General features: G+C 34.9%; 1 protein-coding gene across 1 annotated transcript; it reads left to right on the top strand.

Moving 5' to 3' along the window:
- Positions 1-3,276: 3,276 nt before the first annotated feature.
- On the top strand, positions 3,277-36,562 carry LOC110460877 (nose resistant to fluoxetine protein 6-like). The gene is made up of 15 exons (XM_021514073.1): positions 3,277-3,658; positions 17,625-17,845; positions 19,317-19,407; positions 19,620-19,710; positions 21,789-22,189; positions 22,683-22,871; positions 24,931-25,024; positions 26,648-26,761; positions 27,339-27,504; positions 29,625-29,704; positions 31,217-31,315; positions 31,861-31,990; positions 33,916-34,108; positions 34,750-34,892; positions 35,298-36,562. The coding sequence occupies exons 1-15, from the start codon at positions 3,325-3,327 to the stop codon at positions 35,409-35,411; spliced, it is 2,460 nt and encodes an 819-aa protein (XP_021369748.1). The 5' UTR covers positions 3,277-3,324; the 3' UTR covers positions 35,412-36,562.
- Positions 36,563-53,453: the final 16,891 nt, after the last annotated feature.

The following is a 53,453-nucleotide window of genomic DNA, read 5'->3' as shown; positions in this document are numbered from 1 at the left end:
TTACACGTATAAACATCATCTACCCGGTTTACTAGGTTCAATAAGCGCCCACGAAAGACTTTTTCAGGCTATATCGTAATGATTTAATTTGTCTATAGATTTATAGATTCAATGCTAAAAAACATCTATGTTTTATCGTATAACCTCAAAATCAGACAACGCAAAAGATGATGACGTCATATACCGCAATATCTGGCGCGGTATTTGTAATTCAAATTTCTGATTCAGATTATTTGAGATTTAATTACTCCGCACGATTTGGTTTTGTGCAAAATAATTTTGTTTAAATCAAAATTGAATCCTTGACAATAATCTAAAAAAATGTCATCTGGCTTTTAAAATTAAATAATAAGGGATAACCATGATTATTTTAAAGTTTATATGGTACATAAAGACAAAATGTGTGTGTACGTTTGTGTATAAACAGCTTCACATACAGTTTTTCCGGTTTATATCGTATAACGCAAAAACTACTCGTGGTTATTCTTTTTTTGGTGGTAGATCGGTGGGAAAAGTCATACGGTATAACCAAACAATCTGGTTTCCTTGTACTTGAACTTTCTTTTAATACCAAAAACCAAGGCAAACCGCCAATGCATTCGTCACAATGGTAAATGTATATTAACTGATGAAATAGCATTATTCATTTAAACTGTTGTATCATGAAAAATATAATGAAAATGACTTGTTCCTTTTTTAGTAATGCAAGTACAGTTAAATATTTAAAACTATTATTGCGTTGTTTTCATTTGAAAAACGCATTTTTCCTGGAAACATGACTTATCGAAAAATGCAGTCCTTTTAAATATCTGAGAATCGAATAAAAAAACATTACAATATTTTTTTAAACTTAAATACTTGAATTAGTTTGTTTCGTAATAGGAGCAAAAAGGTTTGATTTATTAGTATAACTGAAAAGCAAAAAGCAAATTAATCAGAGATATGCAAACAGAGACTAAGAGTTTTGTTTTAATTGACAGCTTGGCGTATAAATGAGGTGCGGATTACTTTCAAACTTCGTCAAAAACAACAAAGCTATGCAATGTACACAAACATGTCTACTATAGTCAAATTACATTATGAAAAGAACAATATGTAATATATATTTTTATTATATGATCGCGACATGAGATGTCAACGTTTGTTCGGCTAGTAATTTCTAGGTAAATGGTTAGGGCGCAGGTGGTTTAAAGACATTTACTGACCAAACAAACGCAACAACTCGACCTTTCGATGTACTAAATATCCATAACGATGAACGCACGGACGTGTTGCGATTGGTTTGTTCCCATAATTAATTGACCGTTTTGCGAGTTCTAATTCCAGTATAAATTATCACCCAACGCGCACGTTGGAAAAGGTGTAATTAAGCTGATATATGCAATGGTCAAATCTCTAACCTGATATTTATTTCTTCCTGAAGTACACCCAGTGGATAATCGACATCCTTGAATTGTTAAATTCCAAAATTCTATGACAAAGCAGGCATTAGAGTATTTTAAAAAATCCAATAATGTTTCCGTATTATCATCCTCGATATCCAGGAGTTACTTGAATATGTCAGCAAAATCGAAGGCTCGGTGTGCGCCACTTTGTTGATGAGACAAGAAGACTAGTTCGATCATTTGGTGTATATCAAAAGAATTTCGCGGTCATGTAACGGTAAAATCTCCTTTGTAATCTTCAAAGGACAGGTATCATTCTAGCGATTGACTAATCAAATAGCTATCTTTGTGCCTTTAATTTTGCAATGACATATGACAGGGGTGTAGACAGCGAAAGTGAGTGTAACCCCTGAATATCGAGGATGCCGTATTATATACAAGGGGATACTTATCTATTACAGACTGGTCCTTTGACGAAACGTTCTGATTTATATAACCATGTCGCGAAATACGATTGTTAAAATAGCATTTTTTTTGCACAGTTTCATTAAAAAGAAATACAAAAAGATAAACGTAGGCCACACACAGTACTAATATGTTTTCCTTTCTAGGACTCATCCGTTAAGCTAGGGACCAAAATGGTTAAAATACAGTTGAACTCAACTACTTTCGTGACAGAAGAAGAGATGCGTAGATCCCCATTATGATATGAAATTTTAAAGGTTTATCACGGATTCATTTCAAACTATTTATTGCGACTGCTAAGAAGATAGCGTAATGACTGTTTAAATACTATCCTACACTCACATATTCAGCTAGTTAAACATGTACGTATTATGTCCTGGGGCCTAACAGTTAATTGGTTGGATGTCTTATGGTGATTGGTTATACACTACATGTAGTGAAAAGAATACCTTCAGGGTGGACAACACCTTGGATATGGATCGTCATACTTTGCTGTCCTGAACTTATACTCCTGTGTGTGATTGTGGTTACATCCTTTCAAGCACTCCGGGTGTGTCTTGTCGAGTTATATAGGTTATTTGTTTTTGCCATTCGAAAAGGACATTGACTTTGAAATTACCTTATACATGTATTTATATATTTCTTTCAGAGCAGAATGGAAAATCGTCAGTGCCGTTTCTTTGCAATGGCGATTGTGGCTAGCATCATTGTATCAATGACAGGAAAAACTGATTCAACCATAACTGGCCAAAACATTTCCGACGCGGACAGAGCATCCATAATAGCAGATTATTTCATTCAGCATGAATTTGAATCTCACCACGTTTACGAGTCGGCAATGGCTGCCAGAGACTTGATTAACAACGTTTCTCCTGGAAATACCTCAACGACTTCAGAACTCCTTGACGCCATTGCCTCATACGTATTGGTTTCCATGCCAGACTTTCTCCGAGATCTGATAGTTCAGGATATTGCTAAAGTAATTGTTGACGAAGCAGAACAAGCCTTTCAACGTACTAACTTAGTACTAAATTCATCTAATCCGATCTCTGAGGTTGAAATGCAACACATCTCATCACAGTTCGATTTTGTCAAGGCACTGACCCGAAGCATTACTATCGCCAAACCTCTCATAGAACAGTATCGACAAGAAGACGATTCCAGTGTTTTTATTATTTTATTGAATAAGGCAATTGAGGTAACCGCATACGCTATTTCTACTCCAACATTTCAAACTGTCATGGATATTTTCATAGAAGAACTCAGTCAAGGGTTCTTAAAATCAGGACTTCCGGAACGCATTGCGAAGGAAGGAACTGAATTTCTGAATGATAGCAATAACACATTATCCATTGTTAAAACAATTATTGAAAGTTCAGATACACAGAGACTCATATCTAGGTCTTACAAAGTTAGCAAGCCTGTCCTTGATAATCTTTACAACGGCGATACTTTGTTTTTATACGCCACACTTATGGCAGCGACTGGTGACTCGACCGGCAATTCGCAAAATCTAGCATTGAGGTTCTTATTTCAAATGCTCGAATCAGAATTTTCTAAAACTTACAGAAAACAGAATAATGGTGTTCCTGCCTCCCTTATAAGTGATCCAGTTCTTACATACGCAAACATTTTAGGGCAGATGAATTTACTCCCTGCCATTATGCCATTGCTTGGGACTGGAAGTGCACGTACAATGTTGCCGTATAACAGTTCGGTTGAGGAAGACAAGATCAGTGACGTGTGTTATGAGGATATGATCGACTTTATTGATGCAGCGAATGATGAAAAAGAATGGGCATTGAGAAGTGAGTATTTTTTTAGTTATATTATTCCTGTCATTTTATTGTCATAGTTTTTATAGGAACTTAAGAAATCGTATGTATAATTATAAGTATTAACGATGTTTTGAATTTGCAACTGTTATCTCTAAATTACTTACACATATCTAAATAACATCTTTTTAAAGGGTAAACATTGCATAGATTAAAGCATATGTTTGGTCTTCAAGCAAGATCATTTAGACGTATAAATGATACAGATAACACTGAAGTCCTTTATGAAAATATCATTTTTATTTTTTCATATATTGTTTATATATTATTATATATATTTTATACATTTGTATAAATAGCCGAAGAGAGTATTGTTTTCCAGTTTTTAGTAATTTTTTCACCGGTTCACACCGTTCATTAAAGAATCAAATAATTTCATTAAGTAATAGATATTAAATAATTATGATTTATACGATAGTTTCCTAATTTCCTTACATTTAAACTACATTTTCACGAATAATTTAGTCAGGAGATAATACAATGTGTAAAATAGAAATAGGCAAAATGTCGGGAGTTCACACGACCTAATCACTCTCCTCTTTTATAACAAGATAACGATATGTTTACTCAATTAACGACGTCGACAACTAGTCCATTCTCATGAAACAATACAAAAGAATTCAGCTGAGATAGCAATGTAACTGATAATGTTTCCCAATTAATGTTTAATACGATACCAAGTATCGGAACCACGCCACACTAAGAACCATCAAGTTATATAATTACCATTGTCACCATTTTGGGTTCTTTAAATATAATTCCTCCATATAAGTTAAATGTTCCGATTCTTCGTATAAGCTGTTGGAATTTAAAAAAGAAAAGAGATCAAACAAACGGACCCACAGAAACTCATTTCTGGATGCTTAAAAGGGCTGGTCGGGGAAAAAAATACAAAATAAATGGGTCTAAATGCGTTCTCTGGCCTTCCAAAAGTTATACCACGGCAATATGATGGTCGAGTTCTGCTTGCAATGTCCAGTTTTGACCACTGAAATCTCGGGGAAGCCCCGCGTAAATTTAGCGCAGATCTATTTATATATGTCACGTGATTGTTTCGAAAGTGAGGCAGTGAAGATAACAACAATAGCACGCCGTCATGTGCCATGTCGGACTCAACTAGCGGACAAGACAGCAATACTATACGTAAATAATTGTTTTCAAAGGTCACGTATGATGCAAGTGTATTATTCCTACCTATATGTTGTTCTTATATATAACGGTATTGATACCTGGTGCCAGTCATGACTTTTGCATGCATCTTTTTCTTTCGCCGCGATGTTTACATTTGGCCTTGTTGATGACGCGCGTGCGGTAAAATTACATCACTGATCTGGGTCAATTGAGAGTTTGAGACTGTCAGGTGACGATTTAGGATTTCTTTAATATAATTATAATTTTTACTCTTAGGGAGTGAATTTCAGCAAATTTGAATCGGTATATTTCATAAGAAGGTATTTTAAACATGTATATGCCATTTTAGCAAATATGACATTTTTTCCCCGACCAGCCCCTTTAAATTTACATACATTAGGGAGAATACTCAACTTCGAGTAAACCTCATTTTGAAATTACAACAAGCGGGGAGTAAGGAAAGATCAGAATATATTTGGACTTTACATATTGTGGCAAGGCAAAAACCTCAGAATCATTGAATTCTGAGGTAAAATCGTCTGATTCCGCACAAAACTTTCTATAAATACCTAGATTACAGCCCGTTGGGATTGACTTTTGAAGGATATCATAATGCAACAAGACAACCTAATTATGTGTATACCGTACAAAAAAAGTATAAGGTTTCATTCGTTTCATAGATATGCATGTCTTTTTTGACTAGTGATTGGTATCAATACTGATTGATAAATGACAAAAATCAATGACATCTTACCTTCAAATTTCAATGTTCAGTAAACGTATGGGAAGCAAAATACTTTATTTAATTACGCTGGAAAAGCAACGAGTAAACATGACAGAGTACTATGTACATGTACCAACTTGTAAAACTGTCGCGATAAGGAAGACGCATTAATTGTTGTTGAAGAATTTAATGCTAGCAATTTCCGTTTCAGTAAATTTAACTGAAAATAAAGAAATTGGACAACAGGATTTGCCTATATAAGTCCTCTCCTAGCCAGAGTTACAAACATTCATATGATATATATATCGAGAAATAAAGGGAGAGCACTGCTTCATTGTAGATGTAGTTCAGAAATAATGAGTCAAGGGGAGTAACTAGGAATTCTGATCGTACGAAGCATTTAGTCTTACACTGACATAGAGCGTTCATATCAGCAGGTTATGAATCCTCGCCATAAACAACTAGGGATTTTCGGTAATTTGTAGTTTATAAATATATTATAGATACATATTATACTAGCTCAAGTCGTCATTTTATAAACACCATCAGGTCAAATTCTTTCCATTCAACATTTGGTATGATATAGACTTGTATGTAAGATGAATTATTTTACGCTATACAGAAACAACCAACTGTGATTCATATACTTGATGTATAGACTATTGTTAATTGTAATAGCCTTAGTATCATCACTACGTTGAGAGCTACTCCTGAGTAAGATATCAATATGATCTTATAGGTGATTGCCGTTCTGTAATGAGTTTATCATAACTTGTATTTGCTTATTATAGTTTCGACTTTCAAATTAATAATGGTAGGGGATTTATCGATCCTGTCTGTAACCATACATATATGAAATAGACAAATAATCATTATAGAGGTCAAAATGCAAGTTACTGGCATTATTTATAATAATAATAATTCGAGGTTCTTATATACCGCTTCATCACAAACTAGTTCGTAGGTCGTCTCAAAGCGGTTCACAAATTATTATCCGTGGTTATAGGGCCTTTGCAGCCAGACAATACATTTTTCGACTCCCCGGGGAGCATACAGACGGAGCTGCCATTTCGGCGCTAACAGCTAGCATTCAACACTTTTAGCACTGCCCAACCACGTACTCATTTACAGTTGAGTAAAGTATCTTGCTCAATGATACAACATAGTGCCGTGCCGTGACGCCAACCCGCAACCCAGCGTCTACCACTAGACTACCGTGCCTCCTATCTCGCAGTTTGTATAAGACAAAAAAAAATCTTCTGCATCCATAATTTTTAAACACGAATGTTACATCATTTTGAGGTTTGTTTAGGGCTTTCTTTGGGGTGTTTTAAACCCCAAGCGGCGCAACGCGCCGCCGGGGTTTGATCGGAATCACTTTGTCCTATTCCGGCGCTTCCCCGTGCGTAAAAGCCTTCTTGGAAATTAAGGCCGCATTCTGTCTTCAAAAAATGATAGTAAACCCTACGGTACCTGTATATATTACAGTTTACTTAAAAAAACATGAATTCTCCATTTGATAAAAAACATATCGATATGCAGTGAAGAATAATACTATAAGTATAGTCCAATCTAAACGGTACATCATTTTCTCTGCGAAGATTTTCAGTTTCAAGTTTAGATGAAGCGACGGCAGGCTAGGTGGTGTGTTCCACCTATACATGTAGCATACATTAACGGTTCTACATAACTACACTACTTATATCATTTGTATCTGGAAATATTATCAGATAATAGCAGCAAACGGCGAAATTGCAGTAAAAGACCAGTAAAAATGGCATTCTGTATTGTTGTCAAGCGTGATGTCATAATTAATTGGCGTCGGAAACTACGCTACACATTCCCGTGCTTTTCTGATGTAGGCGTGACGTGAAAGAATGTACAAAATAGACAATTTCATGTTATTCCCGTTCCAAACGAATTATTTATTTCACTTGTATAAAACAAATACGTGGTAATAAAAAACACAGCGTAGTGGCAAATTGTGTCTGTGTAACAGTCTCGAGAAGTAATAACTATTATTCAAGGGAGGGGGTCTGCGATTTACGCTTTAACCCAGAAGACGGTTGATATTTTATCCAGATGTACATACTGTATATTGTCGATATAAATATTTGTAACAATTGCTGCTTCTCTTTCAAAGCTGAGGTTATTACGTAATCGTAGACATTTAAACGTGCGTTTGAACATGTGCATTTTCGTGCTGTGGAACAATTATTGAGTGATAAAAATGGTAAATGTACGGATATTGAGCGTGAACGGAATATTTTGAAGGACAAAATTAATGCTATTAATGATTTATAAAATAATCATAATTCAAGAAATTCAAGTATGCCGGATCCGTTCCCTCGAGGTTGCTGGACTATCAGTTCGTCAATTTCATAAAAAAAGGTTTGGTGTCCAGCAGTTTTGCTGCATTTTCTTGTTTAAACTGGGATAAGGTAAGTTAAATTACAAATATACTTGTTATCTAATGCATTCTAGGGATTTGGACTATAGATATCCTTGATTTTTGTTGTGTTCTAGGGGTCGAACTGTATGTATACTTCTTATTAATTATATGCAAGGGAGATTAATTATAAATATAGTTGTTCTCTGCTGTATTCTAAGGGCTTGAACTATAAACATTCTTCTTCTCTGTTATATTTCTAGGAACTAAATTATCCATGAACTTGTTCTCTGCTGTGTTCCAGGACGTTTCATTATAAATGTATTTGTTATTTGTTATATTTTAAGGATTTGAACTATAATGATACTTGTTATCTGTCAATTATTTAGAGAACAGCTATAAATGTATTTGTTATTTGATGAATTCTAGAGTGTTGAAATATAAACATACTTGTCATTTTCTGTATTCTAGGGAGTTTTATAATATATGTAAGGAAGTTGAACTGTTAATAAAGTCAAGAATAGAAGAAAAATATTGGAAAATCAATTCCTTGAGCAAAACGACATTTTAAAATGAAAAAGCAGAATACAGAAGTTTAAAGTAATAAGTTGAAACATGTTAAAGAGCTTACATAAATATAAAATATGAACTTCACGCTTTTTGAGGAACAACTGGACAGTCATCTTCAAGTGCTAATAAAGTGTTGAAAATGGAACGGATCTGTTAACACGTTATATAGACATTGTATAGCTGGTTGGTGTGTGCATACATCTTATTGTAACGGTAAAAGGGACATAACTATTCATTCAAATATATTTTAATTGTCTTATACAACACAAAAACATGCTTTTAAATACGAACATCATAACAAATATCATAATCAACCTGGATGACAATGATTATAAAGCTTCGATCAGACCTCGGGACATAACAATGGATGACGATGATTATAAAGCTTCGATCAGACCTCAGGACATAACAATGGATGACGATGATTATAAAGCTTCGATCAGACATCAGGACATAACAATGGATGACGATGATTATAAAGCTTCGTTCAGACCTCGGGACATAATAATGGATGACAATGATTATAAAACTTCGTTCAGACCTCAGGACATAACAATGGATGACGATAGCAACGAAAGTGTCTTTTGTTCCCTATTTATCACTTGGGTATTAATCGTTTTTCTGACTATCACTGACCGAATTTTATCAGTGACAGTTTTGTGTAAATTATTGTAGCTTAAGGTATTCTTATAACAAGTCAATGTTTAGAACATTGTGAAACGCATGCTTCGAAAAACAAAATATATTTCATTTGTTTTATTATTTTTTTAATTTGTTTTACTGTTTCAATTTGTCATGATGATTTTAATATTTTTACGACCATTCAAGCCGATTTCCGTGTTAAGTTGTCGTAAAGCTGACTAGGCAGTGCGACATTATAATTGCGTTACCTATAGACTGGTTAGCATACAGCGTCATTCAAAAAAGTAAAAAGAGTATTATCTTTACAAATTAACTTCAAATCTAAATGTCGAATCATGAGTAGCCAAACAATTTTGTGTATGCCAATTGTTTATTTAAAATGACTATCAGAACGGGGAGAAAAATATATTTCGGTTAGCGTCAAGCTGACGGTATCTAAACTAATACCAAACTACAGATTTTATCTCACGGTGTTGTTTTTCAACTAAAATATCTTTTTTTGATGAATCCTCTATGTTTAGAAGTCTTCTTAGATTCTGGTTTGTACTTTGTTTTGCCTCGTATTTTCATTGTAAAAATCAATAAGATGTACCTAATTTTTTTCTAAATTTGTATTTAGAACAAAATATCAATTTCAGCAAACATATCTTTACCCATTAATCAAGTGCAAAATGTTATTTCCAATGAACGTCCAAGCTCATTGCTATTTAAAATGATATTTATGAAACCCTGTTTAATAGAAAAATGTATATGCATATGAATTCATTTGTTTCAGTTTATCGACATCAGGGTTCATTCACCATAGTGTATCTTATTGGTTAATGTCGTCTTTATATGATCAGGGCCGTTGTGGGGACATATATCCCACAACAATCAATTCATTGATTCATAAGAACCATAGGGATTGGGCAATGTAATATACAATAACTTTAAATAGGAGGTTGGAAGGAATAAAAATGTTTATAACAATCTTATTTTACATAACAAATTTATAAGAACATCGGCAAATAAAAAAGGAAAAAGTGTGAAGAAAGATTTGGAAATGTAGTGAACCTTGATATGAATTGCAAGCGAGAGTAACAAAAGATATATATTCACGTGTTCCAGATAAGTATGATATTTTAGGAATGTATGTGGACTTTGCCTTGCAAAACAGGCGATGTCATTAATGGTGGCGGTAGCTGAGTCAGTGTTAAGGCCAGTTGCATAATACTATCGAATTATTTAACACGTTGTGTGGTGCTAAGCTAATTCAGAATTTAAATGAGAGATAGAGAATAGTTAGGTAGGTCTGAATTCCAAGGTGAACGTGCTTCCATATACAGGTAAATCCCAGATATTGGTTGTATGGCATCTTTGTGGGTTTGTCAGTTTCATCAAATGACACAGCGGTACTTTTTAACGACATTAAGTAATCTTTTTTACTATATTTATAGTTCGGAACAAACTATGTCAGTGTCGATACGGTTTTTATATCGAAATAACCGGCGTGATCTACTTAATAATCGTTTCTGACTTATGTACCACTGTCAATGACGGTGCCAGGTAAAAGTTTTCTTATGTCTATACAGATCACTTATTTGTTAACAAACAAATTGCCTGAATTCATCTACATCAATGCCTTTAAATGATCTGTGATCAGAAATTTGTTTTTATATACAAATTGCATCAATTACACACACGCTACCCCTTAATATGAAATATAAAAATGTATACAGTAAAATGAATAATGAAACAGGAACGAATATATACAAGATACATTTCGCATCAACGTATTTAACACTTTCCGTGAATTTGACGGTATTATTGGAAACAAACACAACCCCCGTAGCTACAATAGTGAAAAACCGTGATCACGACCTAATGGAACGTCAAAGTCAACATATCACTGGCAAACGAGGACGTCGTTCAATAGAACAGTGTTTAGTCTTCGTAACATGGAACATTGGTGCCATAGCATACAGCTCTCTTCATCATTTTGTCTTTATAAACTACTAACTACCTTCCTTCCTTTCACATTGACCAATATTGAGATTTGTCTGTCGATAATGTTATACCATACACTGTGGCCCTTCTTTAGCGGGTAAATTTTCAACTAAAATAGTTTTACCAAAACTTATGAAACCCTTTTGTTAACTTACATTAGTCAGTGTGTGTGTGTGTGTCTCCCTCTTCAGGAGTGTATTAACCTGGTTATCATTCTTTAATTATGCTTTAGATTGGCTAGATACACTGTACGTTTGATGTGTTGAGACATTCTGACTCGATTATTTTGTTGGGGAAATCGTGTGTTGTATTTTGCCTAAGTAATTACGTTGAAATGGAATCGGAAAACAGTTATCTATCTCCCTTGTATTACCGATCGAGAACTGGTTTGCTTACATTGTATGACCTCGATAGGAGACTCTGTAGAATTGGACTCATGACCACAGACTGTATAACGGATGCTGCTATATTGATATCGTTCAGGAATGTAGGACCTTCTTTAGTGATTCGTTTTTGAAACAGATCTGCGTCTATTCCAGCCTCGTTCACAAGGGCTTAAACGATATCATAAAAGACGGAGTTTTGGAGCAAATCTGGCATGGCCTTCAACAAGTAGCTAACTGTGGCGTTCGTAAGAACTGGAGTTTCCAGCAGCCATTGCTGACTCGTAAACGTCGTTGGATAATTGGTCATGAATTCTAATTAATGTAATTAACTGTTAAGTTAGCTTTTTCTGTGTCAGACAGATTCTGGCTAGTTATGCCTGAATGAATTTTCCGCGTCAATGCTATCAAAACGCTGACCACAATAACCATGGCACCGAAACGGTATGGACGGCTTCCCATTGTGTTGTCAATCGAAACGTATCAGATTTAATCTACAACTGTACTTTCACATGTACCTTTAATTTTAATAAATGTATATGTTTGAATATTTACAGAAACTTACCTTAAATCCATGTTTGTCTGAATGTTATAAACCCGACTTCGTCAACAATAAGTCAGTCGATTGATAGCTGGTACAGTTAGACGTTAACTATAAGTCAGTCGATCGATAGCTGGCACAGTTAACTATAAGTCAGTCGATCAATAGCTAACAGAGTTACCTATAAGTCAGTCGATCGATAGCTGGCACGTTAACTATAAGTCAGTCGATTGATAGCTGGCACAGTTAACTATAAGTCAGTCGATTGATAGCTGGCACAGTTAACTATAAGTCAGTCGATTGATAGCTGGCACAGTTAACTATAAGTCAGTCGATTGATAGCTGGCACAGTTAACTATAAGTCAGTCGATTGATAGCTGGCACAGTTAACTATAAGTCAGTCGATCGATAGCTGGCACAGTTAACTATAAGTCAGTCGATCGATAGCTGGCACAGTTAACTATAAGTCAGTCGATCGATAGCTGGCACAGTTAACTATAAGTCAGTCGATCGATAGCTGGCACAGTTAACTATAAGTCAGTCGATCGATAGCTGACACAGTTAACTATAAGTCAGTCGATCGATAGCTGACACAGTTAACTATAAGTCAGTCGATCGATAGCTGACACAGTTAAATATAAGTCAGTCGATCGATAGCTGACACAGTTAACTATAAGTCAGTCGATCGATAGCTGGCACAGTTGGAGTTGGACGTGGGAGGCTACCTATATCCAGTTGTCTGGATCATAAGGAATCAACTCAATTAAATAAATCATTATAAACTCGACAATCGAAATACGAGATCACACCAAGCAAAGAACTTTCCTCGATGTCAAAAAATTGAAATAAATAGTCTTGCACCGATCATCTGTTAACTCAAACTCTCCGCAGGAAATTCATATAAAAGTGCCACGCGTTGTAGATACATGCATATTATCTAATCTGTTTGATGATATATAAACAGCCTTTTAAATCATTATAGTATTACTATTTCTTCAAAAGCAAAGCAGTGGTTTGAAATAATTAATAAGTGCACCTGTATATCGAAGTATATCGTTAACAGATTACGGGATCCCTTATGATACAGACAATAAGATTTATCAGATTGGAAACATATGATATCAAAGTTTTACTCTCTACACAAACAATGTACGTATTAAACAAAGGGACCAGTCAGTCTTGAAACGTTGCGACACGTTTAATTTGTACATTGTGTAAAATGACAAACTTTGATATAAGTTGGCTGATAATTATTTATTGATCTCGGTAATTTGTTATTAGGTTTTAAATGTCTTTACGTTTATTTTTGGATATACTCAAAATCTCACTATCGTACAATGAAGATAAAGCATGAAAATTCTGCAAACTTCCATGTAAATGTCATATTTCACTGAGGAGAATACAAGTAGTTCAAACGTAAAATGTTCTGTATGACACCTGACTGCATTCGAGGTTAATATATAACTATGTTTTTTCTTCCTGTAACTCAGTGTGATATCAATACGTCTGAATAGCATGAACTATGTTGTATTTGTTTGATTTATACAAAGATAACGTCCTCATAATAGCTATGGACATAATAAACGTAGGCCTAGATATACACCTCTTAACAGTATNTGGGGGTGGTGGGGGCGGGGGTTTCTGAAGTTCTGTTTATCTTTATTTGTTTCAAAAGAAAAATTGCTCTATCCCCTTTCAACATTTTTTTTTCAAAGTACAGTCCTTGGGAAATGTATATTGAGATGTAGAGAAAAAAAAATTAAACGTTTCAATTTTAAGCCTTCACGGAATTGACCGAGAAGTTGCGATTGACAGTTGGATAAAGCAGACAAATACTTTTCACGAAATTTTCGAAATAATCCTTACCTTAGATATATTGATAAACATGCATGTGTTTGATGACACGTTGCTACCTTATAATGATCAATACATTTATATATATACTTATTATTATTAAGGGATGTATGTATACATATATATGTATTTTGTAGTGTTTAAACAAAACTTCCTCGTGAAGCTTCGCATTAGGGGAATATCATTTAACCTCAATCGGTATGGCGGAGGGCTGGGAAGTTTTCATTCGGTGGTTCGATCCCAGGTAGTTTACATTTTTTTCTTATTTGTTACTTTTATACGTTACATTACAATACGATAACAGTGTGTGTCGTTATATGTTTTGACAGAATATCCTTCCTTTACCATATAATCCCATTGTACAGCACCACGCTACTGATAAGCGATATACACGCATGGCTATAACATTGGACTTTGTCCTCATGTCTCATCCGTCCTGGACGCACCTGGATGACACAAAGAAATAACTTGATGACTAGCCTTGTCACGTGATTTGCTATGCTATCCAGATCTTGATACCTTTTTCACTTTCGATGGTTATATGAACTTTGTACAGCAGAACCTACATATCTTTAACATAATACACTGTAAGCTCTAAGATCTCCTGTATGCAGGCATTGAAATGTAAAACCTCTGTTCTTTCCATCTCTTCCTCACCCTCTTTCTTTTTCTATTCGCCAATTTCTTATTAATTTGTTAATGATTGTTAATGATTATGATTTTAAAATTAAACGTTTATATTCCTTCCTGTCATTCCCTATCTAAAATATTGTATATTGTATTGTTGGGAAGCTGCCTTGTTTTTACTCCTTAAACATTTTTGAATGACAATGTATGCTAACCAGACTATAAGTAACGCAATAATAATGTTGCTGACGTGACTGTCCAGTCAGGTTATCAATAATTTAACATGGATTTAAGCCTTGAATGATTGTCAAACACATTATCTTTAATATAGTCAGCGGTACAATATTGCTATCGTCAACAATTGTTATGTCCTGAGGTCTGATCAAAGCTCGTGTAATAAATGACATATATGTTGACTATGACATTTGTTTATGTTTTGATATGTTTTATAAAACTAATTAAATTGTATTTTGACAAACTGTGTCCCTCTTACTGTTACATGGCTACCTTTCACATATAACGCTTTTAACAGATCCACTTTATTTCAACACTTCATCAGCACTTGAAGATGATTTCCTGAAATTGTCATTCTGATTTCGTTATTGATTCTTAAAAGAGTTTAGTCATATGTTTTACATTTATGTATGTTCTTCAATATGTTTCGACATATTACATATACATTTGATGCTTTTTCATTTTAAAACGTTAGCTTGCTCAAAGTAATATTTTTCCCTTCATTTCGTTCCATTTTTGACCTTATAGGCTTGCATGTTGTTTATGAATACTTTACAAATTACAAATTTACAACATTCATAAATCCAACCTTTAAGAATATAATTGCCAAGAAAATTGGCTTTGTAGTTTCCGTTTAGTGAGCTAGGGTACTTATTTATTTGCAACACTGATTGGTTCTTTTTTCTAAGAAGTACAAATCTAACAGCATCTCATTAGAATCAAGCAAAATAGAAACTTCTCTGAATCCTACGTCCGCAGAAGCAAAACGTGTCAAAGATGAACAGCTAAAGTGTAGTATTCGTCAGCGAAACCTTCCATGGGTTCGCCTCATAAAAGTATGGACCCTGCTTTCGTGTCATTACTTTCTCGGTCCCGCCTTTGTTATTGCATATTTTTATGAAAATGAAATTTGAAAAAGCTAAATGTTATATGAATCCGAAGAAGCCAAAAAACTTGTAATTAATAAATAGAGCTCTTTCCTAGAACGCATCAATAATGAACCGTCCTAAAATAGCACCTCAGAACAAGTATATTGGTAATGAACCACACTAATATACAGCAGTTATAAATATTCTACCCCATCAACACTGCTGGGTAGTGACGCCTCTATGGACAAAGGATGGTCAAAGACCTGTGTGATTGGTCCAGAGGCTGGAGAAAAGACTTATGATTGGACAGCCAATGATTGCTTGTTAATTTTAGACCTCTGGCCAACGATGGTCAGTATTGGGCCTGGGGATTTTCAATCAGGCGTAAGAGCCATGTCCTATTACATAACTGCCCGACCTGCCAGCCCTGTACAAAATTATTACATAACTATACTGACTATACATGTATCTATTATATGCAAACACATATAACCGTATCAGTTACTATGACAAAAAGGTGAAACGTTACAGCCTGACAAAAAATTAACTATTTGTACGGGTACTTAATACATGTCATATATTTAAACTCCCTAAAATAAGCAGACAACAAGTTTATTCATAGTTCAACACCCTAGAATAGAGAAAGATACGTTTCGATAAAGTTAAATTCCTTAGAATATAGCAAATAGCAAGTATATTTATAGTTCAACTCCCTACAATACAACGGTATAGGTACCAAGCACATTTATAATTAAACTACCTAACATACAACAGAGAACATGTAAGTTTACAATCAAATTCCCACGAATGCAACACATTACAAGCATATTTATAGTTCAACTCCCTAGAATACATCTGAAAACTAGTATATAGTACATTGATAAGCTTTACAGAACAAGTCCATTGACAGATACGGCTTTCCCATATAAAAAACAACAAAGTTAAGTCCCTTGACATATAGAGCCCTCCTTAAAACACCACAGAACATTAACGTTAGAACCTCATTCGACTACACTACCGAACAATTGTCAAGGGTAGTTAAAATAATCTGGAGTTAAACTGTTGTCCATAGTGAGTAATAGTTGCAGCTTCCTTCACTTTGTCATATTGTTTTCGATTTTAAGGTGTATTAGGCTTATTTTAACATCAGGGCGGTCCTGCTATGATATGGATTGTATAATTCAAGTCGTTCGTTAATTAACTAGTGTTTAGAGCGATACACTAAAATTGGCAAAATATGGAATAACAAATTCTCTAAACATGGTTGTCGCCTAGCTTCAGATAAGTAATTACTTCTTTGTCGATGAATATTCAAGCATGCTGTTTGAAAGGTGAGTCAAATTATCCAATCTTTGTATATTAAATATCCTAGCACAATTGTAATGTAACGACACTTTTCATTTGTTAATAACCATGTATTATTGGACGATAGACCATGAGCGCGCGTGTATTGTTTTCAAACAGACAAACGCTCTTCCATCAACTTCCCCAGCTAATTTTTCCGGTAAAATAGCAAGTCGCGGGACTGGTTTCATTTGCTAGCGGACAACCAATATACAAAATGTATATTTATCATCTCTAGATCTACTTAAGACCTATGAAGATCATGGTCAGATAGTTCCGCTGAACTTACCGCGAAAGTGACTTGAAATATAATTGAAAATATATCAAATGCTGAGTTAATGTATTGACGAGCGATGTTGATGGATTGGTGGATTTGATTAATGGAAAACTAGCAAATAAAGTACAACGTCAGTCAGTTCTAATTTTTTGTTTTCTGCCGGCTAAATGTCGACTGAAAATTAAATAAAATGTCCTCCCCGATAAAATCCAAATTTAAAAGACATAATCAACGTATGCGGCCACCGTTGATCATCTTTAAACCATTTTCGAATCCCGAAACAAACATAACTAAAATGAACTAGTAACGAGAGACCATACATCACTTTAGTTAACGTGCTTTCATTTGTGTACGTTCTCTATTTACAGGGCTTGATTCATATGGGAAAATACCTTCTGGCCTTGCAAAAGGGAATATCAATTTCCTCGGCTCCTTTGACCAATGTCTAAAGATCAGATCGGACATTAAAGCCAATGAAATTCTTGGAGGCATTCGCAGAAACTCTCCAAGGTATCCACGATCCGTAGGATCCAAATATTGCCGTGTTCGTATACCGCTTCCGAAAAGTATTGTCGACGGAATAGGCGTGGTAAGTAGGCACTAGCATTGCTGTTTGAGTAGGCACAGTGTAATGTTTTTTAAAACCAATAACTTATGTTAACAGTATATATAGAGGTAACTTACTGTAAAATGCTGACATGCGAACACTCTAACGTACTCTGACAAGATAATGTGACTTGTTAATGTCCAATGACATACTGCTTTATTCCACAAGTATTTCTTGGGTCTTGTTGCTTAATACTTGATTAATTTGCAAATTAAAAATCAAGATAATGCTATATTAAGAATGAAACTTTTTTCGTTCATAGGAAATGTTATAAAATATTATTGTTCTCTCCTCCATGTTTTTCTAGTAAACAAGAAGTATTGTGAGTAGAACAGGAGATATCTTGTCCCCTGATAATGCGTGGTATGTTTAAATGAAATAAATTGGTACGGATATCTCACTTCCATGTAATATTTCACATCCAATCAGGTCTATACCACAAATATATTATCACCTGTCTATTTCCCATACCGCAAATATAGTCCATGATATATACAACGTGTAGGTTTGTGGGATATGGATTTTCTACCCTCGGTGGATTATTTAAATTTGGTATCAGAACCTCGGCAAAAAGCATCAAGCGGAGACACCAAATTATGCACCTGAGGGTGGAATATTCGTTACCTACACACCCAAATATCATATGAAACAAATGGAAGGATATCCACATCCTAACATGATTGAATCTGTTTATGCCACCGCCATAAAATGGGAGGGGGGGGGGGGGGGGGGGGGTGCACATTTGCCCATGTCCGTCCAGTCCAGTCAAGTCTCGTCCCGTCCCATCCATGAGCGGGGAATTTATGTCTGACAGACATTTTCTATTTAACCTACTTTCTAAATAGAACTTGGTTAACACACTATATGGACATTGCAAAAACAACATGATAGATAACATACACAACATATAAGGCCATACTTGGAAAGAGCAGCAAAAGTATTGTGTACCGAATGTATGCCTAAAATTGAAAACACTATTCCAGACGTTATGCGCAAGCTTACGCACTAACGCCTTGGTTTCTGAGATAGTTTCACTTGCCGGATGACACATTCATCACAGTCAGTAAAACGACGTTTTGACGGGTTTTTGATTGTGACGTCATAATATAACGATTTCATATGACTTTGACGCTATAATAGTAAAGGTCACCTTGTTACTTACCCTTATCCCGCCTGGATGTTTCGTACGGAATACATGTACGTGTGTCTTACATAACTAGAGGTGAGGGGAAAAAAACGTACCATCACTATCCAGCTTGTCATATGCAAGTCTGTCACATGCTATTCTTGTCTACCAGAAACCACAAACATGTTATAACCGCCCAACTTATTACTACATGAATACTGTCCTGATCCATTTTGCTTCCACAATGACCATACGTAATCTAGAGAATCAACACGAGTCAGAACCTTTCGATTAGTTGTTTCCTAAAAGAAAATCCTTTTTTTTCAGGAAACAAAAGGTATTGGCTTAAAAGTAACCTGGGGTACGTGCATTCCTGACACGTGTACAGGAAACGATGTATACGGACTTCTGAAACTGGGTAAGTTGCAAAATGAAAACTTTTTCTGGATGATAAGCATTGCCATACCGATTGAAGAATATAACATACTTACAAACACGCATGCACATTGTTTGGGGTTTTTAAATTACCTAACGAAGCACAGCTTTATATTTTTGTTTTTCGGAGTATACACGCATTGCATTCGGTCAATAAAATCATTGAGGTTTTAATAACAGAGTTCTTTTTCACAGATGTTTTCAAAAACGCAACGTCAATGGTAGAGTCTGTTGATTGTACCCTGGAATTGGACATAACACAGGACCTGGCGGCGGTACTCACCATGTAAGTTCAGAGGAAATATACTTTGATTCGGAATATCGTTTTGTCAAACAAATCTGTCCTATAAGAAATTTCGTTAGGGTTATCCCATTAACCCTATCAAAACGTCGTAGGTAGGGGATATCCTAAACCGACCTTGCAGACATTCGAGTTAAAAGGTTATCCCAAATATCCCTATCAGAACACATTTAAAACAATACCAAATATTCCTTTAAAAATACATTCTAGAAACAAGTTGGCATAGAAAAATAAAAAAATTAAACAATCCTAGATAAAAACACAGTATTCGAGATAACCATGTTAAAACCATAGTAACAAACCGACATAAAAAGGTAAGATCGTGTCATGGTATTCCAGATACTTGTGTTAAACTAGAAAGAAAAAAAGCTGTCATCAGATAAAAAAAAGTATTTCATTGATAAACTCTGGTTTTGAGATATTCGTGTTAGAAAACAAAATATTCAGACATATATCTAAAATTGGACTTGGGTACAACGTATAAACCAGATATTTGAGATAATTTTCATGATAAGAGAGATAATATGTAAAGACAAAATTATTGTTCTAGTTATGGTTATATCACGAGAACTAGCCTTAGCATTCTGACTGGGATAACGATGTTGATGGTAACATACTATCCATAGAAAACTATTTATTGAAAATAATAAAACATGTTCTATAAGATCTTAGCTGTCGGATTTCTCTGGTCAATACATTCTCATTAAAAATATCTGAACATGGTAAGTATCACTCAGTCAATACGGAGCCTTGGACTTGCTAGAAGTTACACTTCAAATTCCTTGATTTATTTATTAGATAAAATCGACGAAAAAATGCTGCATTCTAATGCTTCATAGCGGGTGTAATTAAAATTTGTTTAGTAGATATGAGTCCAGTTTGTATAATATATTTAAATGAATGCAGATTTTATGATAGTTTAGTTTGAATATTATTTTCATTTAATTAACCACAATAGTTATATCATATCTATGATTGCATCAGGATGAGAAAAACTAAGAACTCGAAAAAAACATCGACATGAAGACAATTTGTTCAGATATGAAAGTAGGATGAAAGTAAATGTGGATATAGTTTAAAACAGACACGACTTTTCTGGTAGATGTGGATGGAGTTTGAGTACTGAGCGACTTTAACTTGTATGGAAGATTTGAATATAATCTTAATACAAAGGCGACTTTAATTAGCATGGTAGATGTGAATATGATTTGAATAAAGGCACGATTATAACTTGTGTGGTAGATATGAATATATGGTTTTAATACAGGTACGCCTGTAACTTGTGTGGTAGATATGAATACATGGTTTTAATACAGGTACGCCTGTAACGTGTATGGTAGGTATGAATATATAGTTTTAATACAGGTACGCCTGTAACTTATGTGGTAGGTATGAATATGGTTTTAAACAGGTACGTCTGTAACTTGTGTGGTAGGTATGAATATATGGTTTTAAACAGGTACGCCTGTAATTTGTGTGGTAGGTATGAATATATGGTTTTAATACAGGAACGCCTGTAACTTGTGTGGTAGATATGAATACATGATTTTAATACAGGTACGCCTGTAACGTGTGTGGTAGGTATGAATATATAGTTTTAATACAGGTACGCCTGTAACTTATGTGGTAGGTATGAATATATGATTTTAAACAGGTACGCCTGTAACTTGTGTGGCAGATATGAATATATGTTTTAATACAGGTACGCCTGTAACTTATGTGGTAGGTATGAATAAATGGTTTTAAACAGGTACGCCTGTAACTTGTGTGGTAAGTATGAATATATGGTTTTAATATAGATACGCCTGTAACTTGTGTGGTAGGTATGAATATATGGTTTTAATACAGGTACGCCTTTAACTTGTGTGGTAGATGTGAATATAATTTGAATACATAGTAAATGAGAAGATTGTTTGAATACTGTCACGCCTTTAACTTGTTTGGTAGACATGAATGTAGTTTGAATTCTAAAGTGACATTTACTTGTATAGTAGTTATGAATAGACTATAACTTGTAATGTATGACAGATGTAAATAATGTAAACCGTCTGGGTTTTTTTCAGAATGCTTCTCAGTATTTTGGCGTTTCTTATGTTAACCGGAACGCTTTACGTTTCGATGGAGTCACGGGGTGATATCGCTGACAATGATAAATCTGCTAATGCAGACAGTGCCTACAGCAATCTGACATTCACAAATGTCGACGAAAGTAAACCGTGTCCGACATTGAACGAGGTTAAAGTTGAAAACGGGCACACTGCGAAAGAAGGGGAAAAGGGAAGAAAAGAAATTGGACTTCTTGCAAACTATGTACCACACTCAGAATCCGATAAATCTGCCTCAGACAAAACAGTGGATACAATAACTGATCAACCAAACGGTGTTTCAAATGGCGGTACTGGTACCAAAGCTGTATCACTAACACAAGAAACCAATGCTAAACCATCACGACAAAAGAAAGAAGGTACCATTACTTCGATAATTACTCGAGGAGATTATAGAGATTATAAAACCCAATGATAATATAGAACATATATAGTGTATAAGATATACATGCATTTATATTAGTTATTATAAGTTGTATGTGTCGTTTATAAACTTTGACTATGAACAAGTTCAATATTAAAATGTTTCGAGAAGAACTACACAATCGACGATAAACTAACTTTAGAATGACATCGTTAGAACAAACGATGTTCCGTAGTACAGCTTAACCTTTTTAAACAGTACTTGATGTGGCTTGTTGTGTCCTTGTCTAACGGTATTTCTGAATTTAAGAACATGACACTACTTAGATTTGGCTTACAATTTCATGGCAGGGGTAGTCGAGGAGGCGGCATAAGACGCTTACTCTTCCGGAACACCTGGTCTAATATTTTTGTAATTGCAGTTTTATTAACATTTTACTACCAACTTGATGTTTGTTCGGGATTTTAATTTTAATTTTTCCTGTCTAGGTGTACTAGTCCGTATCGTCAAAGCGTTCTCCATACAGATAAACGCCCCAAAGATACTGACCGGGAGGACTGGACTTAACTCAATAAAATGTATCCACGGAATCAAGTTCTTCACTATAACATGGGTAATACTAAATCACACTTATAACTACGGTATACTGTCGGACGCTTCGACGACCTTGGCAACAGGTAAACATAACAAAATAGTATGATAACCTACAGGTACACTTTGTAATTTCTATCAGTAAGGACTGATGTCAAATGACGCCAAAAAACTGAAAAAAATACATTTGTAATAAGTAAACCTGTAATATCAGGCTAAAAGATGTTGTTAATCGCGTGTAAGAAGTATTAAACCTAAGAGTTAAATGTTTCTAAAAGTTGGACAACAGGTATAATGAAGAAAATGTACATGTAAGCTAGCCCAATATAATCACTAATGGAATGGTTTGGTAAAATGTTAGACAAACTAGATACCGTAGAACATTCTCTTTCGACAAGATACCTGGCGAAAAAGAGCAGCTGAATAGTTTGTGGATCCTTTTTGACTGAGGGATTTCTCATTGGTTACAAAACAATTTAAGTTGAATATGAGAAAACTTTTATGGCTATAGCATATGTTTCTATCGTATAGCTATTTTTGAAATGATTTTAGTTCATTTTGTATGGCCACATTGCGTCGGAATACCAGATAATCTTCTATAACATCATAAGCTCAGTCATAATACATCATAATCAACTATGATACAAGACACTCCGTTAGAATACCATATAATCTACTGTAACACCATAGTCCGTTAGAATCCGCTACAATAGGAAATGTTTCGACTTATTATCAGACAATCCGCTATAACCCATATACTCAGTCAACCAGATAATCCGCTATACCACAATATTCTTCGTCCAAATAACAGATAATACGCTATAATAACACATACTTCATCCTAACACCAGATAATCCGCTATACCACCACATATTCCGTCCAAATACCAGATAATCCGCTTTAACACCATAATTACAAGATAATCCGCTATAACACCGAATTATGCGTCCAAATACCAGATAATCCGTTTTAACACCACATACTCCGTCCAAATACAAGATAATCCGCTATAACACCACAATTACAACATAATCCGCTTTAACACCAGAATTACAAGATAATCCGCTATAACACCACATACTCCGTTCAAATTCCAGGTAATCCGCTATAACACAACATACAGTACTCCGTCCAAATACCAGATAATCCATTATAACACCATACATTCCGATCAGATATTATATCATCCACCATAACCTCATATACTCCATCCAAATACAAGGTAATCCGCTATAACACCACATACTTCGTCCAAATACCAGATAATCCGCTATAACACCACATACTTCGTCCAAATATCAGATAATCCGCTATAACACCACATATTCCGTCCAAATACCAGATAATCCGCTATTACACCATATATTCCGTCCAAATACCAGATAATCCGCTATAACACCACGTATTCCGTCCAAATACCAGATAATCCGCTATTACACCACATATTCCGTCCAAATACCAGATAATCCGCTATAACACGACATACTTCGTCCAAATATCAGATAATCCGCTATAACACCACGTAATCGGTCCAAATATTAGATAATCCGCTATTACACCACATACTCCGTCCAAATATCAGATAATCCGCTATTACACCACATACCTAATCCAAATACAAGATAATTCGCTATAACACCACGTAATCGGTCCAAATATTAGATAATCCGCTATTACACCACATACTCCGTCCAAATGCCAGATAATCCGTTTAACACCATAACCTCCGTCCAGATATTAGATAATCCGCCATAACACCATATAATCCGCTGTAATATCTGATAATCCGCCATAATACCATATACTCCGTCCAAATACCAGATACTCGCTATTTTAACATATACTCCGTCCACATACCAGATAATCCATTAAAATGTCAGACATTCCGCCAAAATACTAGATAATTCTTCAATACAGAGTGTAAAAGCATGCCAACCTCTGTTTACTTCCTTGGTGAAATGACGAATTTTGCTCATGGCCAAATCTTTTGATTTTACCATAGTAACTATTCCATTTTGGATTATTTATAAGAATGAAAAGTCGTTTTTAAAACTTGACATCACCTTTCGAATAGAAAGTTTACACATTCAGTATCATTATGGCAATGTTTGACATTTGTTGAAGATGATCTTTTTGTTTTGCAGCGAACTTTGGGGATGCATTGAGTATGATACAACGGTTTACGTTTCAAATAATCACTGCAGGAGGTTTCGCCGTCGACACATTCTTCGTATTAAGGTTAGTTTGTTTGTATGGGGTTAAGCTTGTTCGCAACAGCAAATATCATATATTTACCTTCTCAGTACAAATAAAAAAGCGTTTATAGAACTATGAACCCGATTTCATCAGCGTCAAGTCAAAGCTTTTCACGACTATCACGAGATAGCCGTTAGAAGCAAACATTTTTGTGACGTTAGCCATTTCAAGAATCCCGTTTACACTGACAACAAAGACACTGAAATATCGAAAATATTAAAATAAATCTGTATTTAGGTCATTAAAGACTAAAAATATAAATGTAAGTATCCCGAAATGAACATTGAAAAAATGCCGTCACCACCATAAAAATGAGAATGCCGTTCAATCCTTATATGAAAATGGATGCATAGGGAAACAATTAGGGTTACTTCAATGTTCTTTGAGCAGAAGACACAGAAGAAAACCCGCGATTCTTCAGGAACCAATATAACCCTTCTCTTACAAAAGCATACAGAGGAATACATCTGGTGTATTCTCGCACCTCGTCCGATCTGTCTTGTACCTTTTCGTGACATTTCGCAGAATTTTTACACTGCGATGTATTCATCCGCAGGTTAACTGCTTAAAATTGACAATTTGCAGAATAAATGTTCTGTTTTGTCGATATATGTATAGTTTTGATGTTGTTAGAAATTTGATGTTGTAGATACAAACAAAATCCACACTGTGAAATACGTTGTAATATCTATGTAAGAACGGATTATATTTTTTACGCGGAAGCATTCAAATGTAACTAGTGAAGAGGTCATTATCATTTGAGGCCCAAGGCGGGATACTTGTAGTTTTTAGCAAAATTGAATAGTTCTTTTCGAATTAAAAGGTGCGAGAAAAAAACAACAACAGGTAATTGTTTTTTTCTCGCACCTTTTAATACGAAAAGAACTATTCAATTTTGCTAAAAACTACAAGTATCCCTCCCGCCTTGGGCTAAGATTCTGTAACATCCCAACCTCGGCTTAAGCCTCGGTTGGGATTTGTTACAGAATTCTAACCCTCGACTGAGATAACCCGATCTCGCTCAGTTACAGGTAACAGATTGTATCATTCCTACCCAGACCCTGCAGTGATCTGATGAGGCTAGAATGACAATTTTTTTTCATAAAACAAAACACACATGTTTTTTTTCACGTTATTGTTCTCTCCTACATGTACTGACATTTCCTTTTTGGTGGTGCCCTTTTGTCAAAATAATATGACCTTGTGAAATATCATGCAACAATATCGAGGCTATGACATTTGAAATGGTGCTTTGAAATTGTTTTTTTATATGCCCCATCACCTTTGAACAGCATTTGCATTTGACCTTGGCAGTTGAGATGACGTATAACATTGGACAAATGAACATATGTTTTAACAAACATATCGATAAAATTAAATTAAAATAACGTCACATACGATTTACAGCTACACGTTCATGTCCGGGGATAGCATAATCCTTGTACACTAAGAAGGGACAGGAGTAAGGTATGTTGCAGAATTGGGAGATTGCCTCTTTGTGATAGTATATACTACTGTTTGTTTTGCCACCACACCATACTAATGATATTAATGATATGACCATGCCAACAGCAAACTACTAATACTCCTTTTTCTCCAATACAGTGCGATGTTGCTGACATATACTCAACTGAAGCGATTGGCAAAGCTAAAGACCCATCTGACTGGACCGAAGATCGGCAGCTACGCCATGCTTTATTTTTTTCACAGATTTTGGAGGTAATGGAAAAGAAGATATACTAAGGATAAAAAGTAACTTCATAAGTGTTACGAAAAATTGGTCTTTTGCCATGCAATCCATCAATATCCCAATATGCGGTTGAAATCAAAATGTTGCATCTATAAAATGTAAATTTCATATTTAGTGTTTTACTATGACAAAACCTTAAATTTTCAAAATATCTAGATGTCTTTATTTTCTATTTATTCATCTTGTTATTTTGTGGGGTTCAGGGAAGTGTGTGGGTGTGTGTGTGTAGGTGTGTGTGTGAGGGGGGACAACAGTGGAGGAACTTTTCAAAGGTCGTCTGTACATAATGAAAATAAACATCAAATATAAAAAAACATCAATCTTTTGGAAGTAGACTTTTATAAATGTTATTTATTTATATTGATAACATCGTAAATTCTTATCTTAAAAAAGTATTCATTGTTTTGGAGGCTGACAAATCATGATGATTTTACTGTTTTATGCTCCATTTTTTATCATTGAATGGATCAATCTACTGTAAAACCGTAACGGTAATTGCTCTATGATAAGTTTGACAATAACCTGACTTATAATTTTTCTTTTTAGGTTGACGCCAATGTACGTCGTGGTTCTCCTTATCTTCGCAACACTACTTCCGTACTTAGGGAGCGGTCCACTATGGCCAAATGTATTGCAAACCTCAGAAGATTGCAAGCAATCGTGGTGGACAAACTTGTTATATATCAACAACATCGTCAAAGTGGATAGTCAGGTATTATAACTTAAGTACATCACACTGCTAATTTAACGATTGAGCACAATCAAGTAAACTATCTACCGTCCATCTCAATAATTTCATGACAGACAAGTAAGTAGCCAATTAATGCTAAAAAAGAACCAATATAAATGCAAAGTACGAAAGCACCTAATTAAGGAAGTAAATCGAAAAAACCAAATAAATAAATATTTTACGAACAATACAGTCATTTTGGACATTTAGGACTAATCAGAGGTACTAAAAGTCAAAATATTAAAAATCATTATTCAGAGTTTTCCAAATTTAAGTAAAAAAATAACAAAACAGGAAAGATGCTAATAAATATCAGTACAATTTTACACATGTAAAACATATAACAGTGAAAGTATATTGATTCTTCAGTTTGTATCGTGTCAACCCTTCTAAAATACATTCCTACGACGAGTTTATCTAAAGTATACCATATGTATCCAGGTGCCTTACTATAGCTACAAATAGGTAGCTAATACCTATCTTATGCTATCTCATTTATCGAAATGCCTTACTATAGCTACAAATAGGAATCTAATACCTATCTTATTCTATCTCACTTATCCAGATGTCTTACTATAGCTACAAATAGGTAGCTAATACCTATCTTAATCTATCTCATTTATCGAGATGTTTTACTATAGCTACAAATAGGTATTTAATACCTATCTTAGTCTATCTCACTTAGCGAGATGCCTTACTACAGTTACAAATAGGCAGCTTATACCTATCTCATTCTATCTCACTTTTCGAGATGCCTTACCATAGCTACAAATATGGTAGATAATACCTATATTATTCTATCTCACTTATCGAGATGCCTTACTATAGCTACAAATAGGTAACTTATACCTATCTTAGTCTATCTTACTTATCGACATGCCTTACTAAAGCTACAAGTAGGTAGATATACCTATCTTAATATATCTCACTTATCGAGATGCCTTGCTATAGCTACAAATAGGTAGCTAATACCTATCTTAGTCTATCTAACTTATCGAGATGCCTTACTAAAGCTACAAGTAGGTAGAATATACCTATCTTAATATATCTCACTTATCAAGATGCCTTACTATAGCTACAAATAGGTAGGTCATACCTATCTTATTCTATCTCAATTATCGAGATGTCTTACTATAGCTACAAATGGGTAGTTAATACCTATCTTATTCTATCTCAATTATCGAGATGCCTATTATAGCTACAAGTAGGTAGGTCATACCTATCTTATTCTATCTCACTTATCGAGATGTCTTACTATAGCTACAAATGGGTAGTTAATACCTATCTTATTCTATCTCAATTATCGAGATGCCTAACTATAGCTACAAATAGGTCGCTAATACCTATCTTATTCTATCTCACTTATCGAGATGCCTTACTATAGCTACAAATAGGTAGATATTACCTATCCTTATCTATCTCACTTAGCGAGATGCCTTACTACAGCTACAAATAGGCAGCTTATACCTATCTCATTCTATCTCACTTTTCGAGATGCCTTATCATAGCTACAAATATGGTAGATAATACCTATATTATTCTATCTCACTTAGCGAGATGCCTTACTACAGCTACAAATAGGCAGCTTATACCTATCTCATTCTATCTCACTTTTCGAGATGCCTTACCATAGCTACAAATATGGTAGATAATACCTATCTTATTCTATCTCACTTATCAAGATGCCTTACTATAGCTACAAGTAGGTAGGTCATACCTATCTTATTCTATCTCACTTATCAAGATGCCTTAGTATAGCTAAAAATAGGTAGCTAATACCTATCTTAGTCTATCTCACTTATCGAGATGCCTTACTATAGCTAATACCTATCTGTCTTAATTAGTATTTACTCATTTAGCAATTATTTATGGTTTATACTCTTATACAATTTTGTTTTATATTCTTATTTTGATGGTAAAATTTAACTGTAAAAACTGTTTGATTGTATTAAAGGAATGTTTGTATTCATAATTATGTCTGCATACCCAAAATGAAAGATGTTCTGATACATTAGCGCCTATAAAACTTCAATGAGATTTCCGTTTGTAAGTAGCGTGTTATCGTTCATATGTAATGAGATTATTTGACTTCACACCTACAGTGTATGGGATGGACTTGGTTCCTGTCTAATGACATGCAGTTCTATGTCGTGTCCATATTCCTTCTCTTCTTTATGACACTGTAAGTATAAAAGGTTTATTATAGCATGTATAACTAATATAATGATATTATGAGAACGGTCGTGTCATTTGATTAGATGACCACACATAAATAACAGATCGCATTCGTACTTAGTCTCATACTGATGAAACCAGAAGACGACAGGATTACAGCGTATCTGACAGAATATCCATCTGAGCAAGTTCTTATCCAAACAATAACTCGTTAACCGCTCATGTTAATGACATCACTACTAGACAAGCTATCATACTGTCGAGGTCATTCATTTTAAATCCTTATTTAAGGACATATTATGTCCTGTGAAATCAAATTTTCCTCCTCTTTAAAGGCGTTTTAACTCTTATCCGGGCAATGTCTTTTGAAAGGCTCAATATGTCTCAATAAAACCCAGAAGATAGAAGTTTGAATAGTGTGTCACTGCAAAAGATATTTCAGTATGTTTGTTTTGTCTTGTTCTTAAATGTATCACGCAATGCACGGCCGACCTATGTTTGAAGAGAGACAACAAGTAAGGTCGTCTCTTATTATTGTTTCTTAGTTTTCATACGAAACACTCAAGTTCGTTTCGTTGGTGTTTTCTGTACCTACCTCTATGCTAACAAATTTCAACGAACTATCATTAATGGTGTGCAAATGATTTCGTTATTAACAAGAAGCAAATGGCCACGTGCTTCCGCATTGTCGACGATCTTATCTGGTTTTGGACGATACTGTTTAAGGTGATCAGTGTTTACAGACGCAAAGTCTGTTTTTTTCAAGAATTTCAACAGCACAAACAATTTCCTCAAGTATTCCTCAAGTATTATGATCGAGATTCAATATCAAAATAACGAACCAATTATTTGGGATCGTTGCGCATGTGTAGTTTATTAACCGATTTAATGTTTGTGTAGATGTAGATATTAGTTTGTTTTTATTAGTATTTTTTCTTTTTTTCTTAAACATTTCTTAAAAACAATAATAGTTGGTTTACGCTAAATTGAGCACCGCTGATGCAGTACGGTCGGCGTTGCTTTAATTTCAACATCTGTTCCACTTGTTAAATGTCAGCACTACTCAAGTCATCATCACTACTGCAGGATGATTGAAACGCTTGTTTTAAAAGGCTTGCTAACGCATACGCGCCTAAAACAAAATAAACATTTATCTTGCCATTTGTTATATTTTTGCAGCATTTATTTATCGCGTTTCTAAATAATTGATGGTGGTTTTATTATTGTTATTATTCGCCGGGATATGACAAATATTTATCATCCATGTAGGAATCAAAATTAATACGGATTGCATTGTTCTCAACCTGATGAAAACATAAATAAAATAAAACGTCTTTGCTACCTTCAATTCACTTCAGTGTTAACTCCAGTGCAAAAGCTAGTGAACTGGAGTTCACTTTTCCAGTGAACTCAACAGTACACTAGGCTACCAAGTTAAGTTTGCTCCCAACTGTAACTACTAGTAAATAAATATGATGGCCAAAGGAACAAAACGTTGTTAGTATACATTCATTTACAGGTCTTTGCCTCTAGGACTTGTACTTTCTACATTGCTGTTTCTGGTGGGAAGTGGTGTTGCGACATGGCAAGCATACGTTTACAATGGAAATATTTTGTCGTGAGTATCATTCTATTTTATATCTGAATATGAGGTGTACTTTTGATTGGTATTCATAGCATGTTTTGAAACCCTAGTTCAGTGTGAGGGAGTACTATATTTCGTCTCTAATTTATCAAATACGTGATGTGAAAAGGATATTATCTGTGGAATTGGGAAGATGAACCATTTCATAGTGACTGGTTTCGCTCCGGCGTTTTGTCAATGAGTTAGCTTGTCTTCTGTTTAGATCTTAGCTCGATTCACATTCTTTTTATATTTGCATTTTACTTTGTCAAACAAATGAAGTGAATAGTAATTTTGCGATAGTCATTATTTCAGTATATCCTTTGATAAATGTCTTTATAAAAGTCTTCATCAACTCATGTCAGTCTCGTCGAAAAAACACACAACTAGTTGCGACGTTGAATGGCGATTTACATTGCCGTGGAAGTCATTTAAATGTTTTGTCTGTTAATAGGTACATTTTGTATGTCACATAATATGTCCCTTGTATTTATTTGAATATTTGAAAAATTCCAATCTATTTCAAATATCATTTGTAGAATAAAATCAGACAATGGTAAATACTGGAAATACGTCTACATCGCACCCTGGTCCCGTTTTGGTGGTTATTGTGTGGGTTTGTTCCTCGGAGTCATCTTTTACAAACGACCAAGGAAGGCATTTAGCAAGGTAACAGCATTTATTACGTGTTGTATGAAAATTTCTCATCGTTTTGTGATAAATACCAAGTATAATTCATATCGTGTGGTGTATGCATTAATATGAAAAGGCAAAGCCTTAAAAGAGCGTAGATTTTGTTGATCTCTGATATTTACTGATTAAGAATACAACTTTCAGAATAATATAAGATTAACTTTATTTAAAGTCGGTTAGCCGAGGGATAACAATAAAACACAAGCTCTAATGAGATTAAGACCGACATAACAATAGGGAGACCGAGGCAAGTTTGGCCCTAGTAAGTATTTCAGCACGTCCGTTTTGGAACATTATTTAATTATCCTGTCGGAAGATCGGATGGCCGAACTTGCCACGGTGTCATTGGCCGAAACTGTCCTGGCCCAAATTAATAAATTCTTATCGTACAGCAATAAAGTAGTGAGTTATTGGCTTGGCTTTTATGTATTATCATTTGAAGCTGTCAGTGTCTTACACGTTTGACTGTAAAACGTTCGCATAACTAGAAGCGAGATCATGATTTTCCTTTTACCATCTCAAAAGTAATTTTCTCCTGTTAAGTCATTTTACATGAGAGTTTTCTTCGCCATTTTTTCGTCGTTGAATGTCCAGCCAACTAAACTGCTAAGATCCTTAAACTTGTAAATATTAGCTCAAAGACAAAAATATCAGGGATGGCAGAACTTGCACCGGTCTCCCGTATGTAGATTTTTTTATATCATTGATGATTGGTAAAAATGTATTCACAATATAATTTTTGCATCAATGACGCCATTTTCTTCCAGTCAAAGCTAAAGAGATGTTAGTTAAAAAAATGAAATAAAAAAAAAGAAAACATTGTAATACTTTGATGTAACTGAAATTGTCTTGATATGGATATGTAGTCTCAATTACTGTTCTATCTTGAAACACCGGATTGGATTTCAAATTTTGTAACTATCATCGAGGTTTGACAGGTAATGATGCCAAATAGAATTACAGTTTCTGTCTGTAACTAGTTATAAATCGGCACGCGTTGTAAAAAAAGTAATACGTTGCTGAAAAAGGGCGTTGCACTTGGGTTGGCTTTCTGGAAAATTATTGTTAATTTCGTCATAAATGAATTTTCAATTGCTTCTTTTATGAGTGGTGATGCATAAATAATGTATAAACTATATCCAGACTTTCAAAGGTGTCAATTATTTCGTTCGTTTTCCCAACAAATTAAAATCAAAACCTGATGAAATTTTAAATGAAGATATCTCCCGGTAGAAAAAAACAAACAAAACCAGGTTGATGACAGAAAATATCCGCATTTTTACTTGTTGTGCTTGTGGCAAAAACGGAAATTAAAAAGTCATGAAGCACCGACAAAGAAATAAATGCATCAGTTCCAGTTTCCGGTTATTTTTCATCCTTCCGGAAATAACCGATGAAGGCCGATGGAGTGTGACGTGATCGTGACGTCACAGTATGATAATCTCTGAACGACGTTTCATGATTTTTTTCACTGCATATTGAATGTATATTAGTTTTTGTCTAAATAAACAAGTAATAAACATGGGTATTGTTTTCACTATATGAAGATGTTCATGTATGGGTTGAAACATAATTGTCTTTGCTTCAAGGATACACTTCCGGTTTCCCCATTGGACGTCTTCTTCCGACCGAAAAAAATAAAAGGCAAGGTGTAGAAAGAGGAAGCAACTCTGTTTACGCACGCATGTGTTACCATTAAAGAGCTTCGCTCGGGGGCCTTCGGCGCTCGAGAGCTACGCTCTTATTACACTTATCAAATCTAATCAAACGGATCAATTTTTTGACAAACAAATCACAAATTGTAGCAAGAAAACATTTTGTTTTTTTCCGTCGGGTTACTGAATATCTTAATGTCGTATTATGAAATATTAATTAACTAATGTTTCTGGCATAATTTGCAGATAATCGGTTATGTTGGATGGACCATCGCCACTGCCGTCGCCCTGACACTGGTGTACTCCACATACTCTGCCAACAAGGAGGGAGGTGTGGTATGGACAAATGTACAGACCGCCTTCTACGAGGGTTTCGGCCGACCAGTGTGGTCGCTCTGTGTTGCCTGGGTGATCTTCGCCTGCCACAACGACATGGGAGGTAAGTACAAATCTAGCGTCTTACTTGATTTCCTTAAGTTAAGATGGGAATTAATCATATCTTCTATCTCGTCCCTGGAAATCACATGATTTATGTTTAATTTAAATCTTATATGAAGCGTTTCTGTTACTAACATTCAATATTGCAAAAACGAAAAACAACCTGTAATAAAGATTGCTTAAAAGACAGTTGCATATTTCACCAGTCGTTTGATAGAATTTCGTCCTAAACACGATTTATAATATAAGTTTAAGTCTTTTACAGTAACCACTCTGCAACTTGAGTGAAATGACGAAAGAACTAAAAACATTGCTTTTACAATGATAGAACTGCGAAAGTTACAAACGTATGTGCCCATTCAGCATAGCTGTACATTCGAATGATATAATTGGTGGACAAAGAGTTTTTTTGCTATGACAGTGCATCCGACAAAATGATACATTTCAAATGCCTTAAAAGTATATGAAGTTTGAATTAACCTTTAACGGCGAATTGACCAATAATTACTGTATTCTATGACAAATAATTCAGTATTGTCTCCGCAGAACATTTGATAAATCATTTAAATTCCAACTTTCAATTGACTGAACACAGGTCACCTGATACATGATCAGAATATGTTTTAATTTGACTTGAAACAGGTTACGTGAATTCGATCCTGTCATGGAAAGCCCTGGTACCACTGTCCCGTCTGTCGTTTTCCGTCTATTTGATTCATCCCGTGATGATGATTACACATGTGTACTCCAAACGTTCCCTTGTCTATCTTACGGATTACGATATGGTAAGTTTTATTATTTGTTTGAACAAATACGTATATAACATGTACACGCATATTTGCTTTTGTTTTTCAGTGTGATTAAATGTACCTGCTTGGCGAGAGAAGGTTATGGCTTACTGTATAATATATACATAGGTTACCTAAATACAAAAATGAAATATGTAAACTTTTACATGTATACAATTGAGAAATCTGAGCTCCTATTAGGGAGGTTTTCTTGATTTACATTTTCATAATCATTGGGTTTCGTTTTATATATTTTTCGTCAATCAAAAATATTTTATTATTCAATGAAATATCACTGTACCACAGAAACCTTAACATACAATTATTGAAGAAATGAACAAAACATTTTAGAATCGTGCATCTTAACATTATTATTTTTACAAAATAATTTATTTGTTTCAGATCTATCTTTTTGTTGGTCACACCATAGTATCCTACATGGCAGCGTTTATATTGGCTCTTGCATGCGAAGCCCCATTTATGGCGCTGGAGAAGTTACTTTTCGGAACGATTTAACACCACTTTGCGGATTCCAACAAAGCAAGCAACATCGTATGAATCGCCATCCGGATATCCCTTCTTAACATACATCAAGGGATTGTCAAAGAGTGAAAGGTGACATTACATATAACCATAGACGGACATGAAACTTCACAAAATTTAAAATTGAAGCATTGTCTTATTGTGATATCCACATGTTCATATCTGAATTCAAATAATTCGTAACATTGAAAATATTCCATATAATATATAACAGCGCTGTTTATCTAATAGCGTATTCCTGAGTTGTTAAAGATTTTTGCAGTTTTTAAAAAAAAAAAATTCAACCGAAACATGTATTATTTTCAAAAATAGGTTGATCCTACAACAAAACGATCATAATCGTATTTGGCAGAATTATAGTTATTTGGAATTTAATGTTTGAAAATTTAAAAACGCCAAAGCAAGGGTAGAACACATGACGTTTTTATTGTAAAGCCTACACTTTGGCAACGTGGCCATCCAGGATTTATAGAATATACTGCTTCAAACCGGATGTCCAACGTATGACTGCTTCAAACCGGATGTCCAACGAAGGGGTCGCAAAGCCTGCTTAAAACAATCAACACTGAAAGATACATAACATGATATGGGATTAATTCTAAGCCACAAAAATACTTCCGTTGGTTGAATCATATCATATGAAGACGAATGTCCCAACTAAAAATGCCGAGTGGAACCGATACATGATGCCGTACGTTTTACCTATATGCTTTAAATCATGCTGATGTCTTTCATTAAATGAATTAACACTTGTTAGTTTGTTAAATTTATTATTCGATTATGCAGTATTATATGGTTGGTATTCTTGTTTTTGTAAGGTAACCTCATCACAGTGTACAATCCAGTACATAATCTGTTTAATGACGAGAATTTGAAAACAAAAGAATGCTTACTTTGACAACAGAGTGTTTTGGTGACTGTGAAAGTGATCAATTACTAAGTCATTCACTAAGTATCAATTATTTAAATACCAACAGTAAACTTTTTTTGTGTGAGTAGTTTAACTTGTTAACACTAGTAGGCACAAATCAATAGGTTATTCAAATTAAAACACAGTTATAACATCATCCTTTGTTCTCATTGTACATTTTAACATTGAACTGTTTTGTATGGTATTTATGATCTATTTGAATGACACAGCTTTGCAAGCAATCAAATCATAATAAAAATGCCCGCCTTATCGACAGTCCACACAATTTCGTTCAATAATTTGAAGAGCGTATTGTCGCGTGCTGATTGGCAAACAAAGTTAACAAACACTTTAATTTTATTCCACAATTCATTATCAATATAATTGCGTATGATATATATCTATATGGTGATTTCAGTTTATCAATATAACTCTGTGCTGAAAGTTAGATTTGAAATTGTTTCGATTTGTTTCCGGAACAAATTTCACGCATGGACAAATACAGTGAACACCGTAAATCCGACCTTGCCCTACACGAGGAAGTTATTTTTGGAAGTTAATTCGAACTTTTCTCTTTGCTCATTTTGTGAAGAATCCAGGCGTGAATGTATTTGTTGATTGTATGGGAACCTGACAACAGTCGCTAGATTCTATAACAGCCTCGTTATTTGACATGTCGTCAGAAACTGAGGAACCGTGGATGTGAGACGCGTGAAACTGATAGCGTTTGAAGTAAGTGATCTTGCGACGGAGCACAGGTTCGTTACAAATGTCTGAAATGTTTATGTGTGCTGCGATTCATATCAGTAGGTCTGTAACATATGTGTCAGTAGGTCTATAGAAAATGTGTATTTCAGACATTTGTAACGAACCCCTGTTGATCAGTTCAGTGTAACAGACGATATTTCTGATAAATTGCATAAGCGTTAAAATTGTTTCCATTGCCGGCATTGGTGATTTCAACCGATATGCATTTTGTACGATATTGCTGCATAATTGCAGACCTTGGTCTTGTTTTCGTTGTAATAAAAGTGTTTTTTATTTTATTTTTTATTTTGTACATAAATTTACAATGACGTTTTCAAATCTCACAATGCCCAGCGATATTTCAGCAGCCGTCATGTTTATTTATATTGTATATTGTAGTTCCGGTCAGTGTTGTATTAATACGCCAAGAATTGTGTCTCGTGATGCATGGGAATTAAAGTCCCATCAACGACACAGCTTTCAAAGAGGCTATATAGTGACAATGCCATCCAAGTGTAAATATTATATAGTAATGTACAATTAGGTACCTGTAGCTGTCCATTATTACGCCGTAGCTGTCCATTATTACGCCGTAGCTGTCCATTATTAGGTTTAATAATGGACAGCTATTGGCCTTATAATGGACAATTACAGGCAACAAAAATAATGCTTAACACCAGCTTTTAGAAGAAAATCCGCAATTTATTTCCAACATATGGCTAAACTATATACATGTTTATGTACGTTTTAATATAATAAAAATTAACAATAAATATTATCCATTGAAACACTACAGATAATTATATTTGATCCAGAAATAATCCAGTAGCCAATATTACTGTTTTATTGAGGAGAATAAACTCACCCAACAGAATGCTGTAAAACTTATGTAAGAGGGAATACAGTAATCCAACAATTATTTTAGAATATGAATATTGATGGAATAGAATGGAACAGATCTTCACACACAAGGATCCATACTTGGGGGTAGAATTAATCCAATAGACACTTCCTGAGATAATTCAACTGCCGACAGTGTTGTTGTAAGTGATGTTTGAGGTGTGAACTGATTTACCCTCTGCTTCCAGAATGTTTCATTTTTTTTCCATGGCGCATGTAATTTAAGTGCCATTTTAGTAAAATTTTACTTTTGTTTTCTCTTCAATATGTTGTCCTAATCCACATGTTTTTACATTAAACATCTTCCAAAATGATGTTGACGCAGAAAGAGAATCTGACAGACACTGTGCCACATTTTGGTCTAAATCCTTTATAAAGATACGGTGGGTTTTTTTAAATCCTTTATCGCTGAAAATGAAGCGGAGTTATGTGGAACATATTGGATTTTCTATTTGAAATCCGTTTTTGTATAAATTGCACCTTATATTTGAAAATTTCGTTTACCCGTGCAAAGCTTTTCTGGCAAGTTTACTTACTTATTGAATTGCCACTATACTAAACCAAAACGCTAATATACATTAATCATGGAGTAAATATTGTCGGTTGAGAGATCCAAATTCCGACTTGACTGAATTTCAATTCAAAGTTAAAACTTGAAGGCCATTTTAAAGAATTACTATGTTTCCTTCCAATGTTTTTTCGTATCCAAATAAAGAAAACTTTCGATGGAAGATGGAAGTGAATCGCTCTAGATCGGACGACGAAACAGATTCATAGGATTTAACAACCGCTTGTTCTTTTGACAAAAGCTTGTCCCATCGGGTCATTGGCAACCGTTTGATTTCTTTATCAATGACGTCTTGAAAGGGTTAGGGTAATGTCAATGTATAGCCAATTTCTTCAGTGCCTTTTACTGTTACACCTAGCCATTGTTTTTTTTTAAAGACTTGGCCACATCACATCCTGGATTTGAACGTGCAGCAACTCTTTGATTGAAGATTTCTTTGTCTCACCCACAATGTAGAGGAAAATTCTCTTTTATTAATCAATAGTGTATATGCTTAAGGCTATAAACAAGCAATTTTTAAACTTAACAGGTATAGGAAAAACACAACTTGAATAAGCTAGGTTTTTTCACATGAATACAATTTCGTGACAAAGTACATGCACTTACATTTAACTAAACGTATTATACGCCAACAAAAGCATGGCCGCCCTTATTGCAAACTACACTAGTGTTGCACACGTAACTACACTGGTGCTGCACACTCACTAAGCATCCCAAGCTAGTTGTTAGCTTATTAGTACTGACCCACTGACAAAATTCATTATTCAAGTTTAACCATGGCGAACATGGCTACAGATATGTGATAAAGACCAGAAAACAGGGTAGAGATGCAGAACTAGCCTACTGGAAGTGCGCTGAGAAAGATTGCCCAGGCACAGCCAACACCAGAGAAAACATGGTAACCAGATTTCCTAGAGAACAAAACCACCCACCAACTCGTGCTGACATAGATGTCAAGAAATTTCTAGCAACACTCAGAGAAAAGGCAGCCAAAACTCTACAACCACTACCCGCATTGTACGACAGCGAGATCATCACATTCAGAAACAGATACCAACTTTCGTCAGTACCAAATCAGCTATGTACCGAGAACGCAACAGTGAACTACCACCACTACCATCCACACGTGATGCCATTAATCTCCTGGGAGAATGGCAAAGAGACTACTACAGGAGCACAATTCCTACTAGCAGATGACGGTAACCACAACAAGATCCTGGTATTTGGTACTACAGACAACCTCCGCCATCTAAGTAACGCTGACACAATATTTGAGGATGGAACTTTTAACGCCAGTCCTGTACTTTTCACCCAGCTGTACACACTGCATGCACTCATAGACGACGGGATGTACCCACTAATATTCGCCTTCCTACCTGACAAATGCCAGATCACCTACCAACGACTATTCGAGATCGTTAAGACAGCAGCAGCAAACAACAACACACCACTCAATCCAACCACTATATTCTTCGACTTCGAGTCTTCAGCCCGTAACGCAGCAGAGACAGTCTGTCTATTCCACTAGTGCAAACGCATATGGAGAAAGGTACAGGAACTTGGACTAGCAGACCAGTACACCAACGACAACTTACTCAACCTACATATAAGACGAGCTTCAGCATTACCACTAGTCCCCATCAACCAAATAGATGATGTATGGTTCCACGCAATTGAAGACTACGAGACCGATGACGCAAATATCACCACGTTCAACGACTACGTAACTGAGCAATGGATCGGGATGGAGACAGCAAAATGGAACCACTACTCAACAGTTGGACCAAGAACAACAAACCACTTAGAAGGATGGCACCACAAACTCAACAACCAAATTCACAGAGCTCACCCAAACCTCTACGTCATATGTTTTAAATGTGAAATTTACTACACATTGTAACTTTTCTATCATGTAAAGTTATTCATATTGCAACATCTTATTTCTAGTGCTTTATATGAATTTATAAAATGAATATTATTTTGTATTATTTTGTATATTTAATACTTAATATGTCTGTTAATATGTAGGTCTGATATTATTTGAATAAATATATTGAAAATAGAAATTAGTCTTATTCTGAAAGCATATATCATAACTACAGAATCAATAATTCAATAAATAAAAACACAAATAAAAAAAAATTGAAGCATTTGAATCAATTTAATAGTAATAACTTTGAATATAGATACACATATCCAAAAGGACTTAATTTCTGTTCCATATTTTTGACCCAACACTTGACCCAAGCTCCAATTAGTGTTTGTTGTTTTAACAATATACCCTATTCCCAATTATCCAACCCAAACTTTTTACCTGTAGTACCTATTTTTCAAAAAGTTGGATAAATGGGAATGAACCTTTAAGGACAGTATTCTATAAGTTATGACTATATATAACAAAATTCTATAGATTGTTTTGATTAATTAAACAAGTCTTCTTGTGTTGTATATATATTTAAGAACACTATCAAGTATAGATTTATTTTCAGTATTGTTTAACATAGTGCTTTCATTAAGAAGTATTTTAGTATCAAGATTAACCGGACATACTTCAAAAATCTCATTTGTTAAATTTTGTCGTTCATCAGTATACATTGGACATTGTAAAAGATAATGGGTAGCAGTTTCATAAGCATTACCACACAGACAAGATGAATACTCTTTTAAATACATCAGATATATAATTATTAAAACATATTTCATTATATACCTTGGCCTTAACTTTATTAAGAGTAGGGGAATATGATTCTGTACGACATAGTGGTGGGTTGAACATTCTTACATTTTTTAGAGTATACCTATCGTTTTCTGGATTATGAATGAGAGGATCAATTTCATGTATGTCATGGAGATATGTGGGTGATAAATTGTTAGTTATTTTATACATCTGAATTAGCTTATGGTTCATCCTTCGATCAGACAATTCCCAGCCTAGTTCTTTATATAGAGTTTGGTGTAATGTACCTTTCCTTAGGCCTGTGATAATCCTTGCAGCTTCTAGTTGTACAGATTCTAATTATTTTTTAAGATTGTCAGAGCTGTCCTAGACAATATCTGCATATTCAAGCATTGGACGGATAAATGTTGTATATATTTTGCAAAGTGATTTCCTATCAATCTTATATTTCAGATACCTAAGCATGTTTATTCTTTTGCTAGCCTTTTCATATATTAATTGAACATGGGTAGACAAAGTGCATCTTCAGAAAAAGTTAATCCGAGATGTTTGTGATCATGGGCATTATCTACACAAGTATCAGAGAAATTAATTAGAGGATGGATAGGTTCTTTTTTTCTAGAAAAAAAAGTGATTTGGTTTTAGAGGGGTTTAATGTCCCATGTACTAGCCCATTTGTTAATTCTATCTAGGTCTTGGTTAAGATAATCTGCTGCTAGTTGTGGGTTTTCGTCTACGATAACATATAATGATGTATCGTCTGCAAACAGCTTAGTGTTACTCTGGACTATATCAGGGATGTCATTAATGTATAATAGAAAAAAAGGACCGAGAACTGATCCTTGAGGAACACCGGCATTCACAACCCTAAAAGTAGAAAAATGACCTTCAGTTAGAACTCTCTACTTTCTATCTCCATGTAGTAACCCTTTGTGCTAAGCTCTATCAAAAGCCTTGCTGATGTCGCAAAATACCAACCTTAATTCTTTCCCTTTATCCAGGTTGCTAAATATGGTGTGGTATATAGAGAGAAGTTGGTTTACTGTTGAATCACCTGGTTTAAAGCCTGATTGGTCATTGGAAAGTATATTACTAGTTGTTAAATAGTTATATAAATATTTAAACATATTTTTCTAAGATTTTACTAAAACATGATGTTACAGATATTGGTCGATAATTGGAATAATTATTTTGTAAACCACTCACTTTGTATACAGCACTAACATTAGCCAGCTTCCACGGCCCAGGTATGCACCCGTTAGATATAGTTTTGTTATATAAAATTGTAAGTGGGAGTATTAAGGAAGGTTTTAACTTTTTTATCACTTTAGGTAACATGCCATCAGGTCCTGCTGGTTTATTTTCATTTAATATAGTAATTTGATCGTCAACATCTTGGTCAGAGACTATTATGTTTTCTAACTTTGATATAGTGGAGATATCTAATACTGGAGGTTCAGCAAGTGTATCTGATGTTGTGACTTTAGAAGTAAAATATTCATTAAGGGCTTCAGCTTTATCAGTTGGATGTTGAATCAGTGTATTTTTAACATTCAATGGTGAAATTGGTTCAGTTTATTGTTAAAATTAATTATGGATTTAGCAATTTTCCACCATTTATTAAAGGGCAATGATATATCACTTGGAGACTTTTGAAGTTTATCAAGATAATTAAGTTTTGCGTCTCTTACAAGGTTAATAACATCATTCCTTATTTGTTTATATTTATTCCAATGCTCTATTTTGTCAGTGTGTCTGGCTTTCTTATGTATCCTATTTCTTTGCCTCATCTTTAGCCTAATATTGGTATTCATCCATGGCTTGTCATCAGGTCGGATTGTAATAGTTTTACTAGGTATGTATTTTGTCATCAGGTCAGTTATAGATTTAGTTAAAAAACATACTAAATTCATGGGTATCCATATCAGCAGTAATTAAGTTCCAGTCAATAACATTTAGTTCGTCATTCATAATATTATAGTCAGTATTGTTATACATCCATACAGTCTTTTTATATGCTTTATGTTTGAAGATAGCATAACAAAGTTCCATATTTATAGGGGAGTGGTCACTACAGAAATCAGGGTCAACATGTGTATTTTTCAATATGGAAGGATTATTTGTAAAGACAACATCTATAGAGGCTGAACTATCAGGTGTCACTCTAGTAGGTTTATTAATAATACTTTTAGGTTGAGATTAGTTAAGAGTCTAGATAAGTGAGAAGTGGGTGGGGTTCTTAGCATATCAACATTTCAGTCACCAGTAATTAATATATCCATGGAAGTTTCACTAGCTTTATCAAGCGTTTGTTCAAATTTACTCCAGTATTCTATATCAGAATCAGGTCTATACATACATCCAAGCAGAAATTTATATAATATATTTATCATAATAGGTTTTTAAGGAATACTGTATACAAACATTCCTCCGCAACACTCCGCAATGTCAATCAAAAGAAAGACTATTAGAGGTTGCGGACCCATGTGGTCAATTGCACTTTTCTTGTGTAGCTTCGCATAAGTGGAATATCATTTAAACTCCTTCATAAGAGCGATGGGCTGGGAAGTTTTTATTCGGTGGTTCGATCCCAGGTAGTTTACATTTTACTCTGATTTGTTACTTTTATACGTTACATTACAATACGATAAATGTGTGTGTCGCTATATGTATTGACAGAATATCCTTCCTTTACCATATAATCCCCTTCTACAGCACCACGCTACTGATAAGCGATATATACGCATGGCTAAAACATTGGACTTTGTCCTCCTGTGTCATCCTTTCTCGACACACCTGGACGACACAAACATAGATCACTCTTTGTAATGACAACATAATCTCATACACTTGTATATGAAATACCATTATTGTCACTTGTGTGCACATGCTATCAAATTTCGATACCTGTTTCACATTCGATGGGTATATGGACTTTGTACAGCGGAACATACACATATTTATCATAATAGGTTTTCTGGACAACTGTATACAGGCATTAAAAAGTAAAATTCCTATGAAATTCTGTTTTTTTCCGCAATCAATGGAAAGACTATTATATATTGCGGACAATTTTAGGGGGTTTGTTTATTCTAATATTACTACATGTATGTAGGTATGTTTACCGACAAAAACACAGAACAATTTAATAGCATGACCTAAATCGCAGTGGAAACATTTTCCTCATTACATATATCACCCAATGGTCCTTTAATTATTTATAAAAAGTTATTTCTCTTGTATGTGTAAAGATTGGTATAGTGAAATCATTAAAATGCTAAATTCAGAAATCCCATACTGTATTTTACCAAACCGAACCGCACAGATATTTTAAAACATTAAAGCCGGAAAAAAGTTATCGAAAGCCATATCAGAATTATCGTCTGCAGTTAGGTATTGATATAAACAAACAAAGAAGGGGGAGGTCAAAGTAGGAAATATGAATAACTCCGTAGTCAGGGCAAAAACGGACATTAAACAGAATTAAACAATTTATTTTTATACTGGGTAAATAAAGGAGGTATATTATCTATCATTTAGGGAGATGCAATTTCCAAATTCGTGTTGCTTAACGACATAATAAGTCGCGGTGTTTTGGTTTGACCGTACCGTCTTGTTTTTACGGAGATTGTTAAATACGTAACAGATTGACTGGGTTTATTTGGCAGATAAATGCGGATTATTCACACGTCTATTTTGTAACAAAATTGACCCCTGACATCTGTTTATAGCATATCGGTATATCATACTTTTCATAACAATAATACAATTTCTATCTGCAAAGATATATAGATATTTATACACTTTTATAGTATGAAACGTTCAATATGCTTCCCGAAAACTTGTACAGTAAATTCCGGTGGATTTAACGACTTCACTTCTATTATGTTCCGAATAAAAGTTGAAAAACTATTTTTATGTTTTATGTTATTCTGTTTTTTAGATCAGTAGGTAACAACCGACGTGTATTGGTTACTGGTGAATGTGTGAAATACGGACCTTATATTTCGTTGTTTAGATATTGGAAATATCCATTATAAACGATTTTTCAGAAAATGATGGTTGTATTTCAGACGAGGTGTTTTGATTTCATAAGAATTATGTAAAATAAAATGTATGTAGTAAGTCATCAATACAACTGAGCACATTTTGAACGAGGACGACAACGACCGGGAAAATAAGATAATAACGCCATGAACTCTTCCTATCAAACCGAACGAGCATCAGGTGTTCTGGGATGGTAAGTGTTATATTTCGAGACACCACATTTAGTTCCCGTCATTATGTTTCCAGTCACCACATATGGTACCCATATTTATGTTTCCGGTCACCACATATGGTACCCATCCTTATGTTTCCGGTCGCCACATGTGGTACCCATCCTTATGTTTCCAGTCACCACATATGGTACCGTTCCTTATGTTTCCGGTCACCACATGTGGCACCCATCATTATGTTTCCGGTCACCTCATTTGGTACCCGTTAATATGTTTCAAGTCAATGCATGTGGTACCCGTCATTATGTTTTCAATCACCACATGTGGTAACCGTCATTATGTTTCCGGTCACCACATGTGGTACCCGTCATAATGTTTCCAGTCACCACATTTGGTACCCGTTATCATGTTTCCAGTCACCACATGTGGTACCCCTCGCTATGTTTCAAGTCACTACATTTGGAAGCCGTCATTATGTTTCCAGTTACCACATGTGGTAGCCGTCAATATGTTTCCAGTCACCATATGTGCTATCCGTCATTATGTTTCCAGTTACCACATATTGTACCCGTCGTTCTGTTTCCAGTCAATTCACGTGGTTCCCGTCTTAATGTTTTCGGTAACCACACGTGGTAACAGTCAATATGTTTCCGATCACCACATGTGGTACCCGTCGTTATGTTTCCGGTCACCACATGTGGTACCCGTCGTTATTTTCCACGTCAAATCCGGTAAAGTACTTAGATAGCACAAGATCTTAAACACTGTGAACATGTACTACAATATACTATTACAATAACAATATATAAAAGGTAGGTTGGAACAACCGATGTAGAAAACCATGGCTATGTAAACGGAGCCATCGTATTTTTGGTTTTGAAAAAAAAAGTGAAATAACTGAAATAATACAATGACAAATATTGTTGCTTACTGACGTTCTTAGATTGGCTACCCAGCCCTAAGTTTTAATGAAGAATTCCCCGGCTGCATTTAGCAACTAGCATATCCCCCCCCTAGTTAAAGAACTAGATTCTAACGTCCAAATGATTAAAATAATTAGAAACGGGGGCCAGTCTATGACGTTTTTAATGGCATGATGGACAGTTTAAGTCGTTTAAATTCAAAACAAAACGTTATACGTAAATTAAACAAATCCGTTCCATAACGCAACATCATACTAAAATGCGGGTTGTCTGTTGCATTATTTTATAACACACACTTATGATTGTTGGCGCTAAAAAATGGTTTGGCTTCTCATTTTCCTTTTCTAAATCGGACAGATCATAAATATCTTAAGACTTTTCTTGCAAGTTTTTTTTTTTGTTATCAATGAAATTGACATCTCGTCCAGTAAAAAAAACAAAAGTGACAAATGGGCTGACTATACTCATACAATGTGCTTCCCACTGTGCTTGGGAGACTGTTTTGAAAGAGATATTTTAACGCCTACTGGGTTGTCTAAGATTAAGGCGAAAAGTGCCGCGCTAGAAAAAATACGTATTGCCTGACCTTAGATGATCCCGAGTCTGGTCTTATCGCAAGGTTACCAGTCCACTGTGGCCATGCACTCGTAAAATACCGCATTGACCAAAATCAATTGATGACCACATGTTACGGTATCACACTGTCCGGGCGGACAGGAGAATGACTACAAAGTTAACAATTCGAAAGCATTGCAATCATCAGCCGACAGCCATGAAAATTAACGCTACATTTAAGAAAGATACAGTGTTCTTTATTAAACTTATCTTATCGCTTGTGTACAGGTTATATCTCCTCTCTCACCTCACATACATTTATATCAGAATAATCAACCTATATTAAAATATACGTTATCTATTGTTGTTGAAAGGGTGTCGATTTTAACGGAACTGTTATTATATACATATAATCTAGTGTCTTTATGTAGCGAAACTTTAGATAGTTGTTGAATTTCAATAATGTGTGGAATTAAGACGAATATGTAATAAAACATAATGAAAATCGATCATGATTACGTCCAAAAAACTCACCCCAAAATACGTCACAGACAAATTCGTCAATTTGACAGGTTCTTTGCTTTACCAGTCCTTGTTACTTCCTTCTTGTTTATTTATATTTCTAACCTTCTGGTACCTAGTACCACCAATGCGTCCAAACAGAAGAACGAATCAGATGGATGATGCAGGGGAAGTCATTTGTGGCTAACTGTATCTATAACAATGTTTCTATAACAATGTTACATAACAATGTTTCTATAACAATGCAATCTCATGAGTATGTACATGTTTCGTATATCACTCTGCAATAACAACAAGAAGCACAAAATATAGGCCTACACTGCATGTTGTACATTAAATATAATATGATATAAATAATTGGATGTGTGGTATATATTATATATCTTACATACGATGATATGAAATGGCTTGAACAGAATAAGAAATACCTTTATACATATTATTGAGTTATTTTTGTTATGATTTAAAATTCCAATATACGAGAGATCACAGAGGGATCTTTGCGCCTAATATCGTATCTTCTTCATTAGTTTTATGTCAGTTCGATCTTTTTGTCTTCATTCTGAACGAGTCATGTGACCAGTAAATGCACCTTGGGTAGCTTTAGATCTTAACTTCACAACAGACAACCTTGAAAGTGAGTTTGTCATTTCACATATTTACTAGCACAGTACTTAATGTTGATGAAATAGAACCGCTCATTTCAATATGAGAAAAATCTGTTAAATTCTTCCTGGGAAATAGCGATAATATTCTTGAAACTCAAAATCCAGGATGACCTCCTGCTGCTACCTTGTTTTTATAATCAGTCTCAACCTGGACAGAAGTTCGCATGTGCAATTTGAGAAAGTACTTTTCGAGAAATAGCGATAACAAATTTTAAATCTTAAAATCAAAGATGTCTGCCAGTTAGTAAACATGCATATTAAGGGCCAAAGAGAACCTACACATCAAATATGAGATAGTTCTTCCTGAGAAACAGGGCTAACAAAGTAGGGGTGCCAATTTAGGCCTTCTGGTGGCTATCACCGATAAGTTTTATTTGTTTGTATATAGATTCCTTGGGGTTATGCCATCATGGTACTTGTATTACAGGAAATAGACGTTTTTTTACAAACCTACATGTTATTTTTTTAAAGGTTCTTCACCATTTTGGTGTATTGCGTAACACTAAAGCTGCACATATCAAAAATGGCCAAAAATAGTAGCACATGGTTGACAAGTAGGTCACTGTGACCTTGTGATATATTGGCTTAATTATGTCAACAATTCTTTTTTTTTGTGTACCTTAATAAGAATCGGAAGGAGGGGGGAAGTGGGCGGGGTTGTTGAAGTAAATACATGCATATCTTATTGTGTACATTTCAATGCTAGATAGATATATATACATGTATATAAACATTATTTGTTTTACAACAATTATAAAACAAGTTATTCAACTTATATTAATCACTCTTGTTGGCCCGGGTGTTAGCGTGCAGGGGGTCTTTGTGTGGGAGGAAACCGGTGTACCCGGAGAAAACCCACGTCGTCGGGCAGGTGACCCCATACCTTTTCACGTCAGATCGGGGATTCGAACACCGACCGCCTTGGTGAAAGGCAAGTGCGCTATCCACTGCACCACCCGACCATCCAATGTTAGATACTTATATAGTTATTGAAATACAGAATCGACAATGTTCCTTTGAACACTTTTTTATTGGCTTGCTATAGGGTATATCTGTATTGATAATACACGGTATGTTGTCTCATAATTAAACATGACGTACTTATCAATTGCCGATGAGGACATTTAAAAACTGCCGCTGTAATACTTAAGAATCATTCTAACAATATAGTCGATTTATTATTAATATTTTATTAATTTTAATTAAACGTGACGCGGACTCTTCAAATATTAAAGTACAATATCAGAAACCAATGCAGAGACTTGGTGGCATACTATACAGTGTACATACCTGTAGCACATGAAAGGACTTGTTTCTGTAAAAGAACGATATAATGTTAGTATGGTTCCTCAGAACAACATTATAGGGACACCAGTATTATTTGGCAGTGGACATAAGTATAAAATTCTAATGATAAATGACGATTGCCCATTTATATATCAAAGGACCACGATATCACACACACCCGACACGTTGATCATTGTCGCTTCCCTACTGTTTTGCTTACCAGATTCTGGTCAGTGCATTTGTTTGTAACCTAGTCCAGTGCCACAGTGGGATAGAAGGTGACGAACAACATTCAAAAGGTCAGCTGAAGTCAAGGTCATGAGAAGTCTGATATATAAGGTTACAATTGCATTTTTGAAGTAGACTTAGTTTAGTTTACATAATAACGTTATCTCACCTACCTTGACGAACGCTTGCGGGAAGTTTCACATGTACAGTATTTATATTGTCCATATCTTAATATCTAGGTGACATACCTGTCGATTTTAATTAAATTTCCGAAAAAAATAAACACTGTGCCACTTTGAATAAACGCTGAATGTTACATAGATAAATAATTTAATAAATAAACAATACGGAAAACCTGTCTAATTCGGTCTCCGGTATTCCTGTCTAATTCGGTCTCTGGTATTTCTATCTAATTCGGTCTCTGGTATTCCTGTCTAGTTCGGTCTCTGGTATTCCTGTCTAATTCGTTATGGTATTCCTGTCTAATTCGTTCTGGTATTCCTGTCTAATTCGGTCTATGGTATTCCTGTCTAATTCGGTCTATGATATTCCTGTCTAATTCGTTCTGGTATTCCTGTCTAATTCGTTCTGGTATTTCTATATAATTCGGTCTCCTGTATTCCTGTCTAATTCGGTCTCTGGTATTCCTGTCTAATTCGGTCTCTGGTATTCCTGTCTTACTCGGTCTTTGATATTCCTGTCTAATTCGGTCTCTGGTATTCCTGTCTAATTCGGTATCTGGTATTCCTGTCTAATTCGGTCTCTGGTATTCCTGTCTGATTCGGTATCTGGTATTCCTGCCTAATTCGGTCTCTGGTATTCCTGTCTAATTCGGTCTATGGTATTCCTGTCTAATTCGGTCTATGGTATTCCAGCGGATATCGGATTGGACAGTTCTTACAGAATAGATTTTGTACTCAAAATTTGATTTAAGTTCAAATAGCTTAGTAATACAATGTCTAATTGATGTAAAATTAACGGGACATGGTAATGAGAACAATGCATGCCAACTTTATGTCAGCAGCAAAAAATATATACCTTATTCATATGTCCGATAGATGTGCATGTCCAGCAAAATCGTATGGGATGTGCCGCTATCAGGATCGTTTCTCCTTATGTTTGTTTCATTACATATGCGTTTGAATTTCACACTTTATTGAAATTCAAACTTTATCGTTTCGCTACTTATAAAAACTAGACTTTATATATGGTGGCAGTACCGATATAGGTTTATTATTCTGATATACATGTATGTAAGAGTATTATCTGTACACAAGGGATACGATAAGTTTAATAAAGAACACTGTATATTAATGTAGCGTTAGTTTTCATGACAGTCGGTTGTTGATTACAGTGTTTTCGTATGGTGGGCATTCGTCCGGCCACGCCTGGTCAGTGTGATAACGTAATGTGTGGTCATCACTGGACATTTGTCTACACGGGGTTTTACCAATTCATGGCCACAGTAAACTGATCACCTTGCGATAAGACCAGACCGGGATCATCTAAGGTCAAGCAAAATAGGTTTTGTCTGCCTCGTGACTCAAAGCTTGTTTAAAACGGTCTACGTTTTATAATTATAATCAGTACAGTTGTCACTATTGGTCTTTTTCGTAATAGATTAGATATGATTTCATAGATAACAAACGAAAAAGAAATACTACAAGAAAAGTATTAAATTCCCTCGACAGGTATTAAAACAGGTATTTAATATATTTTGATGCATAAAGTGTTAATATTATAGCCAAGGACATGTTCACAGAGTTTTATATCATTGGTTATCTATGTTTCTCACTGGATTTGACGGGGAAATTACGACGGGTACCATATGTGAGGACGGGAAACATAAATAAATAAATATACAACATTTGATATGGCACCATATATAGCTAACATAAGCCACTCTAAAGCGCTTTACAGTACATAGATATACAATTTTATACAGTCAATGCAATACGCATATATATATTATTCAATACAATATTGAGGAATTCGCAGGAGCTGCATTATCAGGCGCTAACTGCTAGTCCTATGCCACCTGGCTAATATCTCCCTATGTGTGTATGCCTGTGTGTGTGCTGGAGATGTATTGTGTTCTGTTTGTAGTGGGAATGTGCTTCCAACGGTATCACTTGAATGCTACAGCACAGATACCGCAAAACCAGACCATTTTATACTCCACCTGGGTTGTTGGAGTTGTGTAGTCAGGAGAAAAACACTTTCTCTAATATTCCATGCGTACGGCGACTTCGGGGATCGAACCCCGGCCGCCTGCTAGGAAGGCGGGAGTGTTAACCACTCGACCAATCCGCCCATAATGGCGTGTACCACATGTGGTGACAGGAAACATAATTGCAGGTACCACATGTGGTGACAGGAAACATAATTGCATGTACCACATGTGGTGACAGGAAACATAATGACGGATACCACATGTGGTGAAAGGAAACATAATGGCGGGAACCACATGTGGTGACAGGAAACATAATGACGGATACCACACATGGTGACTGGAAACATCATGACGGGTATCACATGTGGTGACTGGAAACATCATGACTGGTACGACACGTGGTGACAGGAAACATAAGTGTGGGTACCACATGTGGTACAAGGAACGATTACCCTCCCGGAACACCTTATCTTATTTCTGTTTTTGGTAAGATGCATGATGTTAATATTGTTTTTCCTCTGTTGCTTTCGTCCTTTTGTAATGATGTTAGATCAAGATTATACTCAGGTGTATCGACGAAGTACTACATATTTTTTATTGTACTTTATTCTTTCCAATTCAAAACGCCTCATTTTCATTCAGCTAAGTCGCATTTGCAATGCACACACCCTAATCTTTTCGCCGATGAATCGAATATAAGTGATATATCCAATATTTAAACAAGGAAAATAGAGGTTTGTATTTCACACTTTGACCAGTCACATTAACATGCTGGTCAATTTGCATGAAAAAAATAATTTAGACAGAAAAAGTAGCTGTTTTTTTCACAAAATGACGTCATTTTTTCGTCCTTAACGTTATTAAGGCCACTGTCAATGTACAGTTCGAGTGTTTAAAGAAGCCCATTGAACGTAAATACAAGGAAACAATTGACAAACTGTATATATATACCTAAAGACTAGTTGTTGAGAATATGTTTTTTAATACTAAAGACTCTTTGTTGAGAATTTTTCTTTTTATACAATACTAAAGACTCGTTGTTGAGAATTTTTCTTTTTATAATATACATTGTATATATATGTATATATATATATAGAAAAAATAAAATTAACGACCGACTAAAAAACTAGCTGCTTTCACCCTTCACAGGGCTCTTCAGGTTTATTCAAATAAAACTTTGAATAAACCTGAAGAGCCCTGTGAAGGGTGAAAGCAGCTAGTTTTTTAGTCGGTCGTTAATTTTATTTTTTCTATATTAACTTCCTTCACATGGACATTTAATCACTTTTTATTATTATATATATATATATACATATATGGGTTATCCGGGTAGATAGAAATGTTATGCATTATAAGCAATGTAATAAATAAATGTTCTGATATGATGTCACAGATATCGTTCATAATAAACTCATTTAATCTGCAATGTGAGGGATTGCATACATGCTGCTGATATAACGATCTCCATAAAACAAGATGGTACGGTTTAACAACACACCACGAATGATCGGTGGCCGTCAATTATATATTACACATCTAGTCAACGTTATTTTACCTAATAATGTTGCTCAGTAATATGAATTTTGAAATTACATCTCCCGCTAGTTGATATTTAATATGCTAAACCATTCTCTGCTTTA

The sequence above is a fragment of the Mizuhopecten yessoensis genome, unplaced genomic scaffold (assembly GCF_002113885.1).
Source record: "Mizuhopecten yessoensis strain PY_sf001 unplaced genomic scaffold, ASM211388v2 scaffold10509, whole genome shotgun sequence".
Classification (NCBI taxonomy): domain Eukaryota; kingdom Metazoa; phylum Mollusca; class Bivalvia; order Pectinida; family Pectinidae; genus Mizuhopecten; species Mizuhopecten yessoensis.
The sequence above is the reverse complement of the archived record's forward strand: the minus strand, read 5'-3'. Positions and strand labels throughout refer to the sequence as shown.

Excerpts from the sequence above, each read along its gene's own strand:
- LOC110460877 (XM_021514073.1), top strand. The coding sequence starts at position 3,325 with ATGGCAGCGACTGGTGACTCGACCGGCAATTCGCAAAATCTAGCATTG. Across the intron at positions 19,711-21,788 it reads CTGGCGGCGGTACTCACCAT|AATGCTTCTCAGTATTTTGG; the intron begins GTAAGTTCAGAG and ends GGTTTTTTTCAG. Across the intron at positions 22,872-24,930 it reads TTCGACGACCTTGGCAACAG|CGAACTTTGGGGATGCATTG; the intron begins GTAAACATAACA and ends TTTGTTTTGCAG.